We start from the raw sequence: 61,142 nt of genomic DNA on the forward strand, positions 1-61,142 counted from the left end.
CAATCCTGTCGTGGTACGAGAGCTTCCACATCAGCCATCGCTTCACCTTATCCTCACACAAGATCAACTTCTCCACCCAGTTGTCTTTTCCTTCATCATCTCCTCCAAACGCAACACCCAGGATCTTAATCTTTCCCAGAACTACATTAAAGGGGACCTGGAAAGCGTCGCTCTCCTCCCCGATCCACAAGGCCTCACTCTTCTCCATATTTACCGCTGAATTAGACACCTGTTCATACATTGCTATTTCCTGCTGTAACGCCTCACAACTCTGCCGAGACGGGATGAAGAGCGTAACGTCATCCGCGTAAGCACAAAGCTTCACCTCCTCCTCATGACTGCCCAGATGGACCTTCATACCTGCAACCTCAGGATTCATCTGGACCCTTCTCAAGAAAGGGTCTAAACTGAAGACGTAGAGCAGAGGACTGAGAGGACAGCCCTGCCGCACTCCACACAAGACTCGAAATGGATCTGCAAAATGACCATTGACCAGCGGCCTAGTGACCGCATCCTTATACAGAATGTGCATCCACTCCACAAACACAGGCGGGATCCCATACGCCAACAAGACCTGGTACAAGTATGTGTGATGGACCCTATCAAAGGCTTTCCTCTGATCCAACCCCACTATGTATGTGCCCACCCTCCGAGACTTACTGTACGTCATGATCTCTCTAACCAACAACAAACAATCCTCTATAGAGCGGCCTCTCACCCCGCACCTCTGATTCATCATTACAAGACCCTCTGCAACTTCACTCAACCTATAATAGAGAATTTTTGCCAAAATTTTATAATCTGTGTTTAATAAAGACAATGGGCGCCAGTTTTTCAAGTCTCTTAAATCTCCCTTCTTGGCCAACAAGACCAAGATGGAACAGGACTGCGATTCTGACAACCTCCTAGAGGAGAAGATATCATTGTACACCCTCACCAGATCCGGACTCAACAGATCCTTAAACTCCTTATAGAACTCGCCTGTCAGTCCATCCAGACCTGGACTCTTCTTGGTTTTTAGAGAGTCTATGCTTCTCCTTACCTCATCTTCTGTGATGGGCAGAGACATCCGTTCTGCCTGGGTAGGATCTAACCTCGGCAGGCTGATACCTCTCAGATAGAGGTCTATGTCCTGCTCCCTAATCTCAGACTTTTTATACAAGTTCTTATAATAGGTGGTAATGATGTCCTGCACCAAACCTTTCTCCGTCTGCTCTTCACCCTCAACATCTATCAGACTGATCAGGAGTTTTTTACTCACTCTATTTCTACAGGCTGCATAGGGGTCCGGGGTGTGCAGCCCCCAACTATCAAACTCCCCCTCAGCTTTCAGAGACTTCAGGCGGTCATACTGCAGCTCCTTCATCTCTTCCTTAATACGATTGACCCTCTTACTATCAATGTCCTCCCCACCATTTATTCCAGAATACAACTTACTCAGGGCTCGCCGCAGAGCGCAGTATCGCATGTACTTCACATTTCCCTGTCTTCTTGCTGCAGATATAAAAAACTGTTTAATATCCCCCTTCATGCACTCCCACCACCCTGCCGTATCAGGAAACATACACTCGGTCGTCCTTCTGTCCTCATAGAAGGCCATGAACTGCTCTCGAAGCCTCGTATCATGGAGGACTAAACTATTCAGCTTCCAATAGCCTTTCCCGAACACCACAGCGTTACTCAGATCCAGCCCAACACTGACCATACAATGATCGGAGAACTCTATAGGGGTGACCTTACAGTCCAAACTATGGACCTCCTGCTTTATGTATATACGATCTATCCTACTGGCCTTCCTGCCCTGATGATAGGTATAACACGTCCTACCAGGAAAATGACGCCGACAACAATCCACGAGGCCGGCCTGCTGGACAATATTATTCAGATAGGTCTCATCGTATCTCAGCCGATCCATGGTACTAGAGCGGTCACTATTACTAGACACACAATTAAAATCCCCACACAACATAAACACTTTGGCTGTGAAACAATAAGGCTTGACCTGCTGAAACATCTCCCGACGCTCTCTACGGGATTGCGGAGCATAAATATTTATGGCACGGTAACTAATATTTTGCCATGTAAAATCCACCATTAAACATCTCCCCGCACAGATCTCTAATATCCGATCTATTCTCATCTCCCAGGACCTGAACAATATGCCAACCCCATCATATTTGTCTAGCCCAAAAGACCAGAACGAGGCCCCCAGTGTCCAGTCTCTCTTAGATAAGAAGACCTCAGAATTATTCTGTAGTCTGGTCTCCTGTATCATGTACACGTCATAGTTCTCATCTGACAATCTCTGATAAATTGCCTGACGTCTTGTTTTTGTTTTGAGACTGTTCACATTCAGGATACAGATCTTCAAACTCATGCAGGTCACTTGGATTTCCTGGTCTTCTTCCTTCTACCACTACTGTGTCCTTTTGTTCCCCACCTCTTGGTGGACATGGACACGGCGATGTTCTCCTCAGCCGGCTCCTCCACACTGCGCTCCTCCACACCACGCTCCGGGATGTCAGGATCACTCAAATCTCCCACTTCTTCTCCTAAGACGTGGAATTTCCCAGGAGAGATCTCCACATCCGGCGATGCTCCTGCAGATAGATGTTTCCCAGACTCCATTCCAGATGATACGTGCTTACGTTTTACCACCTTGAACCCATCATCATCCATAGGCTGCATCGCTTCTGTGGTGGTACCGGCACTAGGACAACTGCTGGAGGCATCTTCAGGTACCTCAGAGATCACTCCATTAACTGATGACACCTCAGGCTGGACATCCACCATCTCTACTTGCTGCTCTATTGGATCTGTAACTGGATCACTCAAGCCCTGACATCCAGGGTCACCAGAACTCTGGACTCCAGCACCAGAGCCCACAGTGAGGTCCCTTGAGCTATGATGCTCTTGGTTGAGGTCTTCTTCTGCAGGTATATCTCCTCCTCCTCCTCCTTCCTTTGCCGTCTCCTCACCTGGCGGCTCACAGGTCTTATTATGCTGAGCGTCTGGACAATCCAGAAAAGTATGTCCATAAAGCAAGCAGAGATTGCACCTCACGTGTCCTGTACAGGCGTCTCTCCGATGTCCCAGCTCTCCACACAGGGAACATTTGGCATGAGGGCAGGAATACGCCATGTGCCGGCCGCCACATCTGTGGCACAGCCTTGGCTGCCCGGGATAGTAACATATCCCCCTGTCAGAGCCCAAGAAGAAGACATGTGGCAGATGTCTGGTGACTCCCCGATCCTGGATCAGCTGCACTCTGACCTTATATCCGCCATTCCAGATCCCCTCTTCATCATAGATTTTGTTTGGCTCATCCAGAACCAGACATTGTCTCCGCAGCCAGTGCAGTACGTCACCCAGAGCCACCACCTCAGACTGGAGAAGGATGGTCACCACCACGGTCAGAGGCTTGGACAGCTGGATGACCTGGAGATACTTCCAGATACTGTTGTCTCTTGTGGCGTTATAGATCTCCCAGAATTGGTCGAGGTTTCGTGGCAGCTTGAAGCTGATGTCATAGATCCTCGTGGTTGGCACATGGATCAGCGCATAAACCTCTAATGCATCGAACTTCATAAATCCTTTCAGAAGATATTTCCCAATAAACTGTCGTGTTGGGATCCCCTCCTCAGGACCGATGTATTTTATCCGCACGGCATTCCTCCTCTGGGGGGGCGGGGTTCGTCACACTTGAGAATAGTCTCTGCGGTCTCCCACTATTAGAGTCTATGGTGCTCTGGGCACTTGATCTTCGTGACCACGACAATTGCGCACCAGAAAACGCTCCCCCAGCTGGATTCTCTGTGCCGGGATTGGTGCCCCCTGCTGGAGCCTGTGTACCGGAACTAGTGCCCCCTGCTGGAGCCTGTCTGCTGGAACTGGTGCCCCCTGCTGGAGCCTGTGTGCTAGAACTAGTGCCCCCTGCTGGAGCCTGTGTGCCGGAACTAGTGCCCCCTGCTGGAGCCTGTGTGCCGGAACTAGTGCTTCCCGCTGGTAGCTTTTGCACGCTGGAGCCCTCTGCTGGCGGGTTTTGGACGCTGGAGCCCTCTGCTGGCGGGTTTTGGACGCTGGAGCCCTCTGCTGGCGGGTTTTGGACGCTGGAGCCCCCCGCTGGCGGGTTTTGGACGCTGGAGCCCCCCGCTGGCGGGTTTTGGATGCTGGAGCCCCCCGCTGGCGGGTTTTGGACGCTGGAGCCCCCCGCTGGCGGGTTTTGGACGCTGGAGCCCCCCGCTGGCGGGTTTTGGACGCTGGAGCCCCCCGCTGGCGGGTTTTGGACGCTGGGGCCCTCCGCTGGCGGCCTTTGTGCGCTGGAGCCCTCCGCTGGCGGCCTTTGTGCGCTGGAGCCGGTATCCTCTACCGGTGACTGTACACTGGCATTAGCGACCTCTGTTGCATCTATGACCTCCATATCATCCTCCTGGTCTACAGACAACTGCGAGTCCACTTGAGGTCTATTACACGTAGTCTCAGACTCTATTACTGGGGTCACTGGTAATACTGGGGTCACTGGTAATACTGGGGTCACTGGTAATACTGGGGTCACTGGTAATACTGGGGTCACTGGTAATACTGGGGTCACAGCAGGGTTATCTCCGCCTGCAGTCTCTGCTCTCTCCACAGTCACTGCTGTCAGGTGTGAACAGGTGTGTACCGCAGGAGTCATTAACACTTTACCCTCTGAAGCAGACACAGTCACTCCTTCACTCTGGGCCTGAACAGAACACACTGGATCTTCAGGTGCCATTGATTTTGTTTTCACCTTTAACCCTTTGATAGTCTCTGAGCCCCTCACTGGGCTGCCCTGTGATACAATATCATACACAGTATCATAGTCATTACAGCGGCTGATCACATCCTTCCTCTTTAACCCCTGGAGCCGGGTTTCCCTCCTTGTGTTCGGGGGCCAGTTCTGTACTTTATGGGGGGCTCCCATCTCCTTCATATGTCTCTCTCTCATGACACTCAGATCCCGGATACAGTTATCCAGACGCTCGCACTTCATTAATTTCATTTTACAATCTGCTTCAGTTTTTATTTCAGCGCGTAATCTGGAAATCTCCATCTCCTTCTTATAAATCACTTTATCACAGACTGGAGTACTCACAGCTGCAGCCGCCGTCACATTGTCTTCTCCAGAATCTTCACCAGCAGCAGGGTGTAGGCCCAACTCCAAGCCAGGGGCTCTCCTAGATGACCCAGCCCAGCTCCCCTCCCCGCCTCCTGGGTCTGAGGCCATGACTCCTCCCCACAGGGAGCTCAGCAACACACACCCTCCACCACTGCCTGTATATCCTGTGTGAGAGGTAGTCACAGCCCCGCCCCCTGCCCGTATATCCTGTGTGAGAGGTAGTCACAGCCCCGCCCCCTGCCTGTATATCCTGTGTGAGAGGTAGTCACAGCCCCGCCCCCTGCCTGTATATCCTGTGTGAGAGGTAGTCACAGCTCCGCCCCCTGCCTGTATATCCTGTGTGAGAGGTAGTCACAGCCCCGCCCCCTGCCTGTATATCCTGTGTGAGAGGTAGTCACAGCCCCGCCCCCTGCCTGTATATCCTGTGTGAGAGGTAGTCACAGCTCCGCCCCCTGCCTGTATATCCTGTGTGAGAGGTAGTCACAGCCCCGCCCCCTGCCTGTATATCCTGTGTGAGAGGTAGTCAATCTTTTTATTTATAATACACAAATACAAAATATTCACACATGATACACAAGACAATTATAAGACCGGCCTGCTGGGCAATATTACTCAGATAAGTCTCATCAAGTCTCATATCTCAGCCGCCGCCATCACCAGAGCCGCCGCCATCACCAGAGCCGTCACCATCACCAGAGCCGTCACCATCCCCAGAGCCCTCACTAATCACCAGAGCCGTCACCATCCCCAGAGCCGTCGCCATCCCCAGAGCCCTCACTAATCACCAGAGCCGTCACCATCCCCAGAGCCGTCACCATCCCCAGAGCCGTCGCCATCCCCAGAGCCCTCACTAATCACCAGAGCCGTCACCATCCCCAGAGCCGTCACCATCACCAGAGCCGTCGCCATCACTAGACACAATTAAAGTCCCCACACAACATAAACACCGATCTCCAGACTCATGCAGGTCACTTAGATTTCCTGGTCTTCTTCCTTCTACCACTACTGTGTCCTTTTGTTCCCCACCTCTTGGTGGACATGGACACGGCAATGTTCTCCTCAGCCGGCTCCTCCACACTGCGCTCCTCCACACCACGCTCCTGGATGTCAGGATCACACGTATCTCCCACTTCTTTTCCTAAGACATGGAATTTCCCAGGAGAGATCTCCACATCCGGTGATGCTCCTGCAGATAGATGTTTCCCAGACTCCAGTCCAGATCCCACATGTTTACGTTTTACCACCTTGAAACCATCATCATCCATAGGCTGCATCGCTTCTGTGGTGGTCCTGGCACTAGGACAACTGCTGGAGGCATCTTCAGGTACCTCAGAGGTCACTCCAGTAACCGATGACACCTCAGGCTGGACATCCACCATCTCTACTTGCTGCTCTACTGGAGCTGTAACTGGATCACCCAAGCCCTGACATCCAGGGTCACCAGAACTCTGGACTAAAGCACCAGAGCCCACGGTGAGGTCCCTTGAGCTATGATGCTCTTGGTTGAGGTCCTCTTCTGCAGGTATATCTCCTCCTCCTCCTCCTCCCTTTACAGTCTCCTCACCTGGCGGCTCACAGGTCTTACTATGCTGAGCGTCTGGACAATCCAGAAAAGTATGTCCATAAAGCAAGCAGAGATTGCACCTCACGTGTCCTGTACAGGCGTCTCTCCGATGTCCCAGCTCTCCACACAGGGAACATTTGGCATGAGGGCAGGAATACGCCATGTGCCGGCCGCCACATCTGTGGCACAGTCTTGGCTGCCCGGGATAGTAACATATCCCCCTGTCAGAGCCCAAGAAGAAGACATGTGGCAGATGTCTGGTGACTCCCCGGTCCTGGATCAGCTGCACTCTGACCTCATATCCGCCATTCCAGATCCCCTCTTCATCATAGATTTTGTTTGGCTCATCCAGAACCAGACATTGTCTCCGCAGCCAGTGCAGCACGTCACCCAGAGCCACCACCAGAGCAGCACGTCACCCAGAGCCACCGCCAGTGCAGCACCTCACCCAGAGCCACCGCCAGTGCAGCACGTCACCCAGAGCCACCGCCAGTGCAGCACGTCACCCAGAGCCACCGCCAGTGCAGCACCTCACCCAGAGCCACCACCAGTGCAGCACGTCACCCAGAGCCACCACCTCAGACTGGAGAAGGATGGTCACCACCACGGTCAGAGGCTTGGACAGCTGGATGACCTGGAGATACTTCCAGATACTGTTGTCTCTTGTGGCGTTATAGATCTCCCAGAATTGGTCGAGGCTTCGTGGCAGCTTGAAGCTGATGTCATAGATCCTCGTGGTCGGCACATGGATCAGTGCATAGACCTCTAATGCATCGAACTTCATAAATCCTTTCAGAAGATCTTTCCCAATAACCTGTCGTGTTGGGATCCCCTCCTCAGGACCGATGTATTTAATCCGCACGGCATTCCTCCTCTGGGGGGCGGGGTTTGTCACACTTGAGAATAGTCTCTGCGGTCTTCCACTAGTAGAGTCTATGGTGCTCTGGGCACTTGATCTCCGTGACCACGACAATTGCGCACCAGAAACCGCTCCCCCAGCTGGATTCTCTGTGCCGGGATTGGTGCCCCCTGCTGGAGCCTGTGTGCTGGAACTAATGCCCCCTGCTGGAGCCTGTGTGCTGGAACTAGTGCCCCCTGCTGGAGCCTGTGTGCCGGAACTAGTGCCCCCTGCTGGAGCCTGTGTGCCGGAACTAGTGCCCCCTGCTGGAGCCTGTGTGCCGGAACTAGTGCCCCCTGCTGGAGCCTGTGTGCCGGAACTAGTGCCCCCTGCTGAAGCCTGTGTGCCGGAACTAGTGCCCCCTGCTGGAGCCTGTGTGCTGGAACTAATGCTTCCCGCTGGTAGCTTTTGCACGCTGGAGCCCTCTGCTGGCGGGTTTTGGATGCTGGAGCCCTCCGCTGGCAGCTTTTGCACGCTGGAGCCCTCCGCTGGCGGCCTTTGTGCGCTGGAGCCGGTATCCTCTACCGGTGACTGTACACTGGCATTAGCGACCTCTATTAGGTCTGTGACCTCCATGTTATTCTCCTGGTCTACAGACAACTGCGAGTCCACTTGAGGTCTATTACACGTAGTCTCAGGCTCTATTACTGGGGTCACTGGTAATACTGGGGTCACTGCCGGGTTATCTCCACCTGCAGTCTCTGCTCTCTCCACAGCCACTGCTGTCAGGTGTGAACAGGCGTGTACCGGAGGAGTCATTAACACTTTACCCTCTGAAGCAGACACAGTCACTCCTTCACTCTGGGCCTGAACAGAACACACTGGATCTTCAGGTGCCATTGATTTTGTTTTCACCTTTAACCCTTTGATAGTCTCTGAGCCCCTCACTGAGTTGCCCTGTGATACAATATCATACACAGTATCATAGTCATTACAGCGGCTGATCACATCCTTCCTCTTTAACCCCTGGAGCCGGGTTTCCCTCCTTGTGTTAGGGGGCCAGTTCTGTACTTTATGGGGGGCTCCCATCTCCTTCATATGTCTCTCTCTCATGACACTCAGATCTCGGATACAGTTATCCAGACGCTCGCACTTCATTAATTTCATTTTACAATCTGCTTCAGTTTTTATTTCAGCGCGTAATCTGGAAATCTCCATCTCCTTCTTATACATCACTTTATCACAGACTGGAGTACTCACAGCTGCAGCCGCCGTCACATTGTCTTCTGCAGAATCTTCACCAGCAGCAGGGTGTAGGCCCAACTCTAAGCCAGGGGCTCTCCTAGATGACCAAGCCCAGCTCCCCTCCCCGCCTCCTGGGTCTGAGGCCATGACTCCTCCCCACAGGGAGCTCAGCAACACACACCCTCCACCACTGCCTGTATATCCTGTGTGAGAGGTGGTCACAGCCCCGCCCCCTGCCCGTATATCCTGTGTGAGAGGTAGTCACAGCCCCGCCCCCTGCCTGTATATCCTGTGTGATGGTAGTCACAGCCCCGCCCCCTGCCTGTATATCCTGTGTGAGAGGTAGTCACAGCCCCGCCCCCCGCCTGTATATCCTGTGTGAGAGGTGGTCACAGCCCCGCCCCCTGCCTGTATATCCTGTGTGAGAGGTAGTCACAGCCCCGCCCCCTGCCTGTATATCCTGCGTGAGAAGTAGTCACAGCCCCGCCCCCCGCCTGTATATCCTGTGTGAGAGGTAGTCACAGCCCCGCCCCCTGCCTGTATATCCTGCGTGAGAGGTAGTCACAGCCCCGCCCCCCGCCTGTATATCCTGTGTGAGAGGTAGTCACAGCCCCGCCCCTGCCTGTATATCCTGTGTGAGAGGTGGTCACAGCCCCGCCCCCTGCCTGTATATCCTGTGTGAGAGGTAGTCACAGCCCCGCCCCCTGCCTGTATATCCTGTGTGAGAGGTGGTCACAGCCCCGCCCCTTGCCTGTATACCAAAACCAAAAAGAACAAAATGAGCATGCGTTACTAAAATATGAAATTTATTGATATGCGTTAAAAATAAAACAATCACATAATAACAGGTGGTTACAGGGCAAATATCCAAAACAGGTGCTGGGCAGCACAAATAGTTAATAGACAATAGGCAAGATGTTGTATCACAACATAAAGTGCATAGTGCAAAGACCCTAGAGGCTATTCCATGCTAAATAAGTAAACAATGGGTAATGAGAGCGCAACAATAAAAGTAGAGTGGTAATACCTACAATTTAAGAGTGTTACCAGCGCATACAAAGAGAGCTGCCCAGCACCTCCCCGACACGTGTTTCGTCCTACACAGGACTTTGTCAAGGGGTGGTGCTGTGGCCGGCGCCGGAAGGTTAAATCACAGAGGTGGACCAATGAGAGGGGCAGAACGCACCTGCGCCAGATGAGCAGTGGGTGAATTGTATTGGGCGCATGATCCGCGACTTGCGCGTCCACGCGGCGGGAAGGCGGGGCAGGCACGTCACCCGGAGCAAGTCACATGATCCGGATGACGTCATGAGCCGCCGCCCACTCGCGCAGGCGCACAGCGGTCAGCGGGCATGCGCACCTTTCACCTAAGGACTGCGGACGCCATATTGAATGTGGGATAAAGCAATAAGGGTGAAATCATGAATATGTGAATATGAGTGGAGTGTGGTGAGGAATGAGCTAGGTGTACATAAACTGGGTATAATGTTCTTCCAAAATGATGAAAAAGAGCCATGAAGCTGGGGGGGGAGTGAGTGGAAGGTAAGTCGTGTGAATGCTGAACAGGCTGCAGTGTGAGTGATGGAGACAATGAAATTGGAAATGCAGTGAAGGAAAAGTGTCCGGAATGCCGGAGAATCGGGTGAAGTGCTGTGGTAGCACAAAGCGGGAAGTGCTGCCAGAATAAAAAAATGGTGTGATGAGAAGGCGTGCACAGGAACCGTGGGGTATTAAGCGGACCTGAGAAAAAGTATGAGTGAAGTGAGCAGGTATGCTGGAAAGACGGGTGCAATTGTGGTGTGGCCAGTGCATAAGTGCAAAGGAGGACCAGCAGGGTGGGGCCTGGTGTGAAGAAGTGATGGACAAAAATGGCACTGGGGTAGCAAAGGGTGTGTGCCAATGGGAAAGTGCGAAGGGTGATGGTGCGACAAAAAAGTGCTGATGAACGGAGTGAGTGGTGAAAAACACAGTGCGCAAATAAAAGTGGACCACCCGGGAAGGGTGAGAAAGTAAGGACGAAATAAAGAAGGAATGAAGGCGTCGTGGTCCAGGTGACTGGCAAATGAAGAACCGAAGTCAAGCGGTCAATGGTCCAATAACCCCGGAGAACAATAAACGTAAGTTGTTTCAAAATCTCCCGACACACAATTCACGTACTCTAATGCAGAAACTTAAAGCCTTTTATTCTGGCAGCACTTCCCGCTTTGTGCTACCACAGCACTTCACCCGATTCTCCGGCATTCCGGACACTTTTCCTTCACTGCATTTCCAATTTCATTGTCTCCATCACTCACACTGCAGCCTGTTCAGCATTCACACGACTTACCTTCCACTCACTCCCCCCCCAGCTTCATGGCTCTTTTTCATCATTTTGGAAGAACATTATACCCAGTTTATGTACACCTAGCTCATTCCTCACCACACTCCACTCATATTCACATATTCATGATTTCACCCTTATTGCTTTATCCCACATTCAATATGGCGTCCGCAGTCCTTAGGTGAAAGGTGCGCATGCCCGCTGACCGCTGTGCGCCTGCGCGAGTGGGCGGCGGCTCATGACGTCATCCGGATCATGTGACTTGCTCCGGGTGACGTGCCTGCCCCGCCTTCCCGCCGCGTGGACGCGCAAGTCGCGGATCATGCGCCCAATACAATTCACCCACTGCTCATCTGGCGCAGGTGCGTTCTGCCCCTCTCATTGGTCCACCTCTGTGATTTAACCTTCCGGCGCCGGCCACAGCACCACCCCTTGACAAAGTCCTGTGTAGGACGAAACACGTGTCGGGGAGGTGCTGGGCAGCTCTCTTTGTATGCGCTGGTAACACTCTTAAATTGTAGGTATTACCACTCTACTTTTATTGTTGCGCTCTCATTACCCATTGTTTACTTATTTAGCATGGAATAGCCTCTAGGGTCTTTGCACTATGCACTTTATGTTGTGATACAACATCTTGCCTATTGTCTATTAACTATTTGTGCTGCCCAGCACCTGTTTTGGATATTTGCCCTGTAACCACCTGTTATTATGTGATTGTTTTATTTTTAACGCATATCAATAAATTTCATATTTTAGTAACGCATGCTCATTTTGTTCTTTTTGGTTTTGATATTTGCTTTTTGAGCTTAGCATTTTGTATGCTGTTGGTGTCCTACTTGTACTATGGCAATTTTGCTGTAATTTATGGCGCAAGCAGTCCATATTTTGCTTTAATCGGCTTTTCTTGTTTCTTCTCTCTGTATTCTACTTTACAGATTCTCGAATATGGACTTTAAGGCACGAGAAATCTCGTGGCGGTCAAAACTCGACCGCGCACTCCAGGGTGGTTCACTGGCGGCGGACACAGAGTTTGGCAGAAATCCTGGTGAAATTAAAGGCACTTTAAAAACCCTGTTCCACCGTCGCACTCGAACGTGGTGGAACCGAACTTTTTTAGATAAGTACACACAAATGAGCCTGATTCCTAGAGGCCTTAGAATCCAAGTTTTCCCTTCATTCCCAATAGAGGACTCGACATTTACTGAAAGATGGGGAGAGGTATGTAATCAAGCCTCCAACAAATTTCTCTTTTTACTAATAGAACTGAGTGACAAGACTATTACCTCCCTGGACAAAGAAATTGAAGATCAACAAGGGAAACTTAAAGAGTTGCTGACTCCTGAGGAATTCAATACGTACTCTGCTGAAATAGAACGGCAACTCGAGGTATGGGAAAAAGAAATTTATGATGTTAAATTGAGGAAATTACACCGTGATCAAAATGACGCCACCACCAACCGTATGTATCGTTGGCAACGTACACCCTCCGAATCCAGACTGAACAGGTCGGCATCCATGTCCTCACTCACTTCAGGAGGTGAATGGAGTGATACGTCACTTCGAATGCAGTCAAGAAATACCGTACGACACAAAAGAAAGAGGGATTTCGGCCCACCTAAACAACCTAAGAGACGACTGGACACTGTTTCCCAACAGAGTTCTAGAACACAACCTAAGGTAATCAATTTATCTGAGTACCAATTAACTTCGATCGACATCGATGTGCTCTCTAGGGGCCTAACATTTGTGCCTTCTTCTCCCATCAATCTCTTCACAGTAACCAAAGATCTGCATCTTTTTGCTCGCCATCTCATATTGAAGAGATGGTTTTTTAAGGATGATGACACAAAGCTAAATTCGTATATCGACCAGTTGGCGGTCAATACTCTACAAGATCTATATGACGAACAACACACCTTGCAGGAGGTAAGTGACGCGAATGGTAAACACGATCTTCATAAATTACCAGCGTCCATTAAACCAAGATCGAACATTTTCCCTGCCTTCTCTACTTGTCCCGCGGTAGACACTTTTGTTAAATTGGTTTCTAAAGAACTGATGTCCATACCAGGAGGCATTAAAGGTGACAACCTGAGCAAAAATGAACGTGACAGCCTGTCTAAATTAAAGGCCCTGAAGGGAGTATTAATAAAACCGGCCGATAAGGGCGGAAATGTTGTGATTTGGCCTGAGACCTCTTACAAAAAGGAGGTATTCAGACAGTTGAAGAATCGGGATTGCTACAAAAAACTTACATTTAATCCTCTGTCATCTTTTAATCTACAGATCAAGCTGCTCTTAATGAAGGCAGTAGATGATAATATCATCTCGAAAACAGTAGCAGAAGCTCTCTTCATCAAGGATCCCATGATCTCAACTTTATACCTATTGCCGAAAATCCACAAAAGTCTGACCAATCCTACTGGGAGACCCATTATCTCCGGCCGAGGTAATTGTACTGATAATATTTGTAAATTTATCGACACCATTTTACAACCATTGGTGAAAGGTCTCCCTTCCTACCTTCAGGACTCCACAGACCTTCTGCGGAAGCTGGAGGGGGTCCATTTGGACCCTGGCCAGCTTCTTGTCACCTGCGATGTGGAGTCGCTGTACACGTCCATTAGGCATGATGATGGTTTGAGGGCGGTTTCGTATTTCCTACGCCTGTCACAATATGAAGATAGTGAGATCTCCTTCATTTTGACACTCCTCGAGTTTGCACTTAGACACAATTTCTTCACCTTCAATGGGTCCTTCTACCTGCAGCTCCAGGGAACGGCGATGGGGGCGGCTTGCGCCCCCTCATATGCCAATTTGTTCCTGGGGCTGTGGGAGAGGGACCTCTTCCTGTCGGATGGTGGAGACGCAATGTGCCGCGTTCTCTTTTGGGCGCGGTACATTGATGATATCTTCATCATCTGGCAGGGAGATGAGGGTGACCTTAAATCTTTCTTTGATGCACTGAACAATAATCAACGGAACATCAAACTTACTTGGTTATCTGATTCCAACTCTATAGATTTCTTGGACATTCGTGTCATGAAGGACTCTTCAGGATATCTACAGACAGATGTCTTCAGGAAAACTACTTCGACCAATAGCTTGCTGCATGCGACTTCAGCTCACCCACCCCAGACCATCAACGCTGTACCTATTGGTCAATTCTTACGCATGAAGAGAATTTGTTCTTCTTCTGAAGAATTCGAAAAACAAGCCGAAGATCTGTCGAATCGTTTTCTTGAACGTGGCTACAGCAGGAGAAGCATCTCTAAAGCCTATAGAAGAGCTTGTTCTACTGACCGTAATTCCCTACTCTATCCCAAAAAGTCTGGGAAAACTGTACAACCCCCTCGATTCATCACCACTTACCATAACCGGTGGAAGGACATGCAGCATATTTTTCAGAAATTTTGGCCAGTTCTCACTTCGGATCCGATTCTAGAAAAGATAATAACCCCCTTTCCATCTATTGTGTCCCGCAGAGCACGCAACCTCAGGGATTCACTTGTGCACAGTTATTTTGTTCCTGATCCACCTACACGTATCTTTGGAGCGCGGCCACCAAAATGGGGCTGTCTTCCCTGTGGGAAATGCATCGCATGCCCAAACGTAGAAAAAGCATCACATTTTTCCCGATCAGATGGGACAAGACAGTACAAGATTACATGGCCCATCAACTGTACCACCAAGGGCGTAATTTACTACGCCACTTGCCCATGTAAGAAAATTTACGTTGGCATGACGACACGGGAACTTAAAGTGAGGGTACGTGAGCATGTCACTGGGATCCTGTCTTCATCGGCTGTGCTCCAAGAGGAGGATATTTTGAAGTTGAAACCTATACCTCGGCATTTTAAGCAAATTCATCGCTCTGATCCATCAGGCTTTAAGGTAATCGGAATAGACCACGTCAATTTAGATCTCCGTGGTGGGGCTCTTAAACGGAGATTACTCCAATTAGAGTCGAAATGGATTTGGACACTCCACACAGTGTCCCCTCATGGACTCAATGAGAATTTTGGGTTTTCTGCCTTTTTGTAAACATCTTTCACCCATCGGCCTATCCGGTGTCTACTTCTGCCGCTCTCTGTGTTCGCTTCTTGTGGTGCTCTTTCATGTTTTTAACTCATTTGTATGCTTAAAGTTTTTAACTATTTTTGTGTCTCTTTCTTCTTTTTATATCCTACAGTTTCTGCATTAGAGTACGTGAATTGTGTGTCGGGAGATTTTGAAACAACTTACGTTTATTGTTCTCCGGGGTTATTGGACCATTGACCGCTTGACTTCGGTTCTTCATTTGCCAGTCACCTGGACCACGACGCCTTCATTCCTTCTTTATTTCGTCCTTACTTTCTCACCCTTCCCGGGTGGTCCACTTTTATTTGCGCACTGTGTTTTTCACCACTCACTCCGTTCATCAGCACTTTTTTGTCGCACCATCACCCTTCGCACTTTCCCATTGGCACACACCCTTTGCTACCCCAGTGCCATTTTTGTCCATCACTTCTTCACACCAGGCCCCACCCTGCTGGTCCTCCTTTGCACTTATGCACTGGCCACACCACAATTGCACCCGTCTTTCCAGCATACCTGCTCACTTCACTCATACTTTTTCTCAGGTCCGCTTAATACCCCACGGTTCCTGTGCACGCCTTCTCATCACACCATTTTTTTATTCTGGCAGCACTTCCCGCTTTGTGCTACCACAGCACTTCACCCGATTCTCCGGCATTCCGGACACTTTTCCTTCACTGCATTTCCAATTTCATTGTCTCCATCACTCACACTGCAGCCTGTTCAGCATTCACACGACTTACCTTCCACTCACTCCCCCCCCAGCTTCATGGCTCTTTTTCATCATTTTGGAAGAACATTATACCCAGTTTATGTACACCTAGCTCATTCCTCACCACACTCCACTCATATTCACATATTCATGATTTCACCCTTATTGCTTTATCCCACATTCAATATGGCGTCCGCAGTCCTTAGGTGAAAGGTGCGCATGCCCGCTGACCGCTGTGCGCCTGCGCGAGTGGGCGGCGGCTCATGACGTCATCCGGATCATGTGACTTGCTCCGGGTGACGTGCCTGCCCCGCCTTCCCGCCGCGTGGACGCGCAAGTCGCGGATCATGCGCCCAATACAATTCACCCACTGCTCATCTGGCGCAGGTGCGTTCTGCCCCTCTCATTGGTCCACCTCTGTGATTTAACCTTCCGGCGCCGGCCACAGCACCACCCCTTGACAAAGTCCTGTGTAGGACGAAACACGTGTCGGGGAGGTGCTGGGCAGCTCTCTTTGTATGCGCTGGTAACACTCTTAAATTGTAGGTATTACCACTCTACTTTTATTGTTGCGCTCTCATTACCCATTGTTTACTTATTTAGCATGGAATAGCCTCTAGGGTCTTTGCACTATGCACTTTATGTTGTGATACAACATCTTGCCTATTGTCTATTAACTATTTGTGCTGCCCAGCACCTGTTTTGGATATTTGCCCTGTAACCACCTGTTATTATGTGATTGTTTTATTTTTAACGCATATCAATAAATTTCATATTTTAGTAACGCATGCTCATTTTGTTCTTTTTGGTTTTGATATTTGCTTTTTGAGCTTAGCATTTTGTATGCTGTTGGTGTCCTACTTGTACTATGGCAATTTTGCTGTAATTTATGGCGCAAGCAGTCCATATTTTGCTTTAATCGGCTTTTCTTGTTTCTTCTCTCTGTATTCTACTTTACAGATTCTCGAATATGGACTTTAAGGCACGAGAAATCTCGTGGCGGTCAAAACTCGACCGCGCACTCCAGGGTGGTTCACTGGCGGCGGACACAGAGTTTGGCAGAAATCCTGGTGAAATTAAAGGCACTTTAAAAACCCTGTTCCACCGTCGCACTCGAACGTGGTGGAACCGAACTTTTTTAGATAAGTACACACAAATGAGCCTGATTCCTAGAGGCCTTAGAATCCAAGTTTTCCCTTCATTCCCAATAGAGGACTCGACATTTACTGAAAGATGGGGAGAGGTATGTAATCAAGCCTCCAACAAATTTCTCTTTTTACTAATAGAACTGAGTGACAAGACTATTACCTCCCTGGACAAAGAAATTGAAGATCAACAAGGGAAACTTAAAGAGTTGCTGACTCCTGAGGAATTCAATACGTACTCTGCTGAAATAGAACGGCAACTCGAGGTATGGGAAAAAGAAATTTATGATGTTAAATTGAGGAAATTACACCGTGATCAAAATGACGCCACCACCAACCGTATGTATCGTTGGCAACGTACACCCTCCGAATCCAGACTGAACAGGTCGGCATCCATGTCCTCACTCACTTCAGGAGGTGAATGGAGTGATACGTCACTTCGAATGCAGTCAAGAAATACCGTACGACACAAAAGAAAGAGGGATTTCGGCCCACCTAAACAACCTAAGAGACGACTGGACACTGTTTCCCAACAGAGTTCTAGAACACAACCTAAGGTAATCAATTTATCTGAGTACCAATTAACTTCGATCGACATCGATGTGCTCTCTAGGGGCCTAACATTTGTGCCTTCTTCTCCCATCAATCTCTTCACAGTAACCAAAGATCTGCATCTTTTTGCTCGCCATCTCATATTGAAGAGATGGTTTTTTAAGGATGATGACACAAAGCTAAATTCGTATATCGACCAGTTGGCGGTCAATACTCTACAAGATCTATATGACGAACAACACACCTTGCAGGAGGTAAGTGACGCGAATGGTAAACACGATCTTCATAAATTACCAGCGTCCATTAAACCAAGATCGAACATTTTCCCTGCCTTCTCTACTTGTCCCGCGGTAGACACTTTTGTTAAATTGGTTTCTAAAGAACTGATGTCCATACCAGGAGGCATTAAAGGTGACAACCTGAGCAAAAATGAACGTGACAGCCTGTCTAAATTAAAGGCCCTGAAGGGAGTATTAATAAAACCGGCCGATAAGGGCGGAAATGTTGTGATTTGGCCTGAGACCTCTTACAAAAAGGAGGTATTCAGACAGTTGAAGAATCGGGATTGCTACAAAAAACTTACATTTAATCCTCTGTCATCTTTTAATCTACAGATCAAGCTGCTCTTAATGAAGGCAGTAGATGATAATATCATCTCGAAAACAGTAGCAGAAGCTCTCTTCATCAAGGATCCCATGATCTCAACTTTATACCTATTGCCGAAAATCCACAAAAGTCTGACCAATCCTACTGGGAGACCCATTATCTCCGGCCGAGGTAATTGTACTGATAATATTTGTAAATTTATCGACACCATTTTACAACCATTGGTGAAAGGTCTCCCTTCCTACCTTCAGGACTCCACAGACCTTCTGCGGAAGCTGGAGGGGGTCCATTTGGACCCTGGCCAGCTTCTTGTCACCTGCGATGTGGAGTCGCTGTACACGTCCATTAGGCATGATGATGGTTTGAGGGCGGTTTCGTATTTCCTACGCCTGTCACAATATGAAGATAGTGAGATCTCCTTCATTTTGACACTCCTCGAGTTTGCACTTAGACACAATTTCTTCACCTTCAATGGGTCCTTCTACCTGCAGCTCCAGGGAACGGCGATGGGGGCGGCTTGCGCCCCCTCATATGCCAATTTGTTCCTGGGGCTGTGGGAGAGGGACCTCTTCCTGTCGGATGGTGGAGACGCAATGTGCCGCGTTCTCTTTTGGGCGCGGTACATTGATGATATCTTCATCATCTGGCAGGGAGATGAGGGTGACCTTAAATCTTTCTTTGATGCACTGAACAATAATCAACGGAACATCAAACTTACTTGGTTATCTGATTCCAACTCTATAGATTTCTTGGACATTCGTGTCATGAAGGACTCTTCAGGATATCTACAGACAGATGTCTTCAGGAAAACTACTTCGACCAATAGCTTGCTGCATGCGACTTCAGCTCACCCACCCCAGACCATCAACGCTGTACCTATTGGTCAATTCTTACGCATGAAGAGAATTTGTTCTTCTTCTGAAGAATTCGAAAAACAAGCCGAAGATCTGTCGAATCGTTTTCTTGAACGTGGCTACAGCAGGAGAAGCATCTCTAAAGCCTATAGAAGAGCTTGTTCTACTGACCGTAATTCCCTACTCTATCCCAAAAAGTCTGGGAAAACTGTACAACCCCCTCGATTCATCACCACTTACCATAACCGGTGGAAGGACATGCAGCATATTTTTCAGAAATTTTGGCCAGTTCTCACTTCGGATCCGATTCTAGAAAAGATAATAACCCCTTTTCCATCTATTGTGTCCCGCAGAGCACGCAACCTCAGGGATTCACTTGTGCACAGTTATTTTGTTCCTGATCCACCTACACGTATCTTTGGAGCGCGGCCACCAAAATGGGGCTGTCTTCCCTGTGGGAAATGCATCGCATGCCCAAACGTAGAAAAAGCATCACATTTTTCCCGATCAGATGGGACAAGACAGTACAAGATTACATGGCCCATCAACTGTACCACCAAGGGCGTAATTTACTACGCCACTTGCCCATGTAAGAAAATTTACGTTGGCATGACGACACGGGAACTTAAAGTGAGGGTACGTGAGCATGTCACTGGGATCCTGTCTTCATCGGCTGTGCTCCAAGAGGAGGATATTTTGAAGTTGAAACCTATACCTCGGCATTTTAAGCAAATTCATCGCTCTGATCCATCAGGCTTTAAGGTAATCGGAATAGACCACGTCAATTTAGATCTCCGTGGTGGGGCTCTTAAACGGAGATTACTCCAATTAGAGTCGAAATGGATTTGGACACTCCACACAGTGTCCCCTCATGGACTCAATGAGAATTTTGGGTTTTCTGCCTTTTTGTAAACATCTTTCACCCATCGGCCTATCCGGTGTCTACTTCTGCCGCTCTCTGTGTTCGCTTCTTGTGGTGCTCTTTCATGTTTTTAACTCATTTGTATGCTTAAAGTTTTTAACTATTTTTGTGTCTCTTTCTTCTTTTTATATCCTACAGTTTCTGCATTAGAGTACGTGAATTGTGTGTCGGGAGATTTTGAAACAACTTACGTTTATTGTTCTCCGGGGTTATTGGACCATTGACCGCTTGACTTCGGTTCTTCATTTGCCAGTCACCTGGACCACGACGCCTTCATTCCTTCTTTATTTCGTCCTTACTTTCTCACCCTTCCCGGGTGGTCCACTTTTATTTGCGCACTGTGTTTTTCACCACTCACTCCGTTCATCAGCACTTTTTTGTCGCACCATCACCCTTCGCACTTTCCCATTGGCACACACCCTTTGCTACCCCAGTGCCATTTTTGTCCATCACTTCTTCACACCAGGCCCCACCCTGCTGGTCCTCCTTTGCACTTATGCACTGGCCACACCACAATTGCACCCGTCTTTCCAGCATACCTGCTCACTTCACTCATACTTTTTCTCAGGTCCGCTTAATACCCCACGGTTCCTGTGCACGCCTTCTCATCACACCATTTTTTTATTCTGGCAGCACTTCCCGCTTTGTGCTACCACAGCACTTCACCCGATTCTCCGGCATTCCGGACACTTTTCCTTCACTGCATTTCCAATTTCATTGTCTCCATCACTCACACTGCAGCCTGTTCAGCATTCACACGACTTACCTTCCACTCACTCCCCCCCCAGCTTCATGGCTCTTTTTCATCATTTTGGAAGAACATTATACCCAGTTTATGTACACCTAGCTCATTCCTCACCACACTCCACTCATATTCACATATTCATGATTTCACCCTTATTGCTTTATCCCACATTCAATATGGCGTCCGCAGTCCTTAGGTGAAAGGTGCGCATGCCCGCTGACCGCTGTGCGCCTGCGCGAGTGGGCGGCGGCTCATGACGTCATCCGGATCATGTGACTTGCTCCGGGTGACGTGCCTGCCCCGCCTTCCCGCCGCGTGGACGCGCAAGTCGCGGATCATGCGCCCAATACAATTCACCCACTGCTCATCTGGCGCAGGTGCGTTCTGCCCCTCTCATTGGTCCACCTCTGTGATTTAACCTTCCGGCGCCGGCCACAGCACCACCCCTTGACAAAGTCCTGTGTAGGACGAAACACGTGTCGGGGAGGTGCTGGGCAGCTCTCTTTGTATGCGCTGGTAACACTCTTAAATTGTAGGTATTACCACTCTACTTTTATTGTTGCGCTCTCATTACCCATTGTTTACTTATTTAGCATGGAATAGCCTCTAGGGTCTTTGCACTATGCACTTTATGTTGTGATACAACATCTTGCCTATTGTCTATTAACTATTTGTGCTGCCCAGCACCTGTTTTGGATATTTGCCCTGTAACCACCTGTTATTATGTGATTGTTTTATTTTTAACGCATATCAATAAATTTCATATTTTAGTAACGCATGCTCATTTTGTTCTTTTTGGTTTTGATATTTGCTTTTTGAGCTTAGCATTTTGTATGCTGTTGGTGTCCTACTTGTACTATGGCAATTTTGCTGTAATTTATGGCGCAAGCAGTCCATATTTTGCTTTAATCGGCTTTTCTTGTTCCCTTGCCTGTATATCCTGTGTGAGAGGTAGTCACAGCCCCGCCCCCTGCCTGTATATCCTGTGTGAGAGGTAGTCACAGCCCCGCCCCCTGCCTGTATATCCTGTGTGAGAGGTAGTCACAGCCCTGCCCCCTGCCTGTATATCCTGTGTGAGAGGTAGTCACAGCCCCGCCCCCTGCCTGTATATCCTGTGTGAGAGGTAGTCACAGCCCTGCCCCCTGCCCGTATATCCTGTGTGATGGTAGTCACAGCCCGCCCCCTGCCTGTATATCCTGTGTGAGAGGTAGTCACAGCCCTGCCCCCTGCCTGTATATCCCGTGTGAGAGGTAGTCACAGCCCCTCCCCCTGCCTGTATATCCCGTGTGACAGGTAGTCACAGCCCCGCCCCCTGCCTGTATATCCTGTGTGAGAGGTAGTCACAGCCCCGCCCCCTGTCTGTGTATCCTGTGTGAGAGGTGGTCACAGCCCCGCCCCCTGCCTATATATCCTGTGTGAGAGGTAGTCACAGCCCTGCCCCCTGCCCGTATATCCTGTGTGAGAGGTAGTCACAGCCCCGCCCCCTGCCTGTATATCCTGTGTGATGGTAGTCACAGCCCCGCCCCCTGCCTGTATATCCTGTGTGATGGTAGTCACAGCCCCGCCACCTGCCCGTATATCCTGTGTGAGAGGTAGTCACAGCCCCGCCCCCTGCCTGTATATCCTGTGTGAGAGGTAGTCACAGCCCCGCCCCCTGCCTGTATATCCTGTGTGAGAGGTAGTCACAGCCCCGCCCCCTGCCTGTATATCCTGTGTGAGAGGTAGTCACAGCCCCGCCCCCCGCCTGTACATCCTGTGTGAGAGGTAGTCACAGCCCCGCCCCCTGCCTGTATATCCTGTGTGAGAGGTAGTCACAGCCCCGCCCCCTGCCTGTATATCCTGTGTGAGAGGTAGTCACAGCCCCGCCCCCTGCCTGTATATCCTGTGTGAGAGGTAGTCACAGCCCCGCCCCCTGCCTGTACATCCTGTGTGAGAGGTAGTCACAGCCCCGCCCCCTGCTGATGACATCACTATAGACCAGGTGGTCAAACATGAGATCCACATGTTACTACAGGATAATCTCCTGCACATCAGACACAATGATGGAGACTTGTTACTTGCAGAAAAAGTTTATTGACGACGTTACTGACTTTCTGATAAAGGTCTGTAATAAAAGGCATCAGGTAGAAACAAGGGCAAGAGATTCACTACAAAATATTGCATCGTACAAATACATTTACCAACCCTGAAAGCCACAAATCTTTGGATCATAATAATAACGTATCATGTATACAGGAAAGGGGACCATAACTCCACCCCTGCACAATACAAGGGAACATAGAGCTCCACCCACGTTATAAGAACGCCCCTGCAAAGCACAACAGAACACAGAGCTCCACCCACATGCTAGAGGACATCCCCTGCACAGTATGATAGAAAACAGAGCTCCACCCACATGTTTTAGGACCACCCCTGCACAGCATAATGCCACAGAAAGCTACACCTATATGTCGGAGGACCTCCCCTGCACAGAATAATAGCACTGAGAGCATCACCCACATATTAGAGAACCTCCCCTGCACAGTATAATGGAACAGAGAGCTCCACTCACATGTCAAAGGACCTCCCCTGCACAATATAATGGAACATAGAGCTCCACCCATGTTATAGGACCGCCCCTGCACAGCACAACAGAACACAGAGCTCCACCCACATGCTAGAGGACCTCCCCTGCACAGTATAATAGAACAGTGAGCCCCACACACATGTCTGAGGACCTCAGATTATCCATCAACACGTGAGGAGGATGACCCCAGATTATCTATCACCACATGAGGAGGATGACCCCAGATTATCTATCACCACATGAGGAGGATGACCCCAGATTATCTATCACCACATGAGGAGGATGACCTCAGATTATCCATCACCACATGAGGAGGATGACCTCAGATTATCCATCACCACATGAGGAGGATGACCTCAGATTATCCATCACCACATGAGGAGGATGACCTCAGATTATCTATCACCACATGAGGAGGATGACCCCAGATTATCTATCACCACATGAAGAGAATGACCCCAGATTATCTATCACCACATGAGGAGGATGACCTCAGATTATCCATCACCACATGAGGAGGATGACCTCAGATTATCCATCACCACATGAGGAGGATGACCTCAGATTATCCATCACCACATGAGGAGGATGACCCCAGATTATCTATCAGCACATATGGAGGATGACCACATGAGGAGGATGACCTCAGATTATCTATCACCACATGAGGAGGATGACCTCAGATTATCCATCACCACATGAGGAGGATGACCTCAGATTATCCATCACCACATGAGGAGGATGACCTCAGATTATCCATCACCACATGAGGAGGATGACCTCAGATTATCCATCACCACATGAGGAGGATGACCCCAGATTATCTATCAGCACATGAGGAGGATGACCACATGAGGAGGATGACCCCAGATTATCTATCACCACATGAGGAGGATGACCTCAGATTATCTATCACCACATATGGAGGATGACCTCAGATTATCTATCACCACATATGGAGGATGACCCCTGATTATCTATCACCACATGAGGAGGATGACCCCGGATTATCTATCACCACATATGGAGGATGACCTCGGATTATCTATCACCACATGAGGAGGATGACCCCTGATTATCTATCACCACATGAGGAGGATGACCCCGGATTATCTATCACCACATGAGGAGGATGACCTCAGATTATCTATCACCACATATGGAGGATGACCTCGGATTATCTATCACCACATGAGGAGGATGACCTCGGATTATCTATCACCACATGAGGAGGATGACCTCGGATTATCTATCACCACATATGGAGGATGACCCCAGATTATCTATCACCACATGAGGAGGATGACCCCAGATTATCTATCACCACATGAGGAGGATGACCCCAGATTATCTATCACCACATGAGGATGACCTCAGATTATCTATCACCACATGAGGAGGATGACCCCAGATTATCCATCACCACATATGGAGGATGACCCCAGATTATCTATCACCACATGAGGAGGATGACCCCAGATTATCTATCACCACATGAGGAGGATGACCCCAGATTATCTATCACCACATGAGGAGGATGACCCCAGATTATCTATCACCACATATGGAGGATGACCCCAGATTATCTATCACCACATATGGAGGATGACCCCAGATTATCTATCACCACATATGGAGGATGACCTCGGATTATCTATCACCACATGAGGAGGATGACCTCGGATTATCTATCACCACATGAGGAGGATGACCCCGGATTATCTATCACCACATATGGAGGATGACCCCAGATTATCTATCACCACATATGGAGGATGACCCCAGATTATCTATCACCACATATGGAGGATGACCCCGGATTATCTATCACCACATATGGAGGATGACCCCAGATTATCTATCACCACATATGGAGGATGACCCCAGATTATCTATCACCACATGAGGAGGATGACCCCAGATTATCTATCACCACATGAGGAGGATGACCTCAGATTATCCATCACCACATGAGGAGGATGACCCCAGATTATCTATCACCACATGAGGAGGATGACCCCAGATTATCCATCACCACATGAGGAGGATGACCTCAGATTATCCATCACCACATGAGGAGGATGACCCCAGATTATCTATCACCACATGAGGAGGATGACCCCAGATTATCTATCACCACATGAGGAGGATGACCTCAGATTATCTATCATCACATGAGGAGGATGACCCCAGATTATCTATCACCACATGAGGAGGATGACCTCAGATTATCTATCATCACATATGGAGGATGACCTCGGATTATCTATCACCACATGAGGAGGATGACCCCAGATTATCTATCACCACATATGGAGGATGACCCCAGATTATCCATCACCACATATGGAGGATGACCTCAGATTATCTATCACCACATGAGGAGGATGACCCCAGATTATCCATCACCACATATGGAGGATGACCTCAGATTATCTATCACCACATGAGGAGGATGACCTCAGATTATCTATCACCACATATGGAGGATGACCTGAGATTATCTATCACCACATGAGGAGGATGACCTCAGATTATCTATCACCACATGAGGAGGATGACCCCAGATTATCCATCACCACATATGGAGGATGACCTCAGATTATCTATCACCATATGAGGAGGATGACCCCAGATTATCTATCACCACATGAGGAGGATGACCTCAGATTATCCATCACCACATATGGAGGATGACCTCAGATTATCTATCACCACATGAGGAGGATGACCCCAGATTATCCATCACCACATATGGAGGATGACCTCAGATTATCTATCACCACATGAGGAGGATGACCTCAGATTATCTATCACCACATGAGGAGGATGACCTCAGATTATCTATCACCACATGATAAGGATGACCCCGGATTATCTATCACCACATATGGAGGATGACCTCAGATTATCTATCACCACATATGGAGGATGACCTCAGATTATCTATCACCACATGAGGAGGATGACCTCAGATTATCTATCACCACATGAGGAGGATGACCCCAGATTATCTATCACCACATATGGAGGATGACCTGAGATTATCTATCACCACATGAGGAGGATGACCTCAGATTATCTATCACCACATGAGGAGGATGACCCCAGATTATCTATCACCACATGAGGAGGATGACCTCAGATTATCTATCACCACATGAGGAGGATGACCTCAGATTATCTATCACCACATGAGGAGGATGACCCCGGATTATCTATCACCACATGAGGAGGATGACCTCAGATTATCTATCACCACATGAGGAGGATGACCTCAGATTACCCGTGTGACCCCTGTGATAGTGGAGATCAGTCAGGATGCAGACATCAGGCCGGTCCCTGGAGGACTGTCGCTCTCACTGCCACGTGTTGTAGTTGGAGGCTTTCCATCATGGAGACTATAGAATGTAGAAGGGATTATTGTGCTTCTGTAGGGGGCAGCAGACCACGGCTAGGACCTGCAGCCCCCCGTACCCCGTCTAAAGGGGCAGAAAGCTTGTGTTTGCAGGAACCATTCAGAAGGAGAACGCACCGGACTGATGGGGGGAGGGGGACTACCAAACACGTGCTACACCCAGGTGCCTCCGGGGGCACTGTTACACAGAACACACACCGTCACCTGTGGCCAATGTCAAGCAGTACTGCTTGTACTGCTACCTACTGCCCGCGGCTCTGGGCACAAGGGGTTAATGCCCCACAATGTCCCCCCTGTATGTGCAGCCTCTAGACGTCCAGCACGTGGTTGAGGTAGGAGATGTAGCAGATGGCCAGCCGCAGGATCTCAATCTTTGACAGTTTCTTGTCGGGGGGGAGGGTGGGCAGAAGTCGGCGGAGCTCAGTAAACGCCACATTGAAGGCCTCCACGCGGATCCTCTCTCGTGTCGCATGCGCCGATCTATACTTTGCCGTGGCTCGTCTTCTCCTCCTCTTCTCCTCGCGGCTCAATTGTGGTGGAAGGCGTGGAGTCCGACGAGCTCCTCCTTCTGCTTCAGAAACGCTGCCCCCCAACGTCTCGCTGACCGCAGAGTCCGACTCCGAGTGCCCCGATGGCTGCTCCGAATCCGGCTGCTCTGGACCCAGCATCATCCTGGCCGCTCAATGCACCTAGAACCAAGGAAGACGAGGAGAAGACGTTACACAATGTGCGACCTCACCCCCCCCCCCCCTCCCTCAAGTGATCGAAGGATCCTCGCTCTCCCCCCCAGCAACCACACTCCCTACCCCCCAATGTGGCCTCTCTTCTCTCTGAGGTCCTGGGGCCACAGCATGACTGGACTGAGATGGATCCTCAGATCTAGGACCTGACCTCTGGGTCCCCAGGGGAATCCGTCCACCTCTTGGGAGGAGTACTTACCTGTGGTCATGCGGAGGCTCCAGTACAAATCAACTGGGACCGAAGCTCCTGTCCCGAGACTCGTCCAACTCCACATCCCAACCAGAAGCTCGGAGGACAGAATCCGAAGGGTAGAAGATCCACCACCTCAGCCGCCCGAGCATTGAAGGTCCTCGCAGAGTGTAACGGTGTCCAGGAGCTCGGAGGACAGAATCCGAAGGGTAGAAGATCCACCACCTCAGCCACCCGAGCATTGAAGGTCCTTGCAGAGTGTAACGGTGTCCAGGAGCTCAGAGGACAGAATCCGAAGGGTAGAAGAGCCACCACCTCAGCCGCCCGAGCACTGAAGGTCCTCGCAGAGTGTAACGGTGTCCAGGAGCTCGGAGGACAGAATCCGAAGGGTAGAAGATCCACCACCTCAGCCACCCGAGCACTGAAGGTCCTCGCAGAGTGTAACGGCGTCCAGGAGCTCGGAGGACAGAATCCGAAGGGTAGAAGATCCACCACCTCAGCCACCCGAGCACTGAAGGTCCTCGCAGAGTGTAACGGCGTCCAGGAGCTCGGAGGACAGAATCCGAAGGGTAGAAGATCCACCACCTCAGCCACCCGAGCATTGAAGGTCCTCGCAGAGTGTAACGGCGTCCAGGAGCTCGGAGGACAGAATCCGAAGGGAAGAAGATCCACCACCTCAGCCACCCGAGCATTGAAGGTCCTCGCAGAGTGTAACGATGTCCAGGAGCTCGGAGGACAGAATCCGAAGGGTAGAAGATCCACCACCTCAGCCACCCGAGCATTGAAGGTCCTCGCAGAGTGTAATGGTGTCCAGGAGCTCGGAGGACAGAATCCGAAGGGTAGAAGATCCACCACCTCAGCCACCCGAGCATTGAAGGTCCTCGCAGAGTGTAATGGTGTCCAGGAGCTCAGAGGACAGAATCCGAAGGGTAGAAGATCCACCACCTCAGCCACCCGAGCATTGAAGGTCCTCGCAGAGTGTAACGGTGTCCAGGAGCTCAGAGGACAGAATCCGAAGGGTAGAAGATCCACCACCTCAGCCACCCGAGCATTGAAGGTCCTCGCAGAGTGTAATGGTGTCAAGGAGCTCGGACGCGTCTCGGTAGACGTGGGATTTGTTTTCTCTTAATATAGGTTGGGGTTACATTTTTACAGGAAAATCAGAGATTTATGTACACGTTTACTTTCTATTCCGATGGTCAGAAACTCATGGAAATGACTAGAAGAAGAGAGGACAGGAACCCGAGGAACATCTGATGGAGGCGTCTCATCTCTCCGCTGAATTCTGTCCTGCTAGAGGGAAGACGGAAGATCTGAGGCGTCACATCACAGAGAAGTCTATGGAGAGGGGCGGGATTCCCATTAATGTCTGGAGGTTGTCCATCAACTTCTTCTGGGAGCTCAAGGTTTGGGTTCCCGCAAAAAGCCAAAAGTGGAGACCGAGAAGAAGAAGAAGTTTATTGAGGACTTTGACATTCCGTAGTTTGATGTTTGGTCCTTATATGAGGTGAGTCTTGGGGAGGTAAGTGATCTCTACGCTTAGTAATAGTAGCATCATCCTGGAGGAGGAGCCGAAAGAACTGAAAATCATGAGTATTTGGCCCCCGGTGATGAGTATTTGGCCCCCGGTGATGGGTGTTCGCCCCCCGGTGATGGGTGTTCGCCCCCCGGTGATGGGTGTTCGCCCCCCGGTGATGGGTGTTCGCCCCCCGGTGATGGGTGTTCGCCCCCCGGTGATGGGTGTTCCCCCCCGGTGATGGGTGTTCGCCCCCCGGTGATGGGTGTTCGCCCCCCGGTGATGAGTGTTCGGCCCCCGGTGATGAGTGTTCGGCCCCCGGTGATGAGTGTTCGGCCCCCGGTGATGAGTGTTCGGCCCCCGGTGATGAGTGTTCGGCCCCCGGTGATGAGTGTTCGGCCCCCGGTGATGAGTGTTCGGCCCCCGGTGATGAGTGTTCGGCCCCCGGTGATGAGTATTCAGCCCCCGTGATGAGTATTCAGCACACTTTACTGTGGGGGTGGGGAGGGGGCATCACCTGGGGGTCTTGCGGCACCTCTGGGCTCATCTGCCTGTGGTTGGAGCTGCTCCTTATGTTCGGCCTGTGTCTTACCAGGACGCACCAGGCTCCTGACCACGGAAGTCTCGTGGATGGTCACACAATAGACCTCCCCACCAGTGTTTAACCCCTTGACATACTCTACCCTCCCTGAATGAGGTACAGAAGGGCGGCGCCTCATGCAGATCCATCCATACACATTACAGACCATGGATTGATGAGAACGTCTGTCCCCGGCCTGTCCCTGTGGTCACTCACCTGGCGATGGTCCTGGGGGCCTCATTCATGTAGGTATGATCCAGCGGGATGGAGACCACCTCACCTGGAAGTCGTCCCGGGGAGCCGAGCGTCTGCCCTGCCGTCCAGGAGATGACATGGAGAAGCTGTGGATGAGGTGGTGATGGAGGAGGAGGGGGAGGGACGCAGCAGATGAGCCCCGTCCCCTGGGCACCAGCACGGAGAGAAGCCCCTCTAATGGGCGGCAGTGGTCAGCGCTGGAGACATCTGTCACTACTTCTAGGACAATCCTGATGTGAAGGCGCCCGCAGCCCAATAACCCCCCCCCGCCGCCTCGCAGCACCGCACAGCTGAGACCTCCCCCCCCCGGCCGCCTCGCAGCACCGCACAGCTGAGACCTACTACCCCCCCCAATATAGAGGGAGGTCTCTGCCATATACACAAGGTCTCACCGTGACCCCGGGCCGCGTCTCACAGCTGCGGCCTCCTCCTACCCCGCTCTCTGCCGTCCACCAGCCGCCATGTTGGATGTAGAATTTGCGCAGGTCTCTGGTTTAACCATCTCTACCCCAGCATGTCCATAGCGGATGGAGGCAGAGACCATAGATTGTCAGCTCTTCAGCCTGAGGATCAGAATTGGGTCAAGAACCACAGCCCAAGGAGACAGTAATAACAACCGAAATTAAGGAGATCAAGGCCCCGAAGACGCCATGACACCTACACAACGCAAAGAGGAGGACGAGGGGAGGGATCTCCAGGACACAACCCATCACCAAGGACCATGTATGACATCACAGGAGGACTGCCCCTACTGGAGGAGACCATGTATGACATCACAGGAAGACTGCCCCCTACTGGAGGAGACCATGTATGACATCACAGGAAGACTGCCCCCTACTGGAGGAGACCATGTATGACATCACAGGAAGACTGCTCCCTATTGGAGGAGACCATGTATGACCTCACAGGAAGACTGCCCCTACTGGAGGAGACCATGTATGACATCACAGGAAGACTGCTCCCTATTGGAGGAGACCATGTATGACATCACAGGAAGACTGCTCCTTACTGGAGGAGACCATGTATGACCTCACAGGAAGACTGCCCCTACTGGAGGAGACCATGTATGACATCACAGGAAGACTGCTCCCTATTGGAGGAGACCATGTATGACATCACAGGAAGACTGCTCCTTACTGGAGGAGACCATGTATGACATCACAGGAAGACTGCTCCTTACTGGAGGAGACCATGTATGACATCACAGGAAGACTGCTCCTACTGGAGGAGACCATGTATGACATCACAGGAAGACTGCCCCCTACTGGAGGAGACCATGTATGACATCACAGGAAGACTGCCCCCTACTGGAGGAGACCATGCATGACATCACAGGAAGACTGCCCCTACTGGAGGAGACCATGTATGACATCACAGGAAGACTGCCCCCTACTGGAGGAGACCATGCATGACCTCACAGGAGGACTGGAGGAGACCATGTGTGACATCACAGGAAGACTGCCCCTACTGGAGGAGACCATGTATGACCTCACAGGAAGACTGCCCCCTACTGGAGGAGACCATGTATGACATCACAGGAAGACTGCCCCCTACTGGAGGAGACCATGTATGACATCACAGGAAGACTGCCCCCTACTGGAGGAGACCATGCATGACATCACAGGAAGACTGCCCCTACTGGAGGAGACCATGTATGACCTCACAGGAAGACTGCTCCTTAATGGAAGAGACCATGTATGGCATCACAGGAAGACTTCCCCCTACTGGAGGAGACCATGCATGACCTCACAGGAGGACTGGAGGAGACCATGTGTGACATCACAGGAAGACTGCCCCCTACTGGAGGAGACCATGCATGACATCACAGGAAGACTGCTCCCTACTGGAGGAGACCATGTATGACCTCACAGGAAAACTGCCCCCTACTGGAGGAGACCATGTATGACATCACAGGAAGACTGCTCCTACTGGAGGAGACCATGAATGACATCACAGGTAGACTGCTCCTACTGGAAGAGACCATGTATGACCTCACAGGAAGACTGCCCCCTACTGGAAGAGACCATGTATGACCTCACAGGAAGACTGCCCCCTACTGGAGGAGAACATGTATGACCTCACAGGAAGACTGCTCCCTACTGGAGGAGACCATGTGTGACCTCACAGGAAGACTGCCCCTACTGGAGGAAACCATGTATGACATCACAGGAAGACTGCTCCCTACTGGAGGAGACCATGTGTGACATCACTGGAAGACTGCTCCCTACTGGAGGAGACCATGTATGACATCACAGGAAGACTGCCCCCTACTGGAGGAGACCATGTGTGACATCACAGGAAGACTGCCCCCTACTGGAGGAGACCACGTATGACATCACAGGAAGACTGCCCCCTACTGGAGGAGACCATGTATGACCTCACAGGAAGACTGCCCCTACTGGAGGAGACCATGTATGACCTCACAGGAAGACTGCCCCTACTGGAGGAGACCATGTATGACCTCACAGGAAGACTGCCCCTACTGGAGGAGACCATGTGTGACATCACAGGAAGGCTGCCCCCTACTGGAGGAGACCATGTATGACATCACAGGAAGACTGCTCCCTACTGGAGGAGACCATGTATGACATCACAGGAAGACTGCCCCCTACTGGAGGAGACCATGTATGACCTAACAGGATGACTGCTCCCTACTGGAGGAGACCATGTATGACATCACAGGAAGACTGCCCCCTACTGGAGGAGACCATGTATGACCTAACAGGATGACTGCCCCCTACTGGAGGAGACCATGTATGACATCACAGGAAGACTGCCCCCTACTGGAGGAGACCATGTATGACATCACAGGAAGACTGCTCCCTACTGGAGGAGGCCATGTATGACATCACAGGAAGACTGCCCCTACTGGAGGAGACCATGTATGACATCACAGGAAGACTGCCCCTACTGGAGGAGACCATGTATGACATCACAGGAAGACTGCCCCCTACTGGAGGACACCATGTAAGACATCACAGAAAGACTGCCCCCTACTGGAGGAGACCATGTATGACCTCACAGGAGGACTGGAGGAGACCATGTGTGACATCACAGGAAGACTGCCCCCTTCTGGAGGAGACCATGTATGACCTCACAGGAAGACTGCCCCCTACTGGAGGAGACCATGTATGACATCACAGGAAGACTGCCCCCTACTGGAGGAGACCATGTATGACATCACAGGAAGACTGGAGGAGACCATGTATGACATCACAGGAAGACTGCCCACTTTTGGAGGAGACCATGCATGACATCACAGGAAGACTGCTCCCTACTGGAGGAGACCATGCATGACATCACAGGAAGACTGCCCTTACTGGAGGAGACCATGCGTGACATCACAGGAAGACTGCCCCCTACTGGAGGAGACCATGTGTGACATCACAGGAAGACTGCCCCCTACTGGAGGAGACCATGTATGACATCACAGGAAGACTGCCCCCTACTGGAGGAGACCATGTATGACATCACAGGAAGACTGCTCCCTACTGGAGGAGACCATGTATGACATCACAGGAAGACTGCCCCCTACTGGAGGAGACCATGTATGACCTAACAGGATGACTGCCCCCTACTGGAGGAGACCATGCATGACATCACAGGAAGACTGCTCCCTACTGGAGGAGACCATGTATGACATCACAGGAAGACTGCCCCTACTGGAGGAGACCATGTATGACATCACAGGAAGACTGCTCCCTACTGGAGGAGACCATGTATGACATCACAGGATGACTGCCCCCTACTGGAGGAGACCATGTATGACATCACAGGATGACTGCCCCCTACTGGAGGAGACCATGTATGACATCACAGGAAGACTGCTCCCTACTGGAGGAGACCATGTATGACATCACAGGAAGACTGCTCCCTACTGGAGGAGACCATGTATGACATCACAGGAAGACTGCTGTATCGGGGGTCTCGGTGACGTCGCGTGTATCGGGGGTCTCGGGGACGTCCCGTGTATCGGGGGTCTCGGGGACTTCCCGTGTATCGGGGGTCTCGGGGACTTCCCGTGTATCGGGGGTCTCGGTGACGTCCCGTGTATCGGGGGTCTCGGTGACGTCCCGTGTATCGGGGGTCTCGGTGACGTCCCGTGTATCGGGGGTCTCGGTGACGTCCCGTGTATAGGGGGTCTCGGGGACGTCCCGTGTATCGGGGGTCTCGGGGACGTCCCGTGTATCGGGGGTCTCGGGGACGTCCCGTGTATCGGGGGTCTCGGGGACGTCCCGTGTATCGGGGGTCTCGGGGACGTCCCGTGTATCGGGGCTCTCGGTGACGTCCCGTGTATCGGGGGTCTCGGTGACGTCCCGTGTATCGGGGGTCTCGGTGACGTCCCGTGTATCGCGGGTCTCGGTGACGTCTCGTGTATAGGGGGTCTCGGTGACGTCCCGTGTATCGGGGGTCTCGGTGACGTCCCGTGTATCGGGGGTCTCGGTGACGTCTCGTGTATCGGGGGTCTCGGTGACGTCCCGTGTATCGGGGGTCTCGGTGACGTCCCGTGTATCGGGGGTCTCGGTGACGTCCCGTGTATCGGGGGTCTCGGTGATGTCCCGTGTATCGGGGGTCTCGGGGACGTCCCGTGTATCGGGGGTCTCGGGGACGTCCCGTGTATCGGGGGTCTCGGTGACGTCTCGTGTATCGGGGGTCTCGGTGACGTCCCGTGTATCGGGGGTCTCGGTGACGTCTCGTGTATCGGGGGTCTCGTGACGTCTCGTGTATCGGGGGTCTCGGTGACGTCTCGTGTATCGGGGGTCTTTCGTCTCTCCCAAAACTGCAGATTTGTCACATGAAGCATCACCTTGTCTCCATGGTAACAGGCAGCTCCGTCATCCGTCACATGACTCCGCCCCTTCCCGTAGTGGATGCCTCCTATTGCTCGTTCCAGCAGTCAGTCACTGGACTCGTCACCATCTGATGTCACTCCCAGGAGAAGACACAGGAGGAATGCTCTGCAGGAGGAGAGGAGGACAGGTCAGGAGGAATGCTCTGCAGGAGGAGAGGAGGAGGACAGGTCAGGAGGAATGCTCTGCAGGAGGAGAGGAGGAGGACAGGTCAGGAGGAATGCTCTGCAGGAGGAGAGGAGGAGGACAGGTCAGGAGGAATGCTCTGCAGGAGGAGAGGAGGAGGACAGGTCAGGAGGAATGCTCTGCAGGAGGAGAGGAGGAGGACAGGTCAGGAGGAATGCTCTGCAGGAGGAGAGGAGAGGTCAGGAGGAATGCTCTGCAGGAGGAGAGGAGGAGGACAGGTCAGGAGGAATGCTCTGCAGGAGGAGAGGAGGAGGACAGGTCAGGAGGAATGCTCTGCAGGAGGAGAGGAGGAGGACAGGTCAGGAGGAATGCTCTGCAGGAGGAGAGGAGGACAGGTCAGGAGGAATGCTCTGCAGGAGGAGAGGAGGAGAGGTCAGGAGGAATGCTCTGCAGGAGGAGAGGAGGAGAGGTCAGGAGGAATGCTCTGCAGGAGGAAAGAAGGAGACGTCAGGAGGAATGCTCTGCAGGAGGAGAGGAGGAGGACAGGTCAGGAGGAATGCTCTGCAGGAGGAGAGGTCAGGAGGAATGCTCTGCAGGAGGAGAGGTCAGGAGGAATGCTCTGCAGGAGGAGAGGAGGAGAGGTCAGGAGGAATGCTCTGCAGGAGGAGAGGTCAGGAGGAATGCTCTGCAGGAGGAGAGGAGGAGAGGTCAGGAGGAATGCTCTGCAGGAGGAGAGGAGGACAGGTCAGGAGGAATGCTCTGCAGGAGGAGAGGAGGACAGGTCAGGAGGAATGCTCTGCAGGAGGAAAGAAGGAGAGGTCAGGAGGAATGCTCTGCAGGAGGAGAGGTCAGGAGGAATGCTCTGCAGGAGGAGAGGTCAGGAGGAATGCTCTGCAGGAGGAGAGGAGGACAGGTCAGGAGGAATGCTCTGCAGGAGGAAAGAAGGAGAGGTCAGGAGGAATGCTCTGCAGGAGGAGAGGAGGACAGGTCAGGAGGAATGCTCTGCAGGAGGAGAGGTCAGGAGGACAGGTCAGGAGGAATGCTCTGCAGGAGGAGAGGAGGACAGGTCAGGAGGAATGCTCTGCAGGAGGAGAGGTCAGGAGGAATGCTCTGCGGGAGGAGAGGAGGAGAGGTCAGGAGGAATGCTCTGCGGGAGGAGAGGAGGAGAGGTCAGGAGGAATGCTCTGCAGGAGGAGAGGAGGACAGGTCAGGAGGAATGCTCTGCAGGAGGAGAGGAGGACAGGTCAGGAGGAATGCTCTGCAGGAGGAAAGAAGGAGAGGTCAGGAGGAATGCTCTGCAGGAGGAGAGGAGGACAGGTCAGGAGGAATGCTCTGCAGGAAGACAGGTCAGGAGGAATGCTCTGCAGGAGGAGAGGTCAGGAGGAATGCTCTGCAGGAGGAGAGGAGGAGGACAGGTCAGGAGGAATGCTCTGCAGGAGGAGAGGAGGAGGACAGGTCAGGAGAAATGCTCTGCAGGAGGACAGGTCAGGAGGAATGCTCTGCAGGAGGACAGGTCAGGAGGAATGCTCTGCAGGAGGAGAGGAGGAGAGTTCAGGAGGAATGCTCTGCAGGAGGAGAGGAGGAGGACAGGTCAGGAGGAATGCTCTGCAGGAGGACAGGTCAGGAGGAATGCTCTGCAGGAGGAGAGGAGGAGGGCAGGTCAGGAGGAATGCTCTGCAGGAGGACAGGTCAGGAGGAATGCTCTGCAGGAGGAGAGGAGGAGGACAGGTCAGGAGGAATGCTCTGCAGGAGGAGAGGAGCAGGACAGGTCAGGAGGAATGCTCTGCAGGAGGACAGGTCAGGAGGAATGCTCTGCAGGAGGACAGGTCAGGAGGAATGCTCTGCAGGAGGACAGGTCAGGAGGAATGCTCTGCAGGAGGAGAAGAAGACAGGTCAGGAGGAATGCTCTGCAGGAGGAGAGGAGGAGAGGTCAGGAGGAATGCTCTGCAGAAGGAGAGGAGGAGGAGAGGCCAGGAGGAATGCTCTGCAGGAGGAGAGGAGGAGGACAGGTCAGGAGGAATGCTCTGCAGGAGGAGAGGAGGAGGACAGGTCAGGAGGAATGCTCTGCAGGAGGAGAGGAGGACAGGTCAGGAGGAATGCTCTGCAGGTGGAGAGGAGGAGGAGAGGTCAGGGTGAATGCTCTGCAGGAGGAGAGGAGGAGGACAGGTCAGGAGGAATGCTCTGCAGGAGGAGAGGAGGAGGACAGGTCAGGAGGTATGCTCTGCAGGAGGACAGGTCAGGAGGAATGCTCTGCAGGAGGACAGGTCAGGAGGAATGCTCTGCAGGAGGAGGGCAGGTCAGGAGGAATGCTCTGCAGGAGGACAGGTCAGGAGGAATGTTCTGCAGGAGGAGAGGAGGAGGACAGGTCAGGAGGAATGCTCTGCGGGAGGAGAGGAGGAGAGGTCTGGAGGAATGCTCTGCAGGAGGAGAGGAGGAGAGGTCAGGAGGAATGCTCTGCAGGAGGAGAGGAGGAGGAGAGGTCAGGATGAATGCTCTGCAGGAGGAGAGGAGGAGGACAGGTCAGGAGGAATGCTCTGCAGGAGGAGAGGAGGAGGACAGGTCAGGAGGAATGCTCTGCAGGAGGACATGTCAGGAGGAATGCTCTGCAGGAGGAGAGGAGGAGGACAGGTCAGGAGGAATGCTCTGCAGGAGGACAGGTCAGGAGGAATGTTCTGCAGGAGGAGAGGAGGAGGACAGGTCAGGAGGAATGCTCTGCGGGAGGAGAGGAGGAGAGGTCTGGAGGAATGCTCTGCAGGAGGAGAGGAGGACAGGTCAGGAGGAATGCTCTGCGGGAGGAGAGGAGGAGAGGTCTGGAGGAATGCTCTGCAGGAGGAGAAGAGGTCAGGAGGAATGCTCTGCAGGAGGACAGGTCAGGAGGAATGCTCTGCAGGAGGACAGGTCAGGAGGAATGCTCTGCAGGAGGAGAAGAGGTCAGGAGGAATGCTCTGCAGGAGGAGAAGAGGTCAGGAGGAATGCTCTGCAGGAGGAGAGGAGGAGGACAGGTCGGGAGGAATGCTCTGCAGGAGGAGAGGAGGAGGAGAGGTCAGGAGGAATGCTCTGCAGGAGGAGAGGAGGACAGGTCAGGAGGAATGCTCTGCAGGAGGAGAGGAGGAGGAGAGGTCAGGAGGAATGCTCTGCAGGAGGAGAGGAGGAGGACAGGTCGGGAGGAATGCTCTGCAGGAGGACAGGTCAGGAGGAATGCTCTGCAGGAGGAGAAGAGGTCAGGAGGAATGCTCTGCAGGAGGAGAAGAGGTCAGGAGGAATGCTCTGCAGGAGGAGAGGAGGAGGACAGGTCGGGAGGAATGCTCTGCAGGAGGAGAGGAGGAGGAGAGGTCAGGAGGAATGCTCTGCAGGAGGAGAGGAGGACAGGTCAGGAGGAATGCTCTGCAGGAGGAGAGGAGGAGGAGAGGTCAGGAGGAATGCTCTGCAGGAGGAGAGGAGGAGGACAGGTCAGGAGGAATGCTCTGCAGGAGGAGAGGAGGAGGAGAGGTCAGGAGGAATGCTCTGCAGGAGGACAGGTCTGGAGGAATGCTCTGCAGGAGGACAGGTCAGGAGGAATGCTCTGCAGGAGGACAGGTCAGGAGGAATGCTCTGCAGGAGGAGAAGAGGTCAGGAGGAATGCTCTGCAGGAGGAGAAGAGGTCAGGAGGAATGCTCTGCGGGAGGAGAGGAGGAGGACAGGACGGGAGGAATGCTCTGCAGGAGGACAGGTCAGGAGGAATGCTCTGCAGGAGGAGAAAAGGAGGACAGGTCGAGAGGAATGCTCTGCAGCAGCACAGGTGTTTGGGGTGAGATGCTCTGCAGTGTTTCCTCTTTCAGCTGTTACTTTGTTGTCCTCATCTAATAGGAGGAGAACTTCCTGGTCCCGCCTCCACAGTCCCCGCCCATTAAATGGCTCCTCCCACTCAGGAAAGATGAACAACGTGGAAGAGGAAGAGAAACCGGAAGGTAAAAACATCCGGAACCCCGAGAGCCTCATATATACAGGTCCCCCGGTATATAGCTACAGATACAGCCCTATATACAGCTCTATATACACCCCAGTATACACCCCAGTATACAGCCCTATATACACCCCTATATACACCCCAGTATACAGCTACACATACAGCTCTATATACAGCTACACATACAGCCCTATATACAGCTACATATACAGCCCTATATACAGCTACACATACAGCCCTATATACACCCCGGTATACAGCTACATATACAGCCCTATATACAGCTCTATATACAGCTACACATACAGCCCTATATACAGCTCTATATACACCCCGGTATACAGCTACACATGCAGCCCTATATACACCCCAGTATACAGCTACAGATACAGCCCTATATACAGCTACACATACAGCTCTATATACAGCTACACATACATCCCTATATACACCCCAGTATACAGCTACATATACATCCCTATATACACCCCAGTATACAGCTACACATACATCCCTATATACACCCCAGTATACAGCTACACATACATCCCTATATACACCTCAGTATATAGCTACACATACAGCCCTATATACACCCCAGTATACAGCTACACATACATCCCTATATACACCCCAGTATACAGCTACACATACATCCCTATATACACCCCAGTATACAGCTACACATACATCCCTATATACACCCCAGTATACAGCTACACATACATCCCTATATACACCTCAGTATATAGCTACACATACAGCCCTATATACACCCCAGTATACAGCTACACATACAGCCCTATATACAGCTCTATATATACACCCCAGTATACAGCTACACATACATCCCTATATACACCCCAGTATACAGCTACACATACATCCCTATATACACCCCAGTATACAGCTACACATACATCCCTATATACACCCCAGTATACAGCTACACATACATCCCTATATACACCTCAGTATATAGCTACACATACAGCCCTATATACACCCCAGTATACAGCTACACATACAGCCCTATATACAGCTCTATATATACACCCCAGTATACAGCTACATATACACCCCAGTATACAGCCCTATATACACCCCAGTATACAGCTACATATACACCCCAGTATACAGCCCTCTATACAGCTACACATACAGCCCTATATACACCCCAGTATATAGCTACAGATACAGCCCTATATACACCCCAGTATACAGCCCTATATACACCCCAGTATACAGCCTTATATACACCCCAGTATACAGCTACATATACAGCCCTATATACACCCCAGTATATAGCTACACATACAGCCCTATATACACCCCAGTATACAGCCCTATATACACCCCAGTATACAGCCCTATATACACCCCAGTATACAGCTACATATACACCCCAGTATACAGCCCTATATACAGCTACACATACAGCTACATATACACCCCAGTATACAGCCCTATATACAGCTACACATACAGCTCTATATACACCCCAGTATATAGCTACAGATACAGCCCTATATACACCCCAGTATACAGCCTTATATACACCCCGGTATACAGCATTATATACACCCCGGTATACAGCATTATATACAGCCCTATATACGCCCCGGTATACAGCATTATATACACCCCGGTATACAGCATTATATACACCCCGGTATACAGCATTATATACAGCCCTATATACGCCCCGGTATACAGCATTATATACACCCCGGTATACAGCATTATATACACCCCGGTATACAGCATTATATACAGCCCTATATACGCCCCGCTATACAGCATTATATACACCCCGGTATACAGCATTATATACACCCCGGTATACAGCATTATATACACCCCGGTATACAGCATTATATACACCCCGGTATACAGCATTATATACACCCCGGTATACAGCATTATATACACCCCGGTATACAGCATTATATACAGCCCCATATACGCCCCGGTATGCAGCCCCATATACGCCCCGGTATACAGCCCCATATACGCCCCGGTATGCAGCCCCATATACGCCCCGGTATACAGCCCCATATACGCCCCGGTATACAGCCCCGGTATACAGCCCCATATACGCCCCGGTATACAGCCCCATATACGCCCCGGTATACTGCCCCATATACGCCCCGGTATACAGCCCCATATACTCCCCGGTATACAGCCCCATATACGCCCCGGTATACAGCCCCATATACTCCCCGGTATACAGCCCCATATACTCCCCGGTATACAGCCCCATATACGCCCCGATATACAGCCCCATATACGCCCCGGTATACAGCCCCATATACTCCCCGGTATACAGCCCCAAATACTCACCGGTATACAGCCCCATATACGCCCCGGTATACAGCCCCGGTATACAGCCCCATATACGCCCCGGTATACAGCCCCATATACGCCCCGGTATACAGCCCCATATACGCCGCAGTATACAGCGCCATGTACAGCTCCATACACACTCCGTTATACAGTCCTATATACATCCCTTTATACAGCCCTATATACACCTCGGTATACACCCCAGTATTCAGCTCTATATACTGCCCCCCATGTACAGGAATATAACTTTTATCATACTGCCCCCTACTCCTGTATATACTGCCCTCCTCGTGTATATACCTCCCCTACTCCTGTATATACCTTCCTCCTTCTGTATATACTGCCCTCCTCCTGTATATACCTCCCCTCCTCCTGTATATACCTCCCCTCCTCCTGTATATACCTCCCCTCCTCCTGTATATACCTCCTCTCCTCCTGTATGTACCTCCCCTCCTCCTGTATATACCTCCTCTCCTCCTGTATGTACCTCCCCTCCTCCTGTATATACCTCCCCTCCTCCTGTATATACCTCCTCTCCTCCTGTATGTACCTCCCCTCCTCCTGTATATACCTCCCCTCCTCCTGTATATACCTCCCCTCCTCCTGTATATACTGCCCTCCTCCTGTATATACTGCCCTCCTCCTGTATATACCTCCCCTCCTCCTGTATATACCTCCTCTCCTCCTGTATATACTGCCCTCCTCCTGTATATACCTCCCCTCCTCCTGTATATACTGCCCTCCTCCTGTATATACTGCCCTCCTCCTGTATATACTGCCCTCCTCCTGTATATACTGCCATCCTCCAGTATATACCTCCCCTCCTCCTGTATATACTGCCCTCCTCCTGTATATACCTCCCCTCCTCCTGTATATACCTCCCCTCCTCCTGTATATACCTCCCCTCCTCCTGTATATACTGCCCTCCTCCTGTATATACTGCCCTCCTCCTGTATATACCTCCCCTCCTCCTGTATATACTGCCCTCCTCCTGTATATACCTCCCCTCCTCCTGTATATACCTCCCCTCCTCCTGTATATACCTCCCCTCCTCCTGTATATACCGCCCTCCTCCTGTATATACCTCCCCTCCTCCTGTATATACCTCTCCTCCTCCTGTATATACCCCCTCCTCCTGTATATACCTCCCATCCTCCTGTATATACCGCCCTCCTCCTGTATATACCTCCCCTCCTCCTGTATATACCTCCCCTCCTCCTGTATATACCTCCCATCCTCCTGTATATACCTCCCATCCTCCTGTATATACCTCCCCTCCTCCTGTATATACCTCCCCTCCTCCTGTATATACCTCCCCTCCTCCTGTATATACCTGCCCTCCTCCTGTATATACCTCCCCTCCTCCTGTATATATCTCCCCTCCTCCTGTATATACTGCCCTCCTCCTGTATATACTGCCCTCCTGTATATACCTCCCCTCCTCCTGTATATACCTCCCCTCCTCCTGTATATAGCTCCCTCCTCCTGTATATACCTCCCCTCCTCCTGTATATACTGCCATCCTCCTGTATATACTGCCATCCTCCTGTATATACCTCCTCTCCTCCTGTATATACCTCCTCTCCTCCTGTATATACCTCCCCTCCTCCTGTATATACCTCCCCTCCTCCTGTATATACCTCCTCTCCTCCTGTATATACCTCCTCTCCTCCTGTATATACCTCCCCTCCTCCTGTATATACCTCCCCTCCTCCTGTATATACCTCCCCTCCTCCTGTATATACCTGCCCTCCTCCTGTATATACCTGCCCTCCTCCTGTATATACCTGCCCTCCTCCTGTATATACCTGCCCTCCTCCTGTATATACCTCCCCTCCTCCTGTATATACCTCCCCTCCTCCTGTATATACCTCCCCTCCTCCTGTATATACCTCCCCTCCTCCTGTATATACCTCCCCTCCTCCTGTATATACCTCCCCTCCTCCTGTATATACCTCCCCTCCTCCTGTATATACCTCCCCTCCTCCTGTATATACCTCCCCTCCTCCTGTATATACCTCCCCTCCTCCTGTATATACCTGCCCTCCTCCTGTATATACTGCCCTCCTCCTGTATATACCTCCCCTCCTCCTGTATATACTGCCCTCCTCCTGTATATACTGCCCTCCTCCTGTATATACCTGCCCTCCTCCTGTATATACCTGCCCTCCTCCTGTATATACCTGCCCTCCTCCTGTATATACCTGCCCTCCTCCTGTATATACTGCCCTCCTCCTGTATATACCGCCCTCCTCCTGTATATACCGCCCTCCTCCTGTATATACCGCCCTCCTCCTGTATATACCTCCCCTCCTCCTGTATATACTGCTCTCCTCCTGTATATACCTCCCCTCCTCCTGTATATACCTCCCCTGCTCCTGTATATACCTCCCCTCCTCCTGTGTATACCGCCCTCCTCCTGTATATACCTCCTCTCCTCCTGTATATACCTCCTCTCCTCCTGTATATACTGCCCTCCTCCTGTATATACCTCCCCTCCTCCTGTATATACCTCCCCTCCTCCTGTATATACCTCCCCTCCTCCTGTATATACCTCCCCTCCTCCTGTATATACCTCCCCTCCTCCTGTATATACCGCCCTCCTCCTGTATATACCTCCCCTCCTCCTGTATATACCTCCCCTCCTCCTGTATATACCTCCCCTCCTCCTGTATATACTGCCCTCCTCCTGTATATACCCCCTCCTCCTGTATATACTGCCCTCCTCCTGTATATACTGCCCTCCTCCTGTATATACCCCCTCCTCCTGTATATACTGCCCTCCTCCTGTATATACTGCCCTCCTCCTGTATATACCTCCCCTCCTCCTGTATATACCTCCCCTCCTCCTGTATATACCTCCCCTCCTCCTGTATATACTGCCCTCCTCCTGTATATACCTCCCCTCCTCCTGTATATACTGCCCCTCCTCCTGTATATACCTCCCCTCCTCCTGTATATACTGCCCTCCTCCTGTATATACTGCCCTCCTCCTGTATATACTGCCCTCCTCCTGTATATACTGCCCTCCTCCTGTATATACTGCCCTCCTCTGTATATACCTGCCCTCCTCCTGTATATACTGCCCTCCTCCTGTATATACTGCCCTCCTCCTGTATATACTGCCCTCCTCCTGTATATACTGCCCTCCTCCTGTATATACCGCCCTCCTCCTGTATATACTGCCCTCCTCCTGTATATACTGCCCCTCCTCCTGTATATACTGCCCTCCTCCTGTATATACTGCCCCTCCTCCTGTATATACTGCCCTCCTCCTGTATATACCTCCACTCCTCCTGTATATACCTCCTCTCCTCCTGTATATACTGCCCTCCTCCTGTATATACCTCCTCTCCTCCTGTATATATCTCCTCTCCTCCTGTATATACCTCCACTCCTCCTGTATATACCTCCACTCCTCCTGTATATACCTCCACTCCTCCTGTATATACCTCCACTCCTCCTGTATATACTGCCCCCTCCTGTATATACCTCCATCCTCCTGTATATACTGCCTTCCTCCTGTATATACCGCCCTCCTCCTGTATATACTGCCCCTCCTCCTGTATATACTGCCCCTCCAACTGTATATACCTGCCCTCCTCCTGTATATACCTCCCTCCTCCTGTATATACTGCCCTCCTCCTGTATTTACCTCCCCTCCTCCTGTATATACTGCCCTCCTGCTGTATATACCTCCCCTCCTCCTGTATATACTGCCCCTCCTCCTGTATATACTGCCCCTCCTCCTGTATATACCTCCCCTCCTCCTGTATATACTGCCCTCCTCCTGTATATACCTCCCCTCCTCCTGTATATACTGCCCCTCCTCCTGTATATACTGCCCCTCCTCCTGTATATACCTCCCCTCCTCCTGTATATACTGCCCTCCTCCTGTATATACTGCCCTCCTCCTGTATATACCTCCCCTCCTCCTGTATATACCTCCCCTCCTCCTGTATATACCGCCCCTCCTCCTGTATATACCTCCCCTCCTCCTGTATATACCTCCACTCCTCCTGTATATACCTCCACTCCTCCTGTATATACCTCCACTCCTCCTGTATATACCTCCACTCCTCCTGTATATACTGCCCCCTCCTGTATATACCTCCCTCCTCCTGTATATACTGCCTTCCTCCTGTATATACCCCCCTCCTCCTGTATATACCGCCCTCCTCCTGTATATACCGCCCTCCTCCTGTATATACTGCCCCTCCTCCTGTATATACTGCCCCTCCTCCTGTATATACCTGCCCTCCTCCTGTATATACCTCCCTCCTCCTGTATATACTGCCCTCCTCCTGTATTTACCTCCCCTCCTCCTGTATATACCTCCCCTCCTCCTGTATATACCTCCCCTCCTCCTGTATATACCTCCCCTCCTCCTGTATATACCTCCCCTCCTCCTGTATATACCTCCCCTCCTCCTGTATATACCGCCCTCCTCCTGTATATACCGCCCTCCTCCTGTATATACTGCCCCTCCTACTGTATATACCTCCACTCCTCCTGTATATACCTCCCCTCCTCCTGTATATACTGCCCCCTCCTGTATATACCTCCCTCCTCCTGTATATACTGCCTTCCTCCTGTATATACCCCCCTCCTCCTGTATATACCCCCCTCCTCCTGTATATACCGCCCTCCTCCTGTATATACCTCCCCTCCTGTATATACCTCCCCTCCTCCTGTATATACTGCCCTCCTCCTGTATTTACCTCCCCTCCTCCTGTATATACTGCCCCTCCTCCTGTATATACTGCCCCTCCTCCTGTATATACCTCCCCTCCTCCTGTATATACTGCCCTCCTCCTGTATATACTGCCCTCCTCCTGTATATACTGCCCTCCTCCTGTATATACCTCCCCTCCTCCTGTATATACCGCCCTCCTCCTGTATATACTGCCCTCCTCCTGTATATACCTCCCCTCCTCCTGTATATACCTCCTCTCCTCCTGTATATACCGCCCTCCTCCTGTATATACCTCCCCTCCTCCTGTATATACCTCCCCTCCTCCTGTATATACCCCCTCCTTCTGTATATACCTCCCCTACTTCTGTATATACCTCCCCTCCTCCTGTATATACCTCCCCTCCTCCTGTATATACCTCCCCTCCTCCTGTATATACCTCCCTCCTCCTGTATATACTGCCCTCCTCCTGTATATACCTCCCCTCCTCCTGTATATACTGCCCTCCTCCTTTATATACTGCCCTCCCCCTGTATATACTGCCCTCCTCCTGTATATACCTCCCCTCCTCCTGTATATACCTCCCCTCCTCCTGTATATACCTCCCCTCCTCCTGTATATACTGCCCCTCCTCCTGTATATACCTGCCCTCCTCCTGTATATACCCCCTTCCTCCTGTATATACTGCCCTCCTCCTGTATATACTGCCCTCCTCCTGTATATACCCCCCTCCTCCTGTATATACCGCCCTCCTCCTGTATATACCTCCTCTCCTCCTGTATATACCTGCCCTCCTCCTGTATATACCTGCCCTCCTCCTGTATATACCTCCCCTCCTCCTGTATATACCTCCCCTCCTCCTGTATATACCTCCCCTCCTCCTGTATATACCTCCCCTCCTCCTGTATATACCTCCCCTCCTCCTGTATATACCTCCCCTCTTCCTGTATATACCTCCTCTCCTCCTGTATATACCTCCCATCCTCCTGTATATACTGCCCTCCTCCTGTATATACTGCCCTCCTCCTGTATATACTGCCCTCCTCCTGTATATACCTCCCCTCCTCCTGTATATACCGCCCTCCTCCTGTATATACCCCCCTCCTCCTGTATATACCTCCCCTCCTCCTGTATATACCTCCCCTCCTCCTGTATATACCTCCCCTCCTCCTGTATATACCTCCCCTCCTCCTATATATACCTCCCCTCTTCCTGTATATACCTCCTCTCCTCCTGTATATACCTCCCATCCTCCTGTATATACTGCCTTCCTCCTGTATATACTGCCCTCCTCCTGTATATACTGCCCTCCTCCTGTATATACCGCCCTCCTCCTGTATATACCTCCCCTCCTCCTGTATATACCTCCCCTCCTCCTGTATATACCCCCTCCTTCTGTATATACCTCCCCTACTTCTGTATATACCTCCCCTCCTCCTGTATATACCTCCCCTCCTCCTGTATATACCTCCCTCCTCCTGTATATACTGCCCTCCTCCTGTATATACCTCCCCTCCTCCTGTATATACTGCCCTCCTCCTTTATATACTGCCCTCCCCCTGTATATACTGCCCTCCTCCTGTATATACCTCCCCTCCTCCTGTATATACCTCCCCTCCTCCTGTATATACCTCCCTCCTCCTGTATATACTGCCCCTCCTCCTGTATATACCTGCCCTCCTCCTGTATATACCCCCTTCCTCCTGTATATACCGCCCTCCTCCTGTATATACCCCCTCCTCCTGTATATACCCCCCTCCTCCTGTATATACCGCCCTCCTCCTGTATATACCTCCTCTCCTCCTGTATATACCTGCCCTCCTCCTGTATATACCTCCCCTCCTCCTGTATATACCTCCCCTCCTCCTGTATATACCTCCCCTCCTCCTGTATATACCTCCCCTCCTCCTGTATATACCTCCTCTCCTCCTGTATATACCTCCTCTCCTCCTGTATATACCTCCTCTCCTCCTGTATATACTGCCCTCCTCCTGTATATACCTCCCCTCCTCCTGTATATACCTCCCCTCCTCCTGTATATACTGCCCCCTCCTGTATATACCTCCCTCCTCCTGTATATACTGCCCTCCTCCTGTATATACCCCCTCCTCCTGTATATACTGCCCTCCTCCTGTATATACTGCCCTCCTCCTGTATATACTGCCCTCCTCCTGTATATACTGCCCTCCTCCTGTATATACCCCCTCCTCCTGTATATACTGCCCTCCTCCTGTATATACTGCCCTCCTCCTGTATATACCTGCCCTCCTCCTGTATATACTGCCCTCCTCCTGTATATACTGCCCTCCTCCTGTATATACCTGCCCTCCTCCTGTATATACCTCCTCTCCTCCTGTATATACCTGCCCTCCTCCTGTATATACCTGCCCTCCTCCTGTATATACCTGCCCTCCTCCTGTATATACCTCCCCTCCTCCTGTATATACTGCCCTCCTCCTGTATATACTGCCCTCCTCCTGTATATACCTCCCCTCCTCCTGTATACACCTCCCCTCCTACTGTATATACCTCCCCTCCTCCTGTATATACTGCTCTCCTCCTGTATATACCTCCCCTCCTCCTGTATATACCTCCCCTCCTCCTGTATATACTGCCCTCCTCCTGTATATACTGCCCTCCTCCTGTATATACCTCCCCTCTTACTGTATATACCTCCCCTCTTACTGTATATACCTCCCCTCTTACTGTATATACCTCCCCTCTTACTGTATATACCTCCCCTCCTCCTGTATATACCTCCTCTCCTCCTGTATATACCTCCTCTCCTCCTGTATATACCTCCCCTCCTCCTGTATATACCTCCCCTCCTCCTGTATATACCTCCCCTCCTCCTGTATATACCTCCCCTCCTCCTGTATATACTGCCCTCCTCCTGTATATACCTCCCCTCCTCCTGTATATACCTCCCCTCCTCCTGTATATACTGCCCTCCTCCTGTATATACCTCCTCTCCTCCTGTATATACTGCCCTCCTCCTTTATATACTGCCCTCCTCCTGTATATACTGCCCTCCTCCTGTATATACTGCCCTCCTCCTGTATATACTGCCCTCCTCCTGTATATACCTCCCCTCCTCCTGTATATACCGCCCTCCTCCTGTATATACTGCCCTCCTACTGTATATACCTCCCCTCCTCCTGTATATACTGCCCTCCTCCTGTATATACCTCCCCTCCTCCTGTATATACCGCCCCTCCTCCTGTATATACCGCCCTCCTCCTGTATATACCTCCCCTCCTCCTGTATATACTGCCCTCCTCCTGTATATACTGCCCTCCTCCTGTATATACTGCCCTCCTCCTGTATATACCTCCCCTCCTCCTGTATATACCGCCCTCCTCCTGTATATACTGCCCTCCTACTGTATATACCTCCCCTCCTCCTGTATATACTGCCCTCCTACTGTATATACCTCCCCTCCTCCTGTATATACTGCCCTCCTCCTGTATATACCTCCCCTCCTCCTGTATATACTGCCCTCCTCCTGTATATACCTCCCCTCCTCCTGTATATACTGCCCTCCTCCTGTATATACTCCCCTCCTCCTGTATATACCTCCCCTCCTGTATATACCGCCCTCCTCCTGTATATACTGCCCTCCTACTGTATATACTGCCCTCCTACTGTATATACCTCCCCTCCTCCTGTATATACTGCCCCTCCTCCTGTGTATATACTGCCCTCCTCCTGTATATACCTCCCCTCCTCCTGTATATACCTCCCCTCTTCCTGTATATACCTCCTCTCCTCCTGTATATACCTCCCATCCTCCTGTATATACCTCCCATCCTCCTGTATATACTGCTCTCCTCCTGTATATACCTCCCCTCCTCCTGTATATACCTCCCCTCCTCCTGTATATACTGCCCTCCTCCTGTATATACTGCCCTCCTCCTGTATATACCTCCCCTCCTCCTGTATACACCTCCCCTCCTACTGTATATACCTCCCCTCCTCCTGTATATACTGCTCTCCTCCTGTATATACCTCCCCTCCTCCTGTATATACCTCCCCTCCTCCTGTATATACTGCCCTCCTCCTGTATATACTGCCCTCCTCCTGTATATACCTCCCCTCTTACTGTATATACCTCCCCTCTTACTGTATATACCTCCCCTCTTACTGTATATACCTCCCCTCTTACTGTATATACCTCCCCTCCTCCTGTATATACCTCCTCTCCTCCTGTATATACCTCCTCTCCTCCTGTATATACCTCCCCTCCTCCTGTATATACCTCCCCTCCTCCTGTATATACCTCCCCTCCTCCTGTATATACCTCCCCTCCTCCTGTATATACTGCCCTCCTCCTGTATATACCTCCCCTCCTCCTGTATATACCTCCCCTCCTCCTGTATATACTGCCCTCCTCCTGTATATACCTCCTCTCCTCCTGTATATACTGCCCTCCTCCTTTATATACTGCCCTCCTCCTGTATATACTGCCCTCCTCCTGTATATACTGCCCTCCTCCTGTATATACTGCCCTCCTCCTGTATATACCTCCCCTCCTCCTGTATATACCGCCCTCCTCCTGTATATACTGCCCTCCTACTGTATATACCTCCCCTCCTCCTGTATATACTGCCCTCCTCCTGTATATACCTCCCCTCCTCCTGTATATACTGCCCCTCCTCCTGTATATACTGCCCTCCTCCTGTATATACCTCCCCTCCTCCTGTATATACCTCCCCTCCTCCTGTATATACTGCCCTCCTCCTGTATATACCTCCCCTCCTCCTGTATATACTGCCCTCCTCCTGTATATACCGCCCTCCTACTGTATATACCTCCCCTCCTCCTGTATATACTGCCCCTCCTCCTGTATATACTGCCCTCCTCCTGTATATACCTCCCCCCCTCCTGTATATACCTCCTCTCCTCCTGTATATACCTCCTCTCCTCCTGTATATACCTCCTCTCCTCCTGTATATACTGCCCTCCTCCTGTATATACCTCCCCTCCTCCTGTATATACCTCCCCTCCTCCTGTATATACTGCCCCCTCCTGTATATACCTCCCTCCTCCTGTATATACTGCCCTCCTCCTGTATATACCCCCTCCTCCTGTATATACCCCCTCCTCCTGTATATACCCCCTCCTCCTGTATATACTGCCCTCCTCCTGTATATACTGCCCTCCTCCTGTATATACTGCCCTCCTCCTGTATATTCCTGCCCTCCTCCTGTATATACTGCCCTCCTCCTGTATATACCAGCCCTCCTCCTGTATATACCAGCCCTCCTCCTGTATATACCTGCCCTCCTCCTGTATATACTGCCCCTCCTCCTGTATATACTGCCCCTCCTCCTGTATATACCTGCCCTCCTCCTGTATATACCTCCCCTCCTCCTGTATATACTGCCCTCCTCCTGTATATACCTCCCCTCCTCCTGTATATACTGCCCCTCCTCCTGTATATACCTCCTCTCCTCCTGTATATACCTCCTCTCCTCCTGTATATACCTCCTCTCCTCCTGTATATACCTCCTCTCCTCCTGTATATACTGCCCTCCTCCTGTATATACCTCCTCTCCTCCTGTATATACCTCCTCTCCTCCTGTATATACCTCCCTCCTCCTGTATATACTGCCCTCCTCCTGTATATACCCCCTCCTCCTGTATATACTGCCCTCCTCCTGTATATACTGCCCTCCTCCTGTATATACTGCCCTCCTCCTGTATATACCTGCCCTCCTCCTGTATATACCTCCCCTCCTCCTGTATATACCGCCCTCCTCCTGTATATACCGCCCTCCTACTGTATATACCTCCTCTCCTCCTGTATATACTGCCCTCCTCCTGTATATACCTCCCCTCTTCCTGTATATACCTCCCCTCCTCCTGTATATACTGCCCCCTCCTGTATATACCTCCCTCCTCCTGTATATACTGCCCTCCTCCTGTATATACCTGCCCTCCTCCTGTATATACCTGCCCTCCTCCTGTATATACTGCCCTCCTCCTGTATATACCTGCCCTCCTCCTGTATATACCTGCCCTCCTCCTGTATATACCTGCCCTCCTCCTGTATATACCTGCCCTCCTCCTGTATATACTGCCCCTCCTCCTGTATATACCTCCCCTCCTCCTGTATATACCTCCCCTCCTCCTGTATATACTGCCCTCCTCCTGTATATACCTCCCCTCCTCCTGTATATACTGCCCCTCCTCCTGTATATACTGCCCTCCTCCTGTATATACCTCCCCTCCTCCTGTATATACTGCCCTCCTCCTGTATATACCTCCCTCCTCCTGTATATACTGCCCTCCTCCTGTATATACTCCCCTCCTCCTGTATATACCTCCCCTCCTCCTGTATATACCGCCCTCCTCCTGTATATACCGCCCTCCTACTGTATATACCTCCCCTCCTCCTGTATATACTGCCCCTCCTCCTGTATATACTGCCCTCCTCCTGTATATAACTCCCCTCCTCCTGTATATACCTCCCCTCCTCCTGTATATACCTCCCCTCTTCCTGTATATACCTCCTCTCCTCCTGTATATACCTCCCATCCTCCTGTATATACCTCCCATCCTCCTGTATATACTGCTCTCCTCCTGTATATACCTCCCCTCCTCCTGTATATACCTCCCATCCTCCTGTATATACCTCCCCTCCTCCTGTATATACCTCCCCTCCTCCTGTATATACCTCCCCTCCTCCTGTATATACCTCCCCTCTTCCTGTATATACCTCCTCTCCTCCTGTATATACCTCCCATCCTCCTGTATATACCTCCCATCCTCCTGTATATACTGCTCTCCTCCTGTATATACCTCCCCTCCTCCTGTATATACCTCCCCTCCTCCTGTATATACTGCCCTCCTCCTGTATATACTGCCCTCCTCCTGTATATACCTCCCCTCCTCCTGTATACACCTCCCCTCTTACTGTATATACCTCCCCTCCTCCTGTATATACCTCCTCTCCTCCTGTATATACCTCCTCTCCTCCTGTATATACCTCCTCTCCTCCTGTATATACCTCCCCTCCTCCTGTATATACCTCCCCTCCTCCTGTATATACCTCCCCTCCTCCTGTATATACCTCCCCTCCTCCTGTATATACTGCCCTCCTCCTGTATATACCTCCCCTCCTCCTGTATATACCTCCCCTCCTCCTGTATATACTGCCCTCCTCCTGTATATACCTCCTCTCCTCCTGTATATACTGCCCTCCTCCTGTATATACTGCCCTCCTCCTGTATATACCTCCCCTCCTCCTGTATATACTGCCCCTCCTCCTGTATATACTGCCCTCCTACTGTATATACCTCCCCTCCTCCTGTATATACTGCCCTCCTCCTGTATATACCTCCCCTCCTCCTGTATATACTGCCCCTCCTCCTGTATATACTGCCCTCCTCCTGTATATACCTCCCCTCCTCCTGTATATACTGCCCTCCTCCTGTATATACCTCCCCTCCTCCTGTATATACTGCCCTCCTCCTGTATATACCTCCCCTCCTCCTGTATATACCGCCCTCCTCCTGTATATACCGCCCTCCTACTGTATATACCTCCCCTCCTCCTGTATATACTGCCCCTCCTCCTGTATATACTGCCCTCCTCCTGTATATACCTCCCCTCCTCCTGTATATACCTCCTCTCCTCCTGTATATACCTCCTCTCCTCCTGTATATACCTCCTCTCCTCCTGTATATACTGCCCTCCTCCTGTATATACCTCCCCTCCTCCTGTATATACCTCCCCTCCTCCTGTATATACTGCCCCCTCCTGTATATACCTCCCTCCTCCTGTATATACTGCCCTCCTCCTGTATATACCCCCTCCTCCTGTATATACCCCCTCCTCCTGTATATACTGCCCTCCTCCTGTATATACTGCCCTCCTCCTGTATATACTGCCCTCCTCCTGTATATACCTGCCCTCCTCCTGTATATACTGCCTCCTCCTGTATATACCTGCCCTCCTCCTGTATATACCTGCCCTCCTCCTGTATATACCTGCCCTCCTCCTGTATATACTGCCCCTCCTCCTGTATATACTGCCCCTCCTCCTGTATATACCTCCCCTCCTCCTGTATATACCTCCCCTCCTCCTGTATATACTGCCCTCCTCCTGTATATACCTCCCCTCCTCCTGTATATACTGCCCCTCCTCCTGTATATACTGCCCTCCTCCTGTATATACCTCCCCTCCTCCTGTATATACTGCCCTCCTCCTGTATATACCTCCCCTCCTCCTGTATATACTGCCCTCCTCCTGTATATACCTCCCCTCCTCCTGTATATACCGCCCTCCTCCTGTATATACTGCCCTCCTACTGTATATACCTCCCCTCCTCCTGTATATACTGCCCCTCCTCCTGTATATACTGCCCTCCTCCTGTATATACCTCCCCTCCTCCTGTATATACCTCCCCTCCTCCTGTATATACCTCCCCTCCTCCTGTATATACCTCCCCTCTTCCTGTATATACCTCCCATCCTCCTGTATATACCTCCCATCCTCCTGTATATACCTCCCATCCTCCTGTATATACTGCTCTCCTCCTGTATATACCTCCCCTCCTCCTGTATATACCTCCCCTCCTCCTGTATATACTGCCCTCCTCCTGTATATACCTCCCCTCCTCCTGTATATACTGCCCTCCTCCTGTATATACCTCCCCTCCTCCTGTATATACTGCCCCCTCCTCCTGTATATACCTCCCCTCCTCCTGTATATACTGCCCTCCTCCTGTATATACTGCCCTCCTCCTGTATATACCTCCCCTCCTCCTGTATACACCTCCCCTCCTACTGTATATACCTCCCCTCCTCCTGTATATACTGCTCTCCTCCTGTATATACCTCCCCTCCTCCTGTATATACCTCCCCTCCTCCTGTATATACCTCCCCTCCTCCTGTATATACTGCCCTCCTCCTGTATATACTGCCCTCCTCCTGTATATACCTCCCCTCTTACTGTATATACCTCCCCTCCTCCTGTATATACCTCCTCTCCTCCTGTATATACCTCCTCTCCTCCTGTATATACCTCCTCTCCTCCTGTATATACCTCCTCTCCTCCTGTATATACCTCCCTCCTCCTGTATATACCTCCCCTCCTCCTGTATATACCTCCCCTCCTCCTGTATATACTGCCCTCCTCCTGTATATACCTCCCCTCCTCCTGTATATACTGCCCCTCCTCCTGTATATACTGCCCTCCTACTGTATATACCTCCCCTCCTCCTGTATATACTGCCCTCCTCCTGTATATACCTCCCCTCCTCCTGTATATACTGCCCCTCCTCCTGTATATACTGCCCTCCTCCTGTATATACCTCCCCTCCTCCTGTATATACTGCCCTCCTCCTGTATATACCTCCCCTCCTCCTGTATATACTGCCCTCCTCCTGTATATACCTCCCCTCCTCCTGTATATACCGCCCTCCTCCTGTATATACCGCCCTCCTACTGTATATACCTCCCCTCCTCCTGTATATACCGCCCCTCCTCCTGTATATACCTCCCCTCCTCCTGTATATACCTCCTCTCCTCCTGTATATACCTCCTCTCCTCCTGTATATACTGCCCTCCTCCTGTATATACCTCCCCTCCTCCTGTATATACCTCCCCTCCTCCTGTATATACTGCCCCCTCCTGTATATACCTCCCTCCTCCTGTATATACTGCCCTCCTCCTGTATATACCCCCTCCTCCTGTATATACCCCTCCTCCTGTATATACTGCCCTCCTCCTGTATATACTGCCCTCCTCCTGTATATACTGCCCTCCTCCTGTATATACTGCCCTCCTCCTGTATATACCTGCCCTCCTCCTGTATATACCTGCCCTCCTCCTGTATATACCTGCCCTCCTCCTGTATATACTGCCCCTCCTCCTGTATATACTGCCCCTCCTCCTGTATATACCTCCCCTCCTCCTGTATATACCTCCCCTCCTCCTGTATATACTGCCCTCCTCCTGTATATACCTCCCCTCCTCCTGTATATACTGCCCCTCCTCCTGTATATACTGCCCTCCTCCTGTATATACCTCCCCTCCTCCTGTATATACTGCCCTCCTCCTGTATATACCTCCCCTCCTCCTGTATATACTGCCCTCCTCCTGTATATACCTCCCCTCCTCCTGTATATACCGCCCTCCTCCTGTATATACTGCCCTCCTACTGTATATACCTCCCCTCCTCCTGTATATACTGCCCCTCCTCCTGTATATACTGCCCTCCTCCTGTATATACTGCCCTCCTCCTGTATATACCTCCCCTCCTCCTGTATATACCTCCCCTCCTCCTGTATATACCTCCCCTCTTCCTGTATATACCTCCCATCCTCCTGTATATACCTCCCATCCTCCTGTATATACCTCCCATCCTCCTGTATATACTGCTCTCCTCCTGTATATACCTCCCCTCCTCCTGTATATACCTCCCCTCCTCCTGTATATACCTCCCCTCCTCCTGTATATACTGCCCTCCTCCTGTATATACTGCCCTCCTCCTGTATATACCTCCCCTCCTCCTGTATACACCTCCCCTCCTACTGTATATACCTCCCCTCCTCCTGTATATACTGCTCTCCTCCTGTATATACCTCCCCTCCTCCTGTATATACCTCCCCTCCTCCTGTATATACCTCCCCTCCTCCTGTATATACTGCCCTCCTCCTGTATATACTGCCCTCCTCCTGTATATACCTCCCCTCTTACTGTATATACCTCCCCTCCTCCTGTATATACCTCCTCTCCTCCTGTATATACCTCCTCTCCTCCTGTATATACCTCCTCTCCTCCTGTATATACCTCCTCTCCTCCTGTATATACCTCCCCTCCTCCTGTATATACCTCCCCTCCTCCTGTATATACCTCCCCTCCTCCTGTATATACCTCCCCCTCCTCCTGTATATACCTCCCCCTCCTCCTGTATATACCTCACCTCCTCCTGTATATACCTCCCCTCCTCCTGTATATACCTCCCCTCCTCCTGTATTTACTGCCCTCCTCCTGTATATACCTCCCCTCCTCCTGTATATACTGCCCTCCTCCTGTATATACTGCCCTCCTCCTGTATATACTGCCCTCCTCCTGTATATACCTCCCCTCCTCCTGTATATACTGCCCTCCTACTGTATATACCTCCCCTCCTCCTGTATATACTGCTCTCCTCCTGTATATACTGCCCTCCTCCTGTATATACCTACCCTCCTCCTGTATATACCTCCCCTCCTCCTGTATATACCTCCCCTCCTCCTGTATATACTGCCCTCCTCCTGTATATACTGCCCTCCTCCTGTATACACCTCCCCTCCTCCTGTATACACCTCCCCTCCTACTGTATATACCTCCCCTCCTCCTGTATATACCTCCCCTCCTCCTGTATACACCTCCTCTCCTCCTGTATATACCTCCTCTCCTCCTGTATATACCTCCCCTCCTCCTGTATATACCTCCCCTCCTCCTGTATATACCTCCCCTCCTCCTGTATATACCTCCCCTCCTCCTGTATATACCTCCCCTCCTCCTGTATATACCTCCCCTCCTCCTGTATATACTGCCCTCCTCCTGTATATACCTCCCCTCCTCCTGTATATACCTCCCCTCCTCCTGTATATACTGCCCTCCTCCTGTATATACCTCCCCTCCTCCTGTATATACCTCCCCTCCTCCTGTATATACTGCCCTCCTCCTGTATATACCTCCCCTCCTCCTGTATATACTGCCCTCCTCCTGTATATACTGCCCTCCTCCTGTATATACCTCCCCTCCTCCTGTATATACCTCCCCTCCTCCTGTATATACTGCCCTCCTCCTGTATATACCTCCCCTCCTCCTGTATATACCTCCCCTCCTCCTGTATATACCTCCCCTCTTCCTGTATATACCTCCTCTCCTCCTGTATATACTGCCCTCCTCCTGTATATACTGCCCTCCTCCTGTATATACCTCCCCTCCTCCTGTATATACCTCCCCTCCTCCTGTATATACCTCCCCTCCTCCTGTATATACCTCCCCTCCTCCTGTATATACCTCCCCTCCTCCTGTATATACCTCCTCTCCTCCTGTATATACTGCCCTCCTCCTGTATATACTGCCCTCCTCCTGTATATACCTCCCCTCCTCCTGTATATACCTCCCCTTCTCCTGTATATACTGCCCTCCTCCTGTATATACCTCCCCTCCTCCTGTATATACCTCCCCTCCTCCTGTATATACCTCCCCTCCTCCTGTATATACCTCCCCTCCTCCTGTATATACTGCTCTCCTCCTGTATATACCTCCCCTCCTCCTGTATATACTGCCCTCCTCCTGTATATACCTCCCCTCCTCCTCTATATTCCTCCTCTTTTCCTGTATATACCGCCCTCCTCCTGTATATACCTCCCCTCCTCCTGTATATACCGCCCTCCTCCTGTATATACCTCCCCTCCTCCTGTATATACCTCTGGGCTTCTGTGGATTCTGTGATCTCGTCTTGCAGTTGTCGGGGGCGCAGGGAGATATCGGGGGACACATGGAGGTGGAGGACGCCCTGAAGCTGGTGGGGGAGATGGGGGTCTACCAGGTGTTCCTGTGCCTCCTCCTGGGGGTCTTATTACAGGTGAGTGCCCCCCCCCCCTCATATACAGGTGAGAAGTATGTGCCCCCCCCCTCATATACAGGTGAGAAGTATGTGCCCCCCCCTCATATACAGGTGAGAAGTATGTGCCCCCCCCCTCATATACAGGTGAGAAGTATGTGCCCCCCCCCTCATATACAGGTGAGAAGTATGTGCCCCCCCCCCCTCATATACAGGTGAGAAGTATGTGCCCCCCCCCTCATATACAGGTGAGAAGTATGTGCCCCCCCCCCCTCATATACAGGTGAGAAGTATGTGCCCCCCCCCTCATATACAGGTGAGAAGTATGTGCCCCCCCCCATATACAGGTGAGAAGTATGTGCCCCCTCCTCATATACAGGTGAGAAGTATGTGCCCCCCTCATATACAGGTGAGAAGTATGTGCCCCCCCCCTCATATACAGGTGAGAAGTATGTGCCCCCCCCCCCCCATATACAGGTGAGAAGTATGTGCCCCCCCCCCATATACAGGTGAGAAGTATGTGCCCCCCCCTCATATACAGGTGAGAAGTATGTGCCCCCCCCCCTCATATACAGGTGAGAAGTATGTGCCCCCCCCCTCATATACAGGTGAGAAGTATGCCCCCCCCCTCATATACAGGTGAGAAGTATGTGCCCCCCCCCCCCTCATATACAGGTGATAAGTATGTGCCCCCTCCTCATATACAGGTGAGAAGTATGTGCCCCCTCCTCATATACAGGTGAGAAGTATGTGCCCCCCCCCCCTCATATACAGGTGAGAAGTATGTGCCCCCCCTCATATACAGGTGAGAAGTATGTGCCCCCCCCCTCATATACAGGTGAGAAGTATGTGCCCCCCCCCTCATATACAGGTGATAAGTATGTGCCCCCCCCCTCATATACAGGTGATAAGTATGTGCCCCCCCCTCATATACAGGTGATAAGTATGTCCCCCCCCCTCATATACAGGTGATAAGTATGTGCCCCCCCCCCTCATATACAGGTGATAAGTATGTGCCCCCCCCTCATATACAGGTGATAAGTATGTGCCCCCCCCCCCTCATATACAGGTGAGAAGTATGTGCCCCCTCCTCATATACAGGTGAGAAGTATGTGCCCCCTCCTCATATACAGGTGAGAAGTATGTGCCCCCCCCCCTCATATACAGGTGAGAAGTATGTGCCCCCCCCCTCATATACAGGTGAGAAGTATGTGCCCCCCCCCTCATATACAGGTGAGAAGTATGTGCCCCCCCTCATATACAGGTGATAAGTATGTGCCCCCCCCCCCTCATATACAGGTGAGAAGTATGCCCCGCCCTCATATACAGGTGATAAGTATGTGCCCCCCCTCATATACAGGTGAGAAGTATGTGCCCCCCCCCCTCATATACAGGTGAGAAGTATGTGCCCCCCCCCTCATATACAGGTGAGAAGTATGTGCCCCCCCCCTCATATACAGGTGAGAAGTATGTGCCCCCCCCCCTCATATACAGGTGAGAAGTATGTGCCCCCCCCTCATATACAGGTGAGAAGTATGTGCCCCCCCTCATATACAGGTGAGAAGTATGTGCCCCCCCCTCATATACAGGTGATAAGTATGTGCCCCCCCTCATATACAGGTGAGAAGTATGTGCCCCCCCCCACATATACAGGTGAGAAGTATGTGCCCCCCCCCTCATATACAGGTGAGAAGTATGTGCCCCCCCCCTCATATACAGGTGATAAGTATGTGCCCCCCCCCTCATATACAGGTGATAAGTATGTGCCCCCCCCCTCATATACAGGTGATAAGTATGTGCCCCCCCCTCATATACAGGTGATAAGTATGTGCCCCCCCTCATATACAGGTGAGAAGTATGTGCCCCCCCCCTCATATACAGGTGAGAAGTATGTGCCCCCCCCCTCATATACAGGTGAGAAGTATGTGCCCCCCCCCTCATATACAGGTGAGAAGTATGTGCCCCCCCCCTCATATACAGGTGAGAAGTATGTGCCCCCCCCCTCATATACAGGTGATAAGTATGTGCCCCCCCCTCATATACAGGTGAGAAGTATGTGCCCCCCCCTCATATACAGGTGAGAAGTATGTGCCCCCCCCTCATATACAGGTGAGAAGTATGTGCCCCCCCCCATATACAGGTGAGAAGTATGTGCCCCCCCCTCATATACAGGTGAGAAGTATGTGCCCCCCCCTCATATACAGGTGAGAAGTATGTGCCCCCCCCCTCATATACAGGTGAGAAGTATGTGCCCCCCCCTCATATACAGGTGAGAAGTATGTGCCCCCCCTCATATACAGGTGAGAAGTATGTGCCCCCCCCTCATATACAGGTGAGAAGTATGTGCCCCCCCTCATATACAGGTGAGAAGTATGTGCCCCCCCTCATATACAGGTGAGAAGTATGTGCCCCCCCTCATATACAGGTGAGAAGTATGTGCCCCCCCTCATATACAGGTGAGAAGTATGTGCCCCCCCCTCATATACAGGTGAGAAGTATGTGCCCCCCCCTCATATACAGGTGAGAAGTATGTGCCCCCCCCTCATATACAGGTGAGAAGTATGTGCCCCCCCCTCATATACAGGTGAGAAGTATGTGCCCCCCCCGCAATATACAGGTGAG

The 61,142-nt window shown here is 51.2% G+C and overlaps 1 protein-coding gene and 1 long non-coding RNA gene across 2 annotated transcripts; one reads left to right on the top strand and one right to left on the bottom strand.

The window, feature by feature from the left end:
- Positions 1–26,128: 26,128 nt before the first annotated feature.
- LOC140107125 (helix-loop-helix protein 2-like) lies at positions 26,129–30,232 on the bottom strand. The gene is made up of 2 exons (XM_072131674.1): positions 29,947–30,232; positions 26,129–27,393 (listed from the first exon to the last, which is right to left on the bottom strand). Exon 2 carries the CDS (start codon positions 27,373–27,375, stop codon positions 27,013–27,015), a length of 363 nt encoding a protein of 120 aa, XP_071987775.1. The 5' UTR covers positions 27,376–27,393; positions 29,947–30,232; the 3' UTR covers positions 26,129–27,012.
- Positions 30,233–34,726: 4,494 nt separating this feature from the next.
- On the top strand, positions 34,727–58,535 carry LOC140107127 (uncharacterized). The gene is made up of 3 exons (XR_011851007.1): positions 34,727–34,965; positions 38,808–38,908; positions 58,422–58,535. It is a non-coding gene; the product is annotated as an uncharacterized lncRNA (long non-coding RNA).
- Positions 58,536–61,142: the final 2,607 nt, after the last annotated feature.

The sequence above is a fragment of the Engystomops pustulosus genome, unplaced genomic scaffold (genome assembly GCF_040894005.1).
Source record: "Engystomops pustulosus unplaced genomic scaffold, aEngPut4.maternal MAT_SCAFFOLD_118, whole genome shotgun sequence".
Classification (NCBI taxonomy): domain Eukaryota; kingdom Metazoa; phylum Chordata; class Amphibia; order Anura; family Leptodactylidae; genus Engystomops; species Engystomops pustulosus.

Coding starts and splice junctions, on each gene's coding strand:
- LOC140107125 (XM_072131674.1), bottom strand. CDS start 27,375: ATGATGCTGGGTCCAGAGCAGCCGGATTCGGAGCAGCCATCGGGGCAC.